Source organism: Sinocyclocheilus anshuiensis, unplaced genomic scaffold (assembly GCF_001515605.1).
Source record: "Sinocyclocheilus anshuiensis isolate Anshui unplaced genomic scaffold, SAMN03320099.WGS_v1.1 scaffold879, whole genome shotgun sequence".
NCBI classification, from domain to species: domain Eukaryota; kingdom Metazoa; phylum Chordata; class Actinopteri; order Cypriniformes; family Cyprinidae; genus Sinocyclocheilus; species Sinocyclocheilus anshuiensis.
Genome location: NW_015546063.1, coordinates 83,934 through 147,692, shown reverse-complemented (window position 1 = coordinate 147,692; position 63,759 = coordinate 83,934). Strand labels below are relative to the sequence as shown.

Below are 63,759 nucleotides of genomic sequence, written 5' to 3'. Positions count from 1 at the left end.
CTACTGTAATTCACCAAAAAGGCTTTTTCATGTTTCAAAGGTTGTAGTAATATACCTAGTTACAAAACTTATGAGTTTGCCAATATCTCCCTTACTGTATGTACAGTGCACAAAATATTTTATGAAACAATTACAGTAATTTACCAATAGTTTTTTTTCATGTTCCAAAGGTTGTAGTATGTTCCTAGATACAAGACTGACTTACTACGTGTGAGATTTTGCCAATACCTCCCGTCATATATGTACAGTACACAATTATTTTCATAAAAATTACTGTAGTATAACCTTTGGAACATGAAACAAAACAAAAAAACCTATTGGTAAATTACTAGTGGGCAAAACTGACTAAATATAAGACAACCTTTGGAACATGATAAAACCCTCTTGGTGAATAACTGTAGGTTTAAAAAATAATAATATTTGTGTACTGTACATACAGTAAGGGAGGTATTAGCAAAATCTCACCTGTAGTAAGTCAGTCTTTTAACTAAGAGTGTACTACAACCTTTGGAACATAAACAAACCCTTTTGATAAATTACAGTAATCTTTTTTAAAAAATATTTGTGTACTGCACATACAGTAAAGGAGATATTGGCAAAATATCACCTGTAGTAAGCCAGTCTCATAACTAGGAATGTACTACAAGCTTTGGAACATAAAAAAACCTATTGATAAATTACTATATTTTTTTCTAAAAATATTTGTGTACTGTACATACAGTAAAGGAGGTATGAGCAAAATTTCACAAATCATAAGTCAGTCTTGTAACTGCAAATGTACTACAACCTACAAAAAAACTTTGTGTACAGTACATTTTATGAAAATAATTGTGTACTGTACATAGGCCTATATGACGAGAGATACTGCCAAAATCTCACATGTCAGTATCTAGGAACATATTACAACCTTTGGAACATGAAAAAAAAAACCTATTGGTAAATTACTGTAATTTTTTCATAAAATATTTTGTGCACTGTACATACAGTAAAGGAGATATTGGCAAACTCGTAAGTTTTGTAACTAGGTACATACTACAAACTTTGGAACATGAAAAAAGCCTTTTTGGTGAATTACAGTAGATTTTTTCTAAACATTAATTTGAATGAATTGTTGTACTTCGTTTTGTACTGTGACGTAAATTTGCAGATGGTCCCTAAAGCAGCCTAGTCGAATATGAAATGTGAAACTAACTTTACAGCGCTGATGAAGGTTATGATGACAGAACAAGACGACATTAAGCACGACAGAATAAGATGACAGTTAGGATGACAGTAAGGACGACAGAATAAGTTGACTGTTAGGACGACAGTAAGGACGGCAGAATAAGATGACTGTTAGGACGACAGTAAAGACGACAGAATAAGATGACTGTTAGGATGACAGAATAAGATGACTGTTAGGACGACAGAATAAGATGAGTGTTAGGACGACAGTAAAGATGACAGTTAGGACGACAGTAAAGACGACGGTAAGGACGACAGAATAAGATGACTGTTAGGATGGCATTAAAGACGACGGTAAGGACGACAGAATAAGATTACAGTTAGGACGACAGTAAGGACGACAGATTAAGATGACAGTTAGGACGACAGTAAAGATGACAGTTAGGACGACAGTAAAGACGACAGTAAGGATGACAGAACAAGATGACTGTTAGGACGACAGAACAGGATGACAGCTAGGACGACAGAACAAGATGACAGTTAGGATGACAGAACAAGATGACAGAACAAAACGACAATAAGGACGACAGTAATTAAACGACAGAGAAAAAGCAAGCAGGACGACAGATTAAGATGACGTCAACAGACAACATACACGCCTACATATACTGATTTACCTGAACAAGTAGGCAATGACTGTAGACAAAGACAAATGTATAGTACAAAGCACAAAGCAGTCGACTCATTTTTGACACAAATGGAACCTCATATTACTAGGCGTGTTCAAATCGATGTCAAGGCTTTTTTATTTGTTTTTTTATACCTAACTGAAAGCAAAATGTTGTACAAAGTGACAAAATCAACAGCTTAAAAGCAGCTAGGCTATATATTTTAGCCTATAAAGACCCATGAATACAGTCTGAAAAAAGCAAGAAATAACGCCCCATTCAATTGATCAAAAGTTCAAAAGTGACAGTAAAGACTTTTACATTTTTACAAAAGATTTCCATTTCAAATAAATGCTGTTTTTTTTCTATTCACCAAAGAATCCTGAAAAAAACGTATCACTGTTTTCACAAAAATATTATGTGCGAGAACTTCAACATTGATAAGAAATGTTTTTCGAGCACCAAATCAGTATATTATGATTTCTGAAGGATCACGCGACACTGAAGACTGGAGTAATTATGCTGAAAATTCATCTTTGCCATCACAGTAATAAATTAAAGTATAACATTTAAATATTTAAAAATTACAATCGTAACAATATTTCACAATATTATTTTTACAGTATTTTTGATCAAATAAATGCAGCCTCAGTGAGCATAAGATACTTCTTTCAAAAACATTTAAAAATCTTACCCACCCCAAACTTTTGTAATTGTCACTGTATTGAATCCTAAAACATATAAGTATTATTTGGAAAATATTTACTTTGTATATATATATATATATACACAGTGTATATATATATATATATATATATATATATGGTTTTTACAAGATTAAAAAATATGTAAATGTTAAATGATAATCTTCACTTCCAGTGTGCTGCCTGCTACATGGATAATCAGTGTGATCCAGCTTGATTTAAGGCACAATCTGAAAATATCTGCTTCATTCCTGCTCATGAATGCAAAGCAAAAATTAGATTGGTGTCAAGATTTTCTGTGAATAATTAATTAAATTTCAGTCTGTTCCTCACACAAATGATCATATGACTTCAGATTACTTGAAATATAGTGCATATGTGCCATTGGGTCCTTTTTGAAGCTTGAACTCCTCAGTCCATTCATTGCAATTTCATGAAAAAAGTGAAACATTAGTCGACATTTGCTCTGTGTTTCACGGAAAAAAGAGAAATACTGGCGACATGAGTGTGATTAGAAATGGTGATGACAGAACCATCATTTCTGGGTGAACCGTCCCGACATGCAGTGCACTTGTTATGCTGATCTTATGCACACATTACAACTAATCGAGGACTTGGACGTTTTGACGATAGGAGGAAAAAAAACCAAACTGTTTGTATTTGTTTTTGCGTTGCCGTGGACAGACGGCGATAACATGATTCACTGTTAATCTTCTCTGAAGGGCAGCTTTCCTTTTATACTAAATCGCCTGAGCAGTGATACCTGTGTAAATCTCTTGTGATGTGGATAAAAAAGGCAGTCAAATCACCATATTTATTCAAATAAAAGTAAACATAAAGGCCGTCACAAGATGGTCAAAACTTTCCTCAACAGGGGCCTCACGAGCAGGGGCCTGAAGTAATAAACAGATCCAGGGCCCTGGAAACCAGTCATGAAACTGGACTTGTCATACCTTATATGGACAGAGTACAGCTGCTTATGTACAGTATCTTGAGTGTCTTGATCACAGGCTGTCAACCTGATTTAGAGTTACTCAAAAGATTTCTTCAGCAGCCAGAACTGATTTGATGAATCAGTAACTAAGCACATACAGTAGCAGTAGTTTTACTTTTTGTGCCAGTGTTCATCAAGCCATTTTATCTAATGGTAGGTGTCTTTTAGTAGTATATTTAGTTTATTTTTACATTGACTGAAACAGAAGCTGTATTCTTTTCATCCCAATTGTGTCTTGTATCTGAGTGAAATGGCTTCTTGAACTTGAAGTGGTTTTGGCATTATTGTCATTGAATTTTTTGATTACTAGAGCACATGAATAAAAAAAAAAATGATGTGCATAGCTAATTAATTTATAATAAACACTGAAATATTTCATAAAATAATTGCCAATTTTGAATTCATGGTGACTTTAAGGACTTTAATCTAGGATGTTCTCAAAATTAATCAGTTTTACTTCAAAACTGGGGGGGGGGGTATTTTCTGGGGGGAGAAAATGAAAACATTTACACATTGATTGACAGAAAAATAGTTAAGACAACTTTATTGTGTATCAAAATACTGTAAATCAAAACTTTACTTTTTTTTTTAAGACAATTTTTTTTTAAATTCTGGAATACTGATTATACATTGACGTTGGAGCACAAAAGGCTAAAGAGCTGACAAAGTGAGCGCAAAGTGACATTTTGCCAAACGTTACGATTTCCAAGTGTTTTACATAACCAACAATAACTCAAGCAGTATGCATCAAAAATCTCCCTTTCGTTACACTTTCAGCCAAATGACATTGTCATCATCTTTATTCTGCTATGAAACTTCCCTTTGGTTTCTAAATCACTTAGCACACAATCCCGGTTTTAAATGGCACCTAAGTAACATTTTCAAAAATGTCTTAATGGTCAAACGGAAGTAACATGCAGCTCTGTAGATTGAAAAATATTCAAAACACTCAAGTCAGACCCGCAGAGCTTTGGTACCAGTGTTAATTCAGTCTATGTGACAGTCTATGGTTAAGCGCCACTTCACCCAATGGTAAGTTAAATGAAAACAAGTTTGTTAAACAAGCGGCTGAATCACATCTATATTTCTTCTGCTACTAGCAATGGTTACTCTGTACAGTTATGACTGGAACAGCAGTCTCCTAAACCAGGCAAAACATACTAGCAGCTACTCTGTGTAAAGGACAAGATCAGTAACAAACCAAACACGGAGCAAAAGCCACCAGGACCCTCTGATTTAAAAGATTACAGAATGCAGCAAATGTAACGAGATCCAAAAATGACTGGCATACAGTGACAAGGTGCTTCTTTTAAATCCCCCTCTTACTTGAAAGCTGAATAGTGGTGCAGGAAAATACTGGATAAGAGGATCATAAAAAGGAAGAAGGAGGAGGAGAAGAGAGTTTTCAGTGTTCATGTATTTGATGTTGGAAGGAGCCTCAGATGGTGTTGGAGGTTTTGGTGGAGGGCAGTTAGACAGTGATGTGATATGGGCTCCCGGGGATGTGCTCATCGCCCCATTTCACCACCAGGATGTACTCTCCTTTCTCCTTCAGCTGGTAGGACACATTATAGAGACGGTTACCCAAGTGTTTCACCAAGATCTCTTCACAGGGCACTTTGGGCCCATCCACTCCAACCAAGAGCATGTTCCTCCCTGAGTGGACAGATGGAAATACAGAGTCAAACATGTGCATTGAACAGGAATGTTTGATATGGATAGGAATGTTTAATAGTTAGCCTAATTGTTTAAAATCATCCATCTCTTGCCCGTACCTGCTTTACTACAGTCCACACTGAAAGTGTTCTTCTGTCCTATGAAGCCCTTGTTGATCCCCAGACCCTTGGCAACTACACGGCTGGCATCAGAGCTGCCCCAGCCTGGTGCTGCCTGCTGGCTGGTCGTCACGCTGCGGGTCACAGGGTCAACCAGTACTGATGAAGTCTCATGCATGCTGTGGCTATTGACCAATCGGGAGCCTGCAAAGGACACATTTGAAATTATGCACAATAACTTTTCTGCCCACCACCAAATAGATACCATGATAAAAATTTTAAGTTGACAAATGAAGCAAAAAAACAAACAAACAAAAAAATTAAAACACTAAGATAAATCATGGTATGTAATTGTTATAAGTTGTTATTATTGTTATAAAACTGAACCTTAAGCATTGTTTTGTTACCTGTAATTTTAACTTTGAATGGGCTGCCAACAATATGGTATGGTCCACCATATTTGATAGAAATTAGGTAGTTTCCAGGCGCCTCCTGACAGTCCATCTTCACCTTGGAAGGCCCATCGATGGTCACTGCCAAAGCACCTGGGCCAGCTGAACTGGTGTTCACAATGAATTCACACGGAGATCCTGAGAAGGTAGTGGTGTAGGGTCAGTTGCACTGTCACACTGACAACTATAAAAGGTCACACTATACATGATATCTAAAGCTCTTTGTACCAGTGGTGCCTCCTTCCAGACCAGCTCCATAAGCAGACACCATTCCTGGGTCTCCAGCCTGGCCAGTTTCACCAACACGGATCTTGAAGGGGCTTCCAGGGATGTGAGAACCATTGAATTTCACATCTATCAGGTACAGGCCATTCTCCCTGGGGATGAATCTCACAGCATACTTATCTGTGAGGAAAGGCGGCAAGAGGAAAGCAGTTGAAGATAAATTACAAATACTGGTAGCCTTGAGCTAATCAAAGTAATATCATTTAAGTCCTTTTTGAAGCTTTTAAACTGTATCCTGGATGCTTCATTTCCAAAAACATGTAAATGCCTCAATGGGCTTTTTGAAGTGCGAGCATACAATGCAAAACAGTCAAACCAAGCCATCATTACCTTCATCGATCTCTGTAACACAGCATTCCTCAAGCGCTCCAGATGGGCTGTGAACTTTGGCATCGATGACTCCCTTCGCCCCATTTAGGCTCACAGCAAAAGAGGCCGGCTGGTTCACCTTTAATCCAGACTCCTGCATTAACATGACACTGCCACACTCAACCAAGGATCAAAAACTGCATAAAAATCTGACACTACAAACATGCAACAGACCCTCGCCTAATATGACTCTCTACATCTCTTACCTTCAGGCTAACAGGATTAAAGAGAGAGGCTTTGAGAGACCTAGAAATGAAAGCCCTCCACCCCCAGCAATTCACAAAAGGAAATAGTTCAAAGTCACAGAACAGAAAAACAAATGAGCCTCTTTTGCCCTCTTTAACCCTTTAGCCTATCATTTCCATCCATGCTGACGGTAGGGCTGTTGGGAGCCTTTAGGACAAGGCACGAGAAATACAAACAGTCCTTCAGTATCCCAGAAACCCCAGCACAGCCCATGAACACAGCAGCAACTGATAACTGAGGCCTTTTTGTTGTGATTGGTGTATGCAACCTTTTACTTCATTTATCAACAGATGAAAAAAGTAAAAGATGTACCCATTATGCAGCTACCGAAGGTGTGTATGTATGTGAGAGTATGTGGTGTACCTCTCCTTTCCTGTACTTGTGGCAGTACCATGACATGAAGCGAAGTTTGATTTGTTTAATGTGAGGTAATGTTTTCACAGTCATCGTAGCTGCTGTGCCAAGGGTTCACTTGGAGTTTTTTTTGGGTGGACAAATGTCTGTCTTTCTCGAAGCCTCACCTGAAGACTGGCAACAGTGAGACGGCGGGCGTCATCCGATGGCGAGGCCACTGGCACCACAAATGGACTGTCAGGGATGTGCTCATCATTGAACCTGATGGATACTTCATAGTCACCTGAAATGGATTGAGACCAGTCAGCTTAGACACTTATAACTTTCCATAAGAATGACAAACTTCCTGAAGTGTAAATGTGTTATATACAGGAAGAGTCCAGAACAAAAGCCTCACCAGGCTCCTGGACAATGTAGGAGACACCGCTGGAACCATCCTTGCGGTCTTCAAAAGCAATCTCTGCCTTGCTGGGTCCCTCGACCGCAATGGACAGACCACCAGCTCCTGCTTCACGGGTCCAAATGCTGAACTCAGCTGCACATAGGGAAAACATTAAGCATTGAGGTGCAGTCACATTTATCATTGTTCTGGGAATTTTTGCAGGTGAAATGCAGTATTTTCAACCGTTTTCCACACAATGTGGATTTTCGCTTGAAGGTGAAAGAAGTCCCAATGGGTTCAAGTTGTTCATGCCATCTCATACCTGGTACACCTGCCTCTGCTCTCTCTAATCCTGGGCCTCCAGCACGGACCTTATGGGCGCCTCCCTCTCCAAGAGGACCCACAGTGAACTGGAAGGGGGATCCAGGGACATGTTGACCTTGATACTTCACACTGACCGTGTGCACACCCATCTCTGTGGGCACGAAGCGAATGCAGTATGTGTTGTTTTCTCCCTCCATGATCTCTGCCTTGTGTACTTTGCCAGATGGGCTGGTCACCTGAGCAGTCATGTCTGCGATGCTGATCTCTGTGGATCAAAAGCACAGAGGGCAACAGATGTAGGTGCGTTAAAGGAGGGGATTGTTAATAATGATCATGTTAATATTTTCCCCACAGGTCTTACCGGGGATCTTCAGGCTGAGGTCGCACTGGCTGCCAACATTGGCCACAGAGGCAGCTCTTCTTCTGCGGGTGATGCTCTCCTTCATCCGACCCTCTCCTGTCACTTTGACGGTAAAAGCACTTCCTGTTGGAAAAGCATAACGGGTGAAGTTATTGATGTTATTGTTATTGATATTAATTTAACGGTCAATTATTGATGTATGATTAAATTGACTAACTAAAACTGCCATTCGGAAAGTACAGCACTGCTAATAAATACCTGGAACATGCTGGTCTGCAAATCTGATGTTAATTATGTAATTTCCTGGTTCTGTGGGGCAATATGTGACTTTGCAGGTGCCATCTTCCTGATCTTCAGTGTTGATATCTACTTTACTGGGTCCCTCAATAGACAAACAGAGTCCTCCATATCCTTAAAATAAATACAAACAATTTAAAAAATAAAATAAAATAAATACAAAAAATATAAAAATAATACATAAATACATAAAAAATTACATTTTTGCTTTTGAACATGTTAATTACCTGCATCTCTGGTGTCAATGACAAATTCTGCAGGCTCAAAGGTACGGGCTTCACTCAGGCCTTGACCAGTTACACGCACACGGCTGGCATCACCGATTTCTGATTGGTTGATCATGACTGAGATGGGGCTATTAGGAATATGACGTCCATTTTTCTTAATGTTAACAAGATGCTCTCCAATTTCCTTGGGCACAAAGGAGATACCTTGAGAGAAGACACCAGAAATAGATGTGATTAGAACAACTGCAGACTTCACACTTGTGAAATGTGACATTTCATTTCACATACTGTCACTTCCATCGTAACACTTACCCACATGCCCATTCCTGAGCATCTTGAGCAGACACGGCTCCTCCCGGCCAGAGGGGGTGGTAAGAGACGCGGTCAGCTGGCTGAGGTCCAGCTCACCAATGTCTAGAGGGATGTCAGCAGCTGAGCCCACCTTCAGATGAGACATGCGCATCGAGTCATCGCCTGTGGAAAAACAGTTGATGGCATCACTTCAAACAATGGACATAAATGGACTTGTTTTCCATCTAAATATCATAGCAGCTCTTAAAGCACCTGTGATCTTGGCCATGAAAGGGCTGCCGGGAATGTGCTTGTCATTGTACTTGACAATGATGTTGTAGTCACCAGGAAGAACAGGGAGATAAGACACAGTGCAGGTACCATCCTGATTATCAGTGCAGCTGATGTCTGCCTTTGACGGACCCTCAATGGCCAGAGACAGACCACCTAATGAACACATGACAAATATTGTAACCAGCTTTTCATTTTGGGCCATTCAAATGAATTTAAGGTTGTCTGTTAAAAACCAGCGGCATTACTTACTACTATAAATTAATGACTTAAGCAATAGATAAATAAAATAAATAAATAGGATAAATAAAATGTATAAAATAAGAACAATCAAGAAAAAACAATACATAGGATATATAAAATAATAAAAACACATAAATAGGATAAATAAAATAAGAAACAACTAATTAAAAGCTGAATTAGTCAATATGTGAACATCTATACCCTCTCCAGCATCCTTGGTGTTGACGGTGAAAACTGCAGGCTTATTAACCATGCCATGAATTAGACCAGGACCATAGGCAGTCACATGACCACTATTGACATAATCCACATAGAACTGCAGTGGACTTCCTAAGAGGCAAGAGGAGGAATTCATAATTGAACAATTTATTTTTATTTTTTTTTCCCAGGCCCAATATATTGATTAAACCAAGACATTTTGTAAAGCATTTAATTCTCTTGTAAACTTGTTAGTATGGCTGGAAAAAGAAACAAGTGACCAATCACAGGCTCGTTCACCTGGGATGTGTATTCCATCGTATTTGATGTCCATCTCATGCAGACCAGCCTCAGTTGGGGCGTATTTCACTGTGACTGTGCCGTCCTTGTTATCTGTAATATCAGGCTTGGCCACTTTTCCAGAAGGCATTCTTACATCACCTTTAAGGCATCGGGTACACGTAAGAATCTTCTTGTAGAAATCAGGACATTTCTATTTGATTGATTTGTAGAGTAGAATACCTGTAATTTCTCCTTTCTGGATGGTGAAAGGAATGACCAGGTCGAAGGGTCTCAGTCCAGCTACGTCCAGTCCGTTCATGCCCAACTGCCTGTCTGTAGCCTGTGAGGAAGCAGAGGGGAATCAGACAGATCAAAACTAACCATGAGGTGGACACTGAACTCAAGACTGCCATCAGAACCCCAAGATCTAAAACTAACATGTTTGTTTCTGAGGTTTACGTCAAGTAATCTGAATTTACTAATTGCTTAGTTTGTTCAATATTACTTTTTATCCCACTGTATGTTTCATTTACTAGGTCATGAGTCTACTCAAGATAAATGATCAATGGCAGACAAAGACTAATATTCAACTGTCATCCTGATAATATAAAATTATGGCTGATGTCCACATATACTACTATTAAAAGTTTGGGGTTAATAAGATTTTAAAATGTTTTTGAAAGAAGTCTCATATGCTCACCAAGGCTGTATTTAATTGATCAAAGACACAGTAAAATGTAGTTTATTCTCATGATATCAAAGCTGAATTTTCAGCAGCCATTGCTCCAGTCTTCAGTGTCACATGATCCTTCAAAAATCATTTTGATATGCTGATTTGGTGATCAAGAAACATTTCTTAATATTATCAATGTTAAAAGATGTTTAAGCTGCTTAAATGTTTTGTGGAACCATGATGCACTTTTTTCAGAATAGAATAGAAAGTAAAAAAAATAAAAATAAAATAAAATAATCTTAGTGACCCCAAACTTTTTAACGGTAGAGTATATTGATTTTGATGTCAAGAAAACAAACATTTTGTATATATATCAAAAATGGAGATGAAGCGCACAAACAGCAGACGACAACAGTACCCTTAAAAACAAAAACAAAACAATGATAATGGAAATGAGGATGACGTGGCTGATGATGCAGCCACCAACACTGTGAGAGAGAATGACACTCTAATGAGAGATTGCAGGATCAGTCAGTGATTGACCAATCTGGAGAAGGGGGGTGGAGAAAAAGCCAAGCAGACAAGTGACAACGTGACCAACGATGATGTACCACACACAAAAACAACATCTAAATGCCCACACAAAAGACAATGACAGTGTCAAACACACAGCATAAGCTCGGCAACAACCAGCCATTTTGTTCAAATGTAGATTCCCCACATTTATTGCGTTCCAAAATGGCTGTCATTCTATGTTTCAAAGAAAATATATTCAAGAGTCCACATGAAGGCAGAATCATTGGAAATGAGGTGAAATAAACCCTAAACCTGGAGGAAGAGAAAAACAGGAGGGTGAAAAAGGGAAGGACGTAGGACTGATTTAGGACTCATCAGTAGCAGAGCAGGAAATGGAGACGGGGAGGAAAGAGGGGTGTGTCAGTACCCATGGCTGGCCCATGTTGGGCGCGTAGGCGTACTGCAGGTTCTGGGTCTGCTGCATTAGTTGGTCAGGAGAGTCACCTTCCAAAGCCTGAGACAGGGCAACAGAATCAAAGATGAAATCCCTTCAATAACAACCACCTCTGGTTCAAAGCTGCTCAACCAGGAACCCGCTTTAAGAGATCTAGATTCTTTCCAAACAACAGCTCATCCCGAAATTAAAATGGTGTAATTTTTTACCCTTATGTTTTTCCAAAACCACTGTTTTTGTGTTAGGAATTGGCTGAAATATCACTAAATGATGTCTGATATTTGCCTCAGCACAGTGATTCAACTGTAAACTTAAGATTAATTATATTTAAGAAAGCAGAAATGTAAAAAAATGGTAGTAAGATTGGTTACAGAATACAGTCATCACTCCTGTAAATAACTAAACTGTGTGAACACAACAGTATTGAGGACTTTCTGACTTCATACTGTATGCTGCATCTTTTCTATCTGATCAGACTTATGGTTTTCCTTAAATCGACGATCAAATCTCTCAAAAATCTCATAGATCTACACTGACGGACTGTTCAAATGAGCCAAGACTCTTCAAACTCCAACTGTCAAAAAATTATAATTTAAACATTCAAACTTAAATGTAAAATCTCTCATTAATATGCTAAAACATGGTAGAAGTATTAAAACATGCTATAAACATGTTGCATAAAATTAAAAACATTTAGGCTAGAAGTTTACTTTGAGACGTTTGAAAGAAACTTTTTCAAGCCAACAATCTATTTTTTAAGAAACATACAGACACAGTATCTTGAATCTTAGAAATCACAAAATAAATGTGTCTTAAATTTTAATATATTATCACTCCCAGTTTCTGTGAACAAAGTTTAAAAACAAGCAGCGCTGTCATAATTACAGCAGAAATACCAGAGAAAATATCTATGGCAATAATGGGGGGGCTTTGAATTTTTTTGTTGTTGGACAATGAGGGGCCTTTGAGTCTAAAGGTTGAGAACCGCTACCCTAGACTAGAGGAAAGAAAATCATATGGTTTTGGAACAACATGAGGATGAACTAATCCTTTAAATTGCATGTTGATGCTTACCACAGTGTAACTGCAAGAATAAGCTACGAATTCATTCACATTGTAATGACGGTTTTGCACTAAAGGTTCACAGGGTATATTTAACACACTATCCCGCTGGAAAGGCTTGCCTGTGAGAGTTCAACATTTGAAATGAATAAACAGTGCTCCATATGAACACAGGATCTGTGTGGCATATATGTACCGTGACTTGGAAGGGGCTGTTGGGGATGTGCTCGCCACCGAAGCGCACACAGATGATGTATTTGCCAGGCTGTGGTGCGGTGTAGAAGATGTCAAACGTTCCATCCTCATTTTCAACTACGTCCACATCCACCTCGCCTCCATCCGGAGTGCACACTGTGCATGTCACCTTGCCCTTCCCAGCCGCCTTCGCGTCCACGGTGATGACAGTCTTCTCTCCGATCTGAATAGTTGGACCAACTCCAGCTCCTACAGAATACAGAGAAAGGTTTAGTAACAGGTAATGTGCAGGCAGATGTTTTGTTATTAGGTAGTTTAGTACCCATCTCTCCAGAGTTACATTCCACCATGCACTAGATGCAAAATGTCTGGAGCGTCAAGGCAACAGCTTTAGAGATTTAGGATCGATCATTTAAAAAGATCTGCTTCTCATCTAGACCAATGATTCTCAACCAGAGAGCCGTGGCCTACTAGAGGGCCTCAGCAAATTTCCAAGGAGACCACAGGAAGACTTTGATAAATAATTTATCATATTAAAATCAAACCTTAACCTAAATTCAAATACTACAACAAAAATAATGTGTTAAAGCACAGTTTTAATTGAACACATTAATTCCTGATTCTCTCTCTCAAAAAAAAAAAAAAATAAAAAATGAATGGTGGTTAATTCAATATATTAGAACTCCCAGTTTGTTTTAATATAAATCTTGAAAATAAACAGCTGTTGTCATCATTACATTAAAAATACCAAAAGTATCTTAGCCTTTATGGGGTGGGGGACTCTGGGTCAAAAAGGTTGAGAAAGCACTGATCTAGGCATCTGTTCCTCCTCAGTGACTTCAAAATGATAGATCCACTATCCTTTTTGTCTGCTACCTCAATTTCCAGAGTTATCCCTTTAATAATGCGATCACTAATACAAAAGAAATATACGAAAGCTGAGAAAAAAAAAATATATAATACAATAATAATTAAATGATATCAGTGCATGTACATTCCACCATACAGGCATATTAAAGACCTGTTAAGTTAGTCATTAGTCACCTGCAGTCAACAACTACTTTGCTGTTGTACTTGAGTCATTTTGAAATGGCAGGAAACGCAAGATTATCTACATACAGTATGAATTACATCTTAGCTATAGTAGTGGATAGGATGGCAAATTATAAGGCCTTTAGTATCGGACACCGTGCAATTGTGCATGCAGTACCAAATAACAAGACTAGAGCATTATTCAAAGCGCTTACCCAAACCGTGACCTCCAATTGAGACTGAGAGACCGTGAAGCAGAGCGAGAAAAAGTGAAAAAGTAACAATCAGGGCAAAATACAACAAAATGTGTGCAAGAGATAAAACAGAAGTGAGGAACGAAGTGATGGGAATGTGAGCAGCGCTGCACAACAGGAGGTGTGTTTCTGGGTGGGGGATGAAGATGGGAGCAGTACACAGAACAAACTTTACACAAAAAGATACAAATCTGTTCCCTTGTGACAACCAGCTTGAACACTGAGGTTTAGATTAAAGGGGTCATATGATGCGATTTCATTTGTTCCTTTCTCTTTGGAGTGTTACAAGCTCTTGGTGCATAAAGAAGATCTATAATGTTCTTTTTAGCAGCATCATATGACCCCTTTAAATGGAAAAATGGTTCAAAGAACACTGGAGATTCATCAAAACATTCATTTTCCAGTGGCTCCCAAACCACAGAATTTATTTTGATCCCTCCACTCAGTGTGCACACTGGCAGACCATCTTAAAACACCAGAAATGGGTAAATAAAGAGGCGCATTGACCCTCTCCTTTCTATAATATGGACATCAAGCAGTTTGGCTTATTTCGCAGAAAAATAAAGTATTTTGAAAAACTGATACTGCAATATTTAGCCTTTTTTGCTATACATATATTGTGATAAGAAAACAATGTAAGAAATACAGGAATTTTCACCAGATGATATGAATAGTTCTATTTTTAAAATCTAAAACTTTTTTGATGTGTGAACCATACTTGAAAGGGTTGAACGATTCAGAAAAACTTGAAAATTTTGGTTGTTTTCATAGCCAAATTCTATTTTATTTTACATTTTTGACATTCAATATGACTGCAAAATAAACACAATTGTCATTGTTTTATTAAAATATTACATAAATATTGCAATACTACTGCACTGTGAAATAAAAATTTAAGATACAACTTGTGTTGTTTTTAAATGTGCTATAGAAATAAATGATTGATTGATTGATTGATTAATAAAGTACAACAGTAAAATCACAATGCTAGTATTTACATTCTAATATTTTTTATTTTTATGTGTAAAACAGTCATGCTTATATTTTGGCTGTTTGCAAATTATGCACTGCCAGTTTCAAAGTGAAGCATGGCACCATGTGCAGCTCAGGATACAGAGTTTCAGCTGTATTTCATGTTTAATGTAATAAAGATTAAGTAATATTTGATTATCACATTAAGCAATTCAGATTATATATCGTTTTAATTTCAACAACATGCTGTCCTACTATATTATTATATTACTCTCTGTATTTAGAGCTCAATAGTTAAGTTTGAAATGAATGGAAAGGGGCCTGCAATGGGTAGCAATCAGTAATGTACAGAATGGTCATTTATTTTGACTGATACGACCAGAGCATTACATACCTGTGACTGTGCATTTGCTGGCGTCTCCCGTTGGCAGGGCTCTGATACGATATGGAGAGTATGGGATCTCATCACCACCATATTTGATGAGAATGGTATAGCGGCCAGTCATGTCAGGCACATAGGACACAAGATACGTCCCATCCTGATTATCACGAATGTTAGCCTTCTTTGGCTTCCCTTCAGGGTCCTAAAACAAGCATTAAGAACAGAACAATGCATAAAAGGTTGAATGACACCATGGCAACTTTATATCTGTAAAGAGAAGCATCAGCTCACAGTGATCTGGACAGCCAAAAGTCCCTCTCCTGCATCTTTGGCATCAATAGTGAACTCCACAGGCAGACTGGCAGGCACACCGGTGGTATTCAGACCAGGGCCGCTGGCACGGACCTTACTAGCATCATGAGTGGGCAGAACCTTCAGCTTATAAGGACTGAATAAAGAGAGAGAGAAGAGTGTGTGAGAGAGGGGAAATAAACAGCAGGGAAGACAGGGACCAGGGGAGTTTAAAAATGCACCAGGCCTGCTATAATACCAACTCCAGTAGTCGATGCCAATACCATCGAAATTTCACAATACTTTAATGGCAATTTCAAGACTGCAGCAAAAACTGACCTTCTACTGAACACACTACTTCATGCTGTTAAATATTAACTATAAAATACATCCTTCAAATAGTTCTTAATTGAAAGTACTCACTATCAATACTGTCTGATAAAGTTTTGTTTATTATTATTTAAAAGGGTCATGAATTGAGAAATCAACTTTTACTTGAGCTTTTGAGATATAAGAGGTCATCGTACTAAAAGAATATCCTGCAAGTTTCAGAACTGAAAACGTTCTTGTTACTGAAATAAAAGCTTTTATTGACACCAGGCCCAACGAACGCCAGATCCTGGAATGTGCCTGTAATAGATAGGTTAAACACCGCCTCCACAGAAGAATATCAACGTCCAATTATGTAGCCCCGCCCACTGATTCGCACATGACATAGTAGGGAAATAAGGTTAGTGGCGCTAATCCGGATCGAACAACCAAGCAATAAACATGCCGTTAAAGATTGCAAAATATTGTGCAGTGCCTGGTTGTGGAAGGACACAGTCGCTGCATAACCTTCCTTCAGATTCAAATAATAGGAATGCGTGGTTAAACTTTTTTAATGAAGTTTCAGCTCACGTGAGTAAAGCATTGAGCATTTGTTCGCTTCATTTCACTGCGGATTCCTTTGTAAACAAGACACAGGTCGACACTGGATTTGCAGAGAGACTGAGATTAAAAAGCAATGCTGTGCCGTCTATATTGGATCTGACAGGAATGGCGCAGCACACTTTTGTGAGTAAAAAATATTTGCTTTATTAGAGATCACTTGATATGTCCTGATTATGTGTACGTGTCTAACCAAAGTCACAGAAAGCTCCAACTATGAAGGACGTAGCTTGTCAAACAGACAGACAGAAAGTTAGTTTACTATGTTTACTATGCAAAACTGTTATCCAATCATAGCAGTGGGCGTTTACTTCCAAGTCTTCAATGTGGCATGCCCATAAAAACGGAGCGTCTCTTGAGCCGGCCTCGAAACCAGGGTAGAAAATAGTCTATTACTTATTGACTTTGATGTTTTTGAATGTAAAAACCACATGAACATGATAAGTGGACTTCAGACAACAGTATAAAATAATAAAAAAAGCCAGTTCATGACCCCTTTAATAATTTTAATTATGGATTTTTGAAAATTACCTTTCATGCAGTGTGTAACAATGTGAAGTGAATGAAAACATCCTGCAAAGTTTTAAAGTCCCAGCCGTTTCATGTTGAGGTCAACATGAAACATTAGCATATTGCCCCACCCACTTGTTGGTCTTTTCCCATTGGTCTGAATGAAAATGCAAATTCATTCTTTGCCACTAGATGCAGCTTTTGGAGTGGTAAAAATAGCGGTTTCCCCGGTAACGCTTTACACAAAGCAGCACTGCGCTCACAAACGCTGCTTTATCAGGCATTACAGGCTCATGATGAAATGAAAATGAGACTAATCGGACCAATCACCGCAGATTAGCGTCACGCAAAGGAGGGGTTTGGAAAAATGAATCGTTGAGCGAATCGTTTGGGAGTCGTTGAGCAAGTAAGGTAAAAATAAATGCATATTATAAGACAATTAAAATGTTTTTTGACCTTGCATGCATGTCAACCTGTTATTGGGGACTCCCAAAACCAAAATATGAACCTTTCATTTCCCATAATAGGGGCACTTTAAAACACAGAGTTCCAAAGGACTGGTACATCTGACATCACTTTAAAGCACTAAACATTTTTTGTTACAACTCATTTTGATTAACAGGGTGGTGGTCATTGATCTGAGCCTGGAGCTTACCTGTGTGGGATCTCCTCATCCGCATACAGGACATTAATAGAATACGGTCCTTCTCTGGTGGGTACATAGCTGACTGTGTGAGTCCGGTCACCATTATCCACCACCTCAACAGGCTCCACGACACCTACACAACATAAACAGTCCTCTTAATCAATGGAGGGGGAAAGAAAAAGCGCCAAATAAACAAGATGATTATTGAATCACGGTCTCACCTTTGGGTCCCTGCACTCTGACCTGCAAGGGAGCCACTCCAGCCTTGCTTGTATCCACGGAAAAGACCTGTGGGATATTGGCACGCACGTTGTTTCCAAGTCCCTGACCCTGGCATTTCACTTTAGTTGCGTCAACAGTATCGTGGACAGGTACAGAGAAAGGGCTCCCTGTGGAGGGGAAAAAAGGATTTGAAAACAAGAAATAAATAAATAAAATCAAGAAAAATTTGTTAAGAAATATACAAAATAAAAAAATTACAAATAAAAAAATAAGAAAAAAAAATAAGATATAAATGCAAAAATAAATACAAAAAAAAAAACAAATAAATAAGTATTAGTACATGATGCAAAAATGCTGACCAGTGATTGGCTGGCCTCCATAGGTGACATTGAGGTTGTATGTGCCTGGCTCATATGGGATGTATTCAACAGAACAGCTGCCATCTTTGTTATCAGTGCAGGACATTTTGGCCTCAGAAGGTCCTTCCATAGCCAGCCCCAGTCCACCTGTGCCGGCCCCACTGCTCAAAAGACAGACATGGAGTGAGGCAGAGAACCTTACAACCAGACCTACTGATGCAGTGACTGATTTGATCGAGAAAACAGCAGCTCAAGATTAAAACGAAAAGCTGAGTGCTGAATCTACCCACCGGGTCTCCACTGTAAACTTGTTGGGTTTGTTGGTGATGCCAGACTGAAGTCCTGGACCATGTACACGCACACGTGCTGGGTCACAACCCTCAGTCACAGGCACACGGAATGGGCTCTTGGGAATTGGGGTGTTATCATATATAACCTCAACACTGTGTGTGCCTATTAACATAAATTAACAATTTATAATATTACAGTAATACCACAATTTTACATTTTTCAAAAGTGGTGCATACCCTTGTAAAACTCACTACCATAATGCCAAGATGTTTTATATTACAGCCAATAACAACTATCCGATACAATTCTATACTATTTTGTCTAAACACAAAAATCAATTATTTTAAAAACTACAAGTGAATCAATTTGAAGCCTGAAAAATGGTTATTCATTTTGAGCTTTGTTAAAGATGACACTTAACAGTGTTATTAAATTTGTGTTTTTAAAGATAAACTGTTAGATAAGCATTAGATGACAAAGATAATCTAAATGTAAAAATAGGAGAAATAAGCATGAACAATGAAATACCCTAGACTGAAACTCACCCTCCTCATAAGGCGTGTACTCCACTTGGTAGGTGCCATCTCCGAGGTCTCTGATCAGAGCTTCAGTGCGGTTGCCTGATGGGTTATTGATACAGGTCTTGATATGATTGCCACCTGTTTTGGTGAGAGCACGAGCATCCACAGTGAAATCGGTAGTGGCCTCCCGGAAAACACCTACAGGCAAACATTCAAAGTGACTAAATGAGCAAAGACGAGAAGCACCTGCCAGATTAACCCGAGAACACCACACTACCTTTGCCTTCCACTCCAGGTCCGAACACTTTCACTCCACTGGTTTCCACAGCAGGCTCCACGTCGAGTCGGGCTGGGAAGTTTGGCACATCCTGATCACCGTAGCGGATGGTGAGGGTATAAGTGCCAGGGTACAGAGGGATATAGGTAATGGTGTATGTTCCATCCCCATTGTCCTGAATATGGACCTCAGCCTCGGTGCCATTGTCTGAGATGATCTCGATAGTCAGCTCAGCAGGACCAGCATTAGTGCAATCAACCACAAACTGTCCTGGCTCGCCAACCTTAGCTCGCTCCAGACCTGGCCCAGAACATCGCACCTACACATGAGAAGAGACGTTGGGATATGAATGAAAGAGTATATTTGTTCTACTGCCTAAGCCAATATGGGGCCAAGACGCCAAAACCACTCGCTGAGAAGTCGTGCAACATGAAGCAAATTACAGTTTATAGAATAAACACCCCACAAAGAGCTTGTCCTGATGCCTTTTTGTCGTCTTGTTAAAACTGCAATATTTAATTCCTAGGTTGAGCACCATTCCCAAACTGCCTCACCTTAGATGGGTCAGTAGGTGCAATGGCTTCCACGGGGAATGGACTGCCGGGGATGGGGGCACCATCATATGTCAGTTCAACCTCATAGGGTCCCTTATCTCTGGGGATAAAACGGACCTGACTGTTTTCTGGGCTCAGGCCTGGTTCAACTTTACAAGGCACCGATTTGCCAGATGGACCTGTGACCTTGGCGCCAACCTTGCCCTGACCACCTGCTCCTTTGGACTTGACCGTGATCTCCTGATCCTTTCCAACAGTCATTGCTAGAAAAGAAAGAGCAGATAATTTTACTTTTAAATGGGTAAAGGTGATTCAATCCAATTAAAGGCTATTTTTATAACGCTTTTCTCAATAAATATTGTTTCAAAGCAGCCTCACAGATGTTTCAATGTTACAATCAGTCAAAGACGTCCAAGCAAGTCTCAAAACTCTTATTTGAATCTCCCAGGTTTACTGGTCACAAGCTAGACAAGGAATGTGATTACTTACTATTGCCAAGACCAGCCACTTTAACTTTACTGAGGTCCAGGGATGGGGCAACAGCTAAGGCAAACGGGCTCTTGGGAATGGGATCACCACCATAGGTGACATTCAAACCCATATTGCCCTACAGAAGAAAATGAGCACTTAAATTGCACCAGTACTCAATGGCTAAATAACATTTAGAAAACCAAAGATACAATATTCAAACATTGCAGTATTCTTTCCAAAGCCAAGCACTACCAGTCATTGAGACTGAAATAGCAAATGTGTTCTCACCTGTTGAACAGGGGTGTATTTAACAGTGTGGGTGCCGTCATGATTGTTGATGATGTCGAAGTCACGGACCGCCTCTCCCTTGGTGGGTCCAGTGAACTGAGCATCAAGTCTAGCTTTGCCTGCGGCCTTGGTGTTCACAGTGAAGTGAGTGGGTTTGTTCAGCTCCACACCTTGGAGAAATAACAGCATTTTTTTTCCATTAGAGATTCTCCTTTAAACTAAAAACAAAACTAAAGGGGAAAAAACTAAACATTTAACAATGCAGGAAGTCATACTAAATAACTTACTTTACTTATTATTAAAGGGGGGTCTAATGCTATTTCATGCATTCAGAGTTATTTACACTGTTTAGGAGTTGGATTCTCATGCTAAACATGGTCAGTTTCAAAAACGAGTTGGATGTATTTCTGTGCCAAATACATTCCTTCCAGGTTCAAATAAGTTTCAGAATGGTTTTTTTTTTGGAATATGGCCCTTCATGACGTCATGAAGAGTGGAATTCCTTGTATGGGCCCTTCTCCCAAAAGAGCACATGCACAGCAACCAGAGCGAAAACAAGAGCAGCCCATCAACGTGCTTCATTCAGGTTACATGAGTCATCAGCAGCGCTGCACAGGACTTGCTCGAGAAGAATGTGTTTTTTGATTTGAGGGAAAGATAACCTTGTTCAGCTTCCCAAAGAACCCAGCATTAAGGGAACGGTGGATGTAGTTTGTTTTTCCGGGGCAGCAACGGAGTTGCACTCATGTGTTTGATTGTTCCCATAATTTCAGTGACAAATGTTTTATGAACAAGGCCCAGTTCGTCGCTGGATTTGCACATTGTTTGATACTGAAGGATGGAGCGGTCCCAGCGATACAAGAGTCAGAACCTCAGGCGGTGAGTAAACCTGCATCAAATTTATGTGTTTTGTTGGCAATCGGCACATAAGTGCATATAAATGTAAACACGAACATGCTCGCGACTGTTTAGCTCCGCCCATGACACACCTCCAGGATCTCAGCTGTTTTCGGAGAGAAGCGTAAAGCTGTATCCTTTTATAAATCTGATGAAACTAAAGACTCTTCGGAGATATGAAGGATGCAATACTGCTCTATAGGTACTCAAGATTAACATGAGATTGCCAGAAACTGTGTATGTTATGTCCCGTTTAAATATTTTTTTATTTTATTAAATACTTTATCTCACCAGTACGACTGAGTCCAGGGCCCTCTGCTTTAACCTTGCTGGCATCATGAGACGGATCAACCTTGATTCTGATGGGCGTCATGGGAATGGTCTAGAAAATGATACAAGTTTGAATAAAAGAAACCTCACTAGACCATTTACCACATACACTTATGCGTCTTCTTACCTGATCAGCAAACAGCACCATGATTGTGTAGCTGCCCGCTCCAGGGGGGGTGTATTTGACAGTGAATGTGTCATTGTCATTTCTGATGATGTCAAAATCGATGTCAGCTTCAGCAGGTCCCACAATACCTGGAGAGCATTTGATGCCTATGCTGATGTCACCTAGAAAGACAGGACAAAAACAACACTATTAAGCTTATTTGCCTATGACATGAAAATATTAGTTTACATCTAGTTCTTTAGAGTTAAAGTTCTTACCCTGTCCTGCCTCAGAGCAATCCACGGTGAAGTACGTTGGTTCAAATGCCTTCAGGCCAGTCTTGGCCACTCCAGGTCCTGATACTTTCACCTTATTGGGATGGCAACCAGCCCCAATGTTCATCTACACAAAAAAAGCAGTACAAACACATTAAGACACTTCTTGTTAGTAATTTTAAGGATGTTAACCATATCTGAATGACTACCCACCCTGAATGGGCTCTCTGGGATGTTGACTCCACCCCAGGACACCATCACAGTGTGTTTGAGTGGTTTGCGAGGGGTGTAGCTGCAACTGTATGTTCCATTACCATTGTCCTTCACCTGCACATCCACTGGGTTTCCATCACGGTCCTGAGAGGGAAAAAGCTTGTTAGCGCTTTGATTTAGTGAAACAAAGATCAGTCATGAGCCATAAAGCAGGATTCACACCCGAGCTTGAATCTTTAGAGGAGCTTTGCCACCTAGTTTGGCATCCACAGTGAACTCTTGTGGTTTGCCGACTGAAAGGCCAGAGCTCTGCAGACCTGGACCATAAGCCTTTACCTGAATTACAAATGAAACTCGCCATAAGAATTACTAAGACTCATTTAAAATATGGACAATCAAAAGCTCATGTTAGGAATCATTTTTCACATCACCAGATCAATTACCTTGTCAGGGTAAAAGTCTTTTCCTGGCGCAGGCACGATTTCAGCCATGAAAGGGCTGAGCTGGATGTCCTCGTTCTTACAGAGCACATGAACTGCATATTCACCTGGTTCTGTGGGCCAGTACCTCACATCACAGGAGCCATCTCCCTTATCGTCACATTCGATCTTAGCCGGGGATGGGCCCTCCACAGAGAAACCTGAATGGATAATTCACAAATTCGTTTTGGATTTAAGAAATACACATGTAAGCTGTTCAAACAGACCAATGAAAAGTCAGAGCTAGTGAAACATACCCAAAGTGCCCACGTCATCCCCGACGGCTTCCACCACAAAGTCAGCCGACTTGCCTACCACACCACTCTCTAGTCCTGGACCCCATGCCCTGACCTGCTGCGGTCCTGCTTCAGATTCCATCTTCACCTCAAACGGACTGGAAACAGGAATAAGCAATGGACATTTAACAAATCTAATCACTACTCTATTAGGAATTGATTCAATTATTAACTGTGATTTTACCTGCGTGGAATGTGTTGTCCACCCCATGTGATCGTGATGATGTAATTCCCAGGTGTGGTGGGGTAATACTCAAAGCTGTACACGCCATCTCCCAGATCCTTCTTCTTACAGGGCTCCTCAAGACCCTCTGCATAATACATTTAGCTTTTGGTTAACTAGTTCATAAAACATCTGTACTGTAGCATAAGTTAAAGCGCCCCTATTATGCCATTTTAAATATTGCCTTGCATGCAGTGTGTAATGTAGCTGTATGTGAATGCAAATGATCTGCAAAGTTGTAAAGCCGAAAGTGCACGATAAATAAAGTTATTGTCTCCCAAAAGAAAGAATAGACTCAGAAGAGCCTAAACGAGTTGTCAGTAATTCGAATCCCACTTCTGTGATGGCTACACATCACGGGGTAACACATTTGCATAATTCCCACATATATTCTACATTGGCTGGCTGTGAACAACTTGACCCCGCCCACAAACAAGTCATTTTACTGACGACTGCTTCTCTAATCTCGGGGAGTTCAACATGGGATTCACACAACGCTAACTCTTGAAAGATGGCTCAGTACCCTGTTTATCTGGACCAGCTGGCTCTAGTAAATCACATCCTGTAAGTATGATTAATAATAGATGTTTATATATTCTATCGAGTGTTCAAAATATGGAACTATGGCAATAGGTGCATCATTTCTGACACGCACTGTACACGGTAGACCAAGCATAACAGACTGGGCCATCTGACCAATCAGAGCAGAGTACACTCATGGGAAGGAGGGGTTTAGAGAGACAATCTTAGAACTGCTTCGAACAAATCGTTTGAGAATCGTTGGAAAATGAGGTGATTAAATGCATACTTTGAGGAAACGAAAGGGTTGTTTGATCTTGCATGCATGCAAACCTATTGTAGGAGACTCCCAAAACAATATTAGGAACCTTAAAAATGGCATAATTGGGCACTTTAATACAGAGGGCTCTGGCACTGTGAACGTGAATATAAGTATGGCATCCACTCACTGGGCCCTTTGATGGTGACTTTCAGGTCTCCAGTGCCAGCTCCCTTGGTGTAAACCTTAAACTCTGCGGTCTCCTTGATCCTCAAGCCTTTAGGCTGCAGACCACGGCCCTTGGCTCTACACAGGCTTGGATTACAGGCTGGTGAGAACAGACAACCAAGTTAGTACAAATTTGCAGTTAACTGTGTGCCCTTACATTTACAAAAAGAAAGTATTCAACAGAAAAAGCAACATGCCAATTAGTAAATAAAATGAATATATAAATACAAAATAAAATAATAAAAGGCACTGTGAGATATAAAGTCACAACTGTGAAATTTGAAGTCACAATTGAGAAATACTGTCACAATTTTCTATGTATGATTTTTAGGCTGAGGCAGAAAAGGGCTTCCAAACTTTATCCTTGCATAAGTTATTAGTTAGCACGTTTCAATCCTGTCATGACCACATAAAGGCTGTTAACCTGTCTGTGAAGAGGTGTGTAGGTGCTAGTTAACAAAATAGTCTCATGTTAACATGTATAATGTCAAGAGCATATTTTCAAAATTATATTTATGTTTAGCATTATTTCAATGTAATGTATTGCCACACAGATTTCCATTGTACACTGCATTACTGTAAATGTGTCTTGTATTTACAAACTGAGGGACAAGTTGAAATGTATGATTTCTATTATTTAAAAAAATAAAGTTGTATTTCAACTCTGTTCTTCAAAAAAAGCAGGCAGGAAAACACTGAGCATATTGGGGGAGAGATATTAAGCTCTGCTCATGGTGTACATTTTTATCTTTCTTTGTCTTGATCCAAACTGCCTTACAAGAGGAAGTGGTAAGAATGACTATACAGTGCTGAATAATACTGGTGGAAAAACTGTCTGATAATAAAACGCTATTTTTAATGTTCCATTTGTCTACTGTGCCACACGTTACAGAGTCACAGGAATTTTGCTTGGCTTACAACGCCACGGATAACAATGTCTAAACATGTCTCCTAAGAAACTAACATCTATTAGCACTTATATGGGCAGTTAAACATTTTCTGGTCAGTATAATCAGTGGTCTAAAATGATGTCATGTAATTTCATTGGCACTTTATTAATGTAAAGGGTTTGCAGCCTAAAGTGAGGGACAACTGAAAATAACAGGACATTGACAGAAAAGCAGCAGGTCAAGTACCCAAGACATATCCAAGGAAACAGGAAATGATACCAAAAGCCAAAAGGAAGCCGATCCAAAGAGAAAAGGAGAGATACCAGTGGATGCAGACGATACCCGTCCTTCAAAAGGAGAGACACAATTGCCAGTGAAGAAAAACAGAGGAAAAAGACAGCAAGAAAAAACAATGCAGACAAAAGAGCATTTAGCAAGGACAGATAACAGAAACCTAAACTTTTATCTGAAGAAGTTTTATACATACTATTCAGTGGTAATGGCCTTTCCATGCCTCATTAAAATGAATCCCGTGTGTATATCCCTTTCACCTACTTCCCTTTCCTGTCTTACACACTGAATGCATTCATGCTCAGCCCTTCTCTGGCTCTTACCCTCTCCCACATGGACAGTGTAAGGGCTCTTGGAGATCTGCCCCCCAGCGAAGGTGATATAGATGTTGTGCTGGCCCTCCTGAGTGGGCTTGTAGGTGCATCGGTAGCTGCTGTTGCCCTTATCCTCAACACTGCACTCAACAGTGCCCTTCTTTCCACTGGGGTCCATAATGACCACCTCGACCTCTCCTACTCCAGCACCTGAGAGAGAAAGTCTCTTATTTAAAAAATATATTTTTCTTACACACTCAATGAAATAAAACAATAATTCAAAATAAGCATTTTAGTTTGTTACTTATTTAGATAAAATAAATGTTTATTTTGCCTATTTATTTAGCTAAAAAACAAAAATAAAATCATCATCTACAACCAAAATAAGCATAATGTAGGATATACTGAGGGCAAGTACCAGCTGTGTAGACATCAAAGTATGTGGTCTTGTTGGCGATGTTGCCAGCAGGCTCAAGTCCTGGGCCCTGGGCAGTGACCTTGCTAGAGTCTCCCTGAGCCATTCCCACATCCACCTCAAATGGGCTCTTAGAGATGTGTTGCCCTGCAAACAGCACTGTCACCTAGGAGAAGAGACACAGGTCTATCAAAAAAACAGGCAAGACTGCTTGCTTCCACGCTGTGATATCAGTGTTATTTTTTGTTGGGACATTTTAGGTTTCATCTTTTTCAGGTAAACACTTCTGGGTACCTTGTGTTGTCCAGTGACTTTTGGTATGTAGAATACGGAGTAGGTGCGGTTCTTGTCATTGTTGGCTGTAACTTTGGCCTCCTCACGGTGGCCGGCTGGGTCCTCCACGTAAACCAGTACTTCGCCCTGACCAGCGCTGATGGTCTCAACAGTGAACACTGCTTTCTTCGTCACAACATTACCTGTGGGCTCAATACCTGCATGGCACAGAACAATACGATATTGAAACGATCAGTTTCAGACATAACTAAAATAAAAACCACATTAAATAAAACGGCAATATGCAACTGGTCATGGTTTACCTGGTCCATAGGCACGGGCCTTTTTGGGGTTGAGTTTGGGCCGCAGGGGGGCACCAGGCTTGAGTTTGGCTTTGGGGAACTGGGACAGGTAAGTCATAACAGAGTGCTCGTCCACATTGGGATCAACGATTTCTTCTGGAGTGATCACCTTTTGAAGAAACAAGGCATGCAATTTAACCCAAACCAACCAAAATGCATGCAATTTGTAAATATTTTGTAAAAAAAAAAAAAAAGTTTTTTAGTAAGTTTCACCACACGTTATCTTGAAGCCATGCCCACATGCCAACAGGAAGTTTATTACATACAAATTGAGACGTCTGTATCATAGTAACATCAGCCCTGGGGACGGAAACATCTAACCACATGCATAACCGATGGCACGCAACATGCCAGCTTTGGCACACCATCAGCACACGCCATGACAAAGAAACCTCACTGGGTAGTTTCGATACATCAGTAGAGGGGGAAAAAAAAAAGTGATTTGACTCAGTTCCTTATTTGTCTATTCTTTCAAAAAAATCATAAGCACTACTATAATACTAGGTGAGATCGCATACTGCAACCGTTATGGCCAAGGTGAAAACAGCATGTGGCGTGACATAGCCAAATACTTTTTCATTTGTTTCCTTTCCAATTCAGGTCATGATGAAACCACAAAGCCATAGTTGCTGCACTGAATAAGAAACATGCCAGGTAGGGGCTCTAGAACATTCTGCTCTTTGATAATTCAGGAGTTAATGAAAAGGCAAGAGATGACTGAACCAAGATAAAGTACCTGAGGAACACCAAGCCAGTCATCAGCCTGCTGCATGGCCTCCCTGGCATTGTCCACAGGTTTGGTCTGGTCCCAGGAATCCCAGTCTGGACAGAGACCTGCACACCAAAAATAAAAATAAATGAATTGTATATGCTCAAGTTTCCTAAGGAGTGTGCCAGACTAGTTTTAAAATAGTTGCTGGTCTTACTATTGACAGCATGAAAAAAAAGTTGTTAATTAAAAGGTGTTTGAGTTGGATTAACTGGATTAATTTCCACGATTCGGTTGAAAACTTATTCAATGTATTATGTAAAATCCATGCAGGCCCCTTTTCCAAACACTTATGTATTCAATTTAGCAAAAAATTATAATTAAAAAAAAAACACTGTATATAAACAATCTGAGAGCAAATGTATATATTTCAAGCCTATTGATCATGATTCCATCATTCAGGTAGGCTGACCATGCCTAAAAGGAATACCAAATTTAATACTAAAGACATTCTCAGACCACTAAAACCCTGAAATCTCTCAATCCCCCCAAACACCATCTCAGATCTTTCACCTGGAGCACAACTGTCCACCAGAGCACCAAGGGCTTTCCCTGACTGCCAGTCCCGGCTGAAGTTGGTGATGGGCAGCTCGGGCAGCTTGTTCTGGATCCATCCGAGCAGCCTCTGTTTGGGCGTCTTCTGCTTGCTTTCTTCAGTCTCCTCCTCCTCGTCCCACATAGGCATGGAGATGGAATAATGCAGAATCAGAGTCCATATTAGACCCAGGATCAGCTTCAGGTTCCCATCCACTATGGCCTTACTGTCTGTAACAGAGACAGAGAGAAGAGTTACAGAGTTTGCCAAAATGCATTGGAATAAGTAAGATTTTTAATCATCTGAGGGCATCTGTATCCATAAAGCTGGAACAAATCATTTAATAATTCAGCACAAGATAGTGAAATATGTTGCAGGCCATCCTACAAATGGTCACCAAACAATGAAGTGCTTGTAACTGCACTGCACATTCGAAACATTCAGAATTAAAGCTGGCATGACTTCAGATTGTAGACAATAATCAGAGGAGACATTTGTGGATTAAACCATCTAGATGGTTGTCACAGTCCCATCTGAGGATTATTTCAGGACAGAATTTCAATTTGAAATCTAAGAGCCAAATGAAGTCTGATAGCCTTTTATTATTTGTTCTGCTCTTATTCTGTTCTTAAAAAAATTTAAATGTAAACCCATCTCCTCTTCTAGTCATTCCACCGTGTCAACACATCAAGATCTGAACATGATCTGATCTACACCCTTATACAACACTTTCACACTTCCCTTTTCCTTGCCATTTCTCTTTAACAAGAGCACAAACCCATCCAAAATGTGGTTATAGGCATGCACATGCGTTCCAAGTTACAGAAGAGAGAGACACAAAACAATTTCAAAGCACAGACAGAACACTCTCCCCATGTCCTACACTGCATAGTATTTAAGTGAGGCCTAATCCAAGCTGGGACAGTGAGAGAATCAAGAAGTGTTTGAAGATAATGTGGATAATTGTTCTTTGATAGCACTCACATGCCCCTAGGGAGGATTTGGGCAGGGCAGCACAGTGCAACTTCCTGTTTTAACTGACACATGCTCCACTAAGGATGCAGTTAACCTTGCAGGGGACAAAAGGGAGGGGAGACAATTTCACTTTTGAGTGAACCATACTGTGAAAGTTTGTTTCAGAATTTATTAATCTTAATGTTAATTTCAAAATGTACTAATACAATAACACACACACACACACACACACACACAAGTAGTATCTGTTAATATTTAAATGGACCTGAGCTAACAAGCATGAATAATGAACAGTATAATTTTAATAACTAAATGTTAACAATTCATAAACACATTAACAAATGTATTGCTCATTGTTGGGTTAAATGTTAATGCAAATGCATTGTTTACTAACGGGGCCTTTTTTAATGAAAATGTAGATTTCTTCAAAAACTTTGAAGCTTCAAGTTCATAAAAATGTTGTAAACATAATATATAAGAATCAAGCAGTTTATTCCAAGACATGATTGCTTTATAACAATGAACAGATTTAATTTAGGCTTTCATTCATATTAGTATTGATCAACACACACAATTAATTTTTTTGAATCATCAAGAGGCACGACGAGATAAATGACAGTTTTTACTTTTGGGTAAACTATCCCTTTAAAGCCTAACAAAACTCAATCTATGAGCAAATCATTTTCTCAATGAGGAAAGCAAGCATTTGATCGGTTCAGAAATAGACTCAGAATGAATGCACTGTATATTGTGAGATCTTACATAACATTTTATCCCCCTCCTGACCCGTTCCAGTTATCCAACAGAGCTTGTTTGGCCATGTAAAATAATACAGTCACATTTTTCTCTAGATCTGGGCCCATATTTATCAAGCTTCTCAAAGTGCCATTTTAGTCTTAAGTGCTGAGAATTCATAAAATGTACAAACTTAAGTATAAAAGCAAGTTATCGAATTTCTCAAAGCTAAGAATCACTCTTACTCTCCCAGTTATTTAAAGGGGTCATATGATGCTATTTTAAAGATCACATTCAATGTGAATTTATCTGAGAATATTCTTAAATAAGGAAATCTATTCAGTGATTGGTCCATGCGCATTTCATCATCCAAAATCCCGGTTTGTGGCACAGCAAAGTGTCGGGAATCAACTCGAAGACTGACACTTAAGATTTAGTCCTACACTTCGCTTAAATTACGACTGAGATGCTTGATAACTAACTTTTAAGCGCAGCTTTCAGCCAAGAAGTTTTTTTACACTTAAGTCAATTCTTAGCAGCGTTCTTGAGAGTAATTCTCAGAGGCTTGATAAATACAGGCCCTGGTTTCCCGGTGCGGTTTACAAACTATGAGCCCCCAGAGTCTGCTGGAATTCATCTTGGCTTCTGGTGAAGGTACTCTTGAACCCTCTTTGATCCTTTTATTCACAGACCAAACACATTGGGCATGTGCTTCAGCATCGGAGCAATGATATGGAAATTTATGGACCCATAAAGAAGTGCCATTATGGTTAATGCTAGAAGGGGAAGTTTAAGCATCACGAAATTCTTCCAGATTCAGCTCAAGTGGAACATCCTGTAGATCATGCTAACTTTCTGATGCATCTTATTCCCACAAGGGTACTGAAGGGAAAAATGTATGAGTGAAATATTAGAAACAAACCCAAGTCAGCAAAATACAATAGTGTGGACTATGATGAGTGACTATTAAAGTCTGATTCACTGTTACGGCAGTGAAGAGAAGACAAAGAAATAACAAAAAGATCGAATGAAAGTGTTATTACATGAGAACTTGTTGGCGCTTGTTTAAGGTATTAGAGGCAGACCTTACCATCAACTCAAGGCAGGGTAGGGCTTACACAGACATCCTGAGGCCTGTACAATTAGAATGATCCACAGTTATTTTTTCATGCAGCATTTTTTTGGCCTTGAGGCCCTTGAGAGAATTGATCTGCTTTTGACATTTCTCAAAATCCTTTCCTGTGACTTTAACCATATGAAACAAACTGGCAAAGACTTTGATGCTCAATGGAATTGGGATTAAGAGAGCGTGCATATAAAATTCATGCCATCTTATTCATCACCCCACAGTAGCCCACACTCACAGACAGAAAAGCATGGTGGTTTACGGTTCCCAAGAATCTGATGGAGTAAAAATGTAATGTGAGCTAATGTTTGAGGACAACTTTTTGGGGTGCATTTGGGTTGGGGTAGGGCTGCACGATATATCGAAATATCGCAAATGTAAATATCGCAATATGCATATCCCAAGGGGGTGCGATATCTGAATCATTTTAATAATAGGCTACTTAAATCAAAACGTTGCAAAAGGTCAAAGTTTTAGTTCGACGCATATAGCAGAGAATTGCTTGACGTTAAAAAGAGTTAAGTGCAATAAGTTGCAGAAAACAACTCTTTGCCGTCTCGTCTTGCTGTCTGACGCACACCTGAAGCGTGCGCACAAGTCGCATCTCGCACAGCGTCTCTTCCGTTCTGCCGCACACGTGCAACGCGCGCGCACACAGAGAGACGCTTTTCAGATGGCGCACGAACACCGAGTTGATTCATCTTTCGCATCTCCTCATGTTTGAACAGACACATACACACAGAATTGTCAATAGTACCCATCTCAACAATCATTCTCATAAACGCAGTCGGTTATGTTTTAAATGAATGTAAACAGCTGAGAAAGAAAGCGGGTGTGTATCATTATACTGGATCCGTGCAGTCGGATTTAAAGGGACAGCAGCCTATAAATATGTGCTGCTGAATATGTCACTAATCTTTGTTATAGCTGTTTTGTTGTTTGATTAACATTAATCCAAATTTAATTCATACAGTGAACACTATGCAGTGTTATTTTACACAATTATTAAATTTCTGTATCTGAATACTACTGTTTATTTTATCTATGCTTGTAAATTGCGTATTTCTTTTTTTTTCTTTTTCTTTTTTTTTTTTACTGACCGTTCACTTGCCTTTAATCAGGTTTGAACTTTCTCAGACTATAGTTTTTGCTGTGGTATATGAAGAAGTACTTAAAGTGTATGGAAAGCAAAGTTACAATGATATAAAATTAGTGTCATTCATTTATTTTTGTTTGTATGTTCACACTGATGTTAAAATTACATTTTCTAATTTGTGACATTACTTTTTATGTAATGCTAAAACACTGCTGTGCTGGTCACTTTCAGAAGTTGTAGTGATTCTTTCTTTTCCAAGAAAGAATGTGAAACAAATTGGTTATATAATTTTCATTTTGAAATATTTTAAAATATAATTGAAATTGATTTTACACACTTGAAGCAATATCGTATCGCATATCGAATATCGCATTTTTTAACAAGGTATCGCATATCGCATTTTTCTTGAATGTCGCACAGCCCTAGGATGGGGGTAGGGATGTTTGAACGAAGAGTCTACTAGTCAGTGTGAGCCCTATGTAATTAGGCTGATTTAGAAGCATGTCCCACATTGATTAAAAGTATTTCTTAGGACTGTGTTCTTGACACAGTTGAATGAAGCGTATAACAAAAATGAAAGCAACATTTTCAGAAGCATTTTTTAAGTGAGATGTTTATAAAAAAAAAAAAGCAATGTTTGTGGGCCATAAAGGTGATTAATTTAGAAACGCCCTCTTTAATAGACAGCTGACAAACTCACAGCTAGAGTAGCTGGACTAGTTGGCCTCACTAATCAACTAGTTGGTTCATGTACGACCACATGACCATCCTCAGCTATGCCTAGATGCAGTGGGTGGGGGTTGGAGGGGTACACGGGCCTGGTGGCACTGCACACAATGGCAAACATATGAAACATGACAGGAATCTGTGTTGCTGCAGCATTCCCACCAAACACTGCAGGAAACACACACACAGCACACTCATTCCTTTTAAGGACATTTGTGCTCACAGCTCTCCATCAAATTCCCAAAACATGAATCTCACATCCGAGAGAGAAAGCTGGCAGTGAGTAAAAGAAGATAAATCAAAGAAGACTGAGAAAGAGATAGATGATAGAAAGGGAGAGAGAGACAGAATAAAAGAAAAAAAGATGGTGACTAAAACAGACAAAGACAAAATATACAAAGGACAGAGACAGCCTGTGTTCAAAACCCAAGGAAGCGGCATTCCTGCCCAGTCACTCGATGACTAAACTTGATGTTTTCTGCATGAAGGCATCATGACATCATGTCTGATGATCCAAAACAAATGTAGACATTTAGAGATAACAAAAGCAAATATTTAGTTACCATAATGATTATTTCTTAGGAGACACAAGGAGTCATAACACATTCTTAGATTAATTTATCTAAACCGCTCCATCAGATGCCGTTTTTTCCACAAAACATCGACCACACACAAATAATTGTGGGTTAAAGGCAACAACATGCTGCCAATCAAATGATGGCATCTTGGTAGACAAAATGTTATGCAAACATCGGATTCAGCTGTGCTTTGTTACCTTCCTTCCTCCGTACACTGCTTTCCAAGCTTTCAGACACAACCATGGACTTGGACAGGGAGGGACAGAGACAGGGTTGGTGAGTTGTGGCCTTCCTGTTTGAGCCATGTTGGAGTGCTGAGTCATCAGTAGTGGATCAGAGCACAGATTCATTCCCGTGACTCACCCTCTTTCTGGACCTGCCAAATAACCTCAGCCATTCTGACATCAGCCCTCATCCTTGACCCCACACCACTGGACAATATAACACACTGCAGATGTCTGAAGACACGCCGAGGATGAGGAGGAGTGTTCGTCCCGAGATACATTTCATAAGAAAATGTCACATATTTCAGTTAGATAATTAGCCAAATAACTTTTCATTAACAAAGTTGAGGTCATTTTCCAGCAGTGGGGGTTTAATGTTTGTGCACGGCCATAGAGGAGGATTGAGGAAATTACACACATTCCAAAAAGGTCTTATCATCATGGTCAAGACCTCTATACACAAATGCAATCAGAGACATGGAAAACTTGACAGGAAGTCAAGTTTTCCTTTCCAAGTTTCCCCCCCCCCTTCTCTTTCTCTATTTCTTTCCGCTATGGAACACAAAAGATTTAAAAAAAAAATAAAAGTTTTATTTAGTCGAAAAACTGGGAGCGAATGTTGTTTGGACCACAAAGTTTTTTTTTGTTTGTTTTTTTTGTGTTCCGCAGAAGGAAAAAATCATACGAGTTTGGAATGTTAGTTCATCCAAAAATGACATTTATTTTTGGACGAACTATTACTTTAATGGAAGTTAAATTTGAGATGTAACGGAAGTAGCAATAAATCGTTTCTTCTGTATGATGACATATATCCCAAAAAAATGGATTATCAGGAAAAATAAAAAAGGCAGGGCGGGACTTGGTCTTGGCCATCAGTTGATGATTGAATGGAGGCAGATCTGAATGAGAGCTTGTGGTTGACTGGGAGAACGTGGCAGGTTTAAGCGGACTATGTGATTGCAGAAGTCCTGCATAAATTACCAGAAATAATTCCGTCATTTGATTAATTACGAGCTTAATTGCGGGGGAAAAAAAATGCACGGATAAATAATTTACAACAAAGTAGATTTCGAAAAAGATATAGAAAAAAATGTTCCACCATGCCAAATCTAAGAAAGTGTTAAACTTTTTTTTTTTAATCTAGGGGTGCCTGGATTTTCTCATATATAACATTTTGTGAGATTCGATGTTATATGTCAGTTTAACGCCATGATCAGTTTTCACCACATGGGTTGTCCGCAAAGACACTAGTGCCTGTCAGCATGTTTCTCTATCGCCAACATCTGCAGTTTGAAAAACCTAAAAAAAAAAGCACGAAAACAACTGTTGTGCCCAGGTCTTAACGAGGACCATGTGGCGTACAAATGTCGAATTCTGTTCATCCCGGCTTTGGTTTTCCATACAGAGCACATCCAATACACATCTTAAGGAGCATGAACTCTGCAAGAACACTTCCTTTTCTTTTACTTTCTATGACTTCCAAATGTCCCTCCCTCCTTTCCTCCCTCTTTCCCACTCACTCTCTCTCTCTGGAAATGTTCATCTTGGTTTTTTAGCCTTAAAAGGGCAGAAGCAAACTTGATCCTGGCAGGCCACCCATTCCCTTGCACAGGGGTTTCTGATTACAGCTGGGAGAGGGAGGGAACAGGAGGAGGCAGGGAAAGGAAGGGAAGGAGTGAGGGATAGAAAACTGACTAGAGCAGAAAACTGCTGTGGTAGTGCTTTTGTAAAACCCCATATTGACAGAGCTGGATTGTCATTTGGCTTCATTGTTTAGTGGCTAGAACCCAGTTCCATCAAGTTCACCTCAAAAAAGAGGCCAGGAGAGTCAATAGAGTGTTTAGTGCCACAATCCATATATCACACAGGCATACAAGGCCAGACTACATTTTAGTGAGGTCACTAAAGATGTGACCATGTTCAGTGATATTTCCGTTCATCAGTAGTTCTGCCAGTGTGACTGAACATACAGGTGCATCTCAATAAATTAGAATGTTGTGGAAAAGTTCATTTATTTCAATAATTCAACTCAAATTGTGAAACTCAACTCAAATTGTGAAACTCGTGTATTAAATAAATTCAGTGCACACAGACTGAAGTAGTTTAAGTCTTTGGTTCTTTTAATTGTGATGATTTTGGCTCACATTTAACAAAAACCCACCAATTCACTATCTCAACAAATTAGAATACTTCATAAGACCAATAAAAAAAAACATTTTTAGTGAATTGTTGGCCTTCTGGAAAGTATGTTCATTTACTGTACATGTACTCAATACTTGGTAGGGGCTCCTTTTGCTTTAATTACTGCCTCAATCCGGTGTGGCATGGAGGTGATCAGTTTGTGGCACTGCTGAGGTGGTATGGAAGCCCAGGTTTCTTTGACAGTGGCCTTCAGCTCATCTGCATTTTTTGGTCTCTTGTTTCTCATTTTCCTCTTGACAATACCCCATAGATTCTCTATGGGGTTCAGGTCTGGTGAGTTTGCTGGCCAATCAAGCACACCAACACCATGGTCATTTAACCAACATTTGGTGCTTTTGGCAGTGTGGGCAGGTGCCAAATCCTGCTGGAAAATGAAATCAGCATCTTCAAAAAGCTGGTCAGCAGAAGGAAGCATGAAGTGCTCCAAAATTTCTTGGTAAACGGGTGCAGTGACGTTGGTTTTCAAAAAACACAATGGACCAACACCAGCAGATGACATTGCACCCCAAATCATCACAGACTGTGGAAACTTAACAGCCTTTGCAGGTGTTTTGAGTTGATTAGCTGATTGGCATGTCACCATATTCTAATTTGTTGAGATAGTGAATTGGTGGGTTATTGTTAAATGTGAGCCAAAATCACCACAATTAAAAGAACCAAAGACTTAAACTACTTCAGTCTGTGTGCATTGAATTCATGTAATACACGAGTTTCACAATTTAAGTTGAATTACTGAAATAAATGAACTTTTCCACGACATTCTAATTTATTGAGATGCACCTGTAAATCTGTGCTCTTAAATAAGGGTGGAGATGAATGCCTTGGGACAATCTGATAAGTGCCAATTGAGCTGGATTCTTTTCCTGAAACCATCAAGGGTGAATCACCCCTACTATCTCCATTATACAATCTGCCAAAAAAAAAAAAAAAAAAAAAAGGTTGGTGATGGATTCTTCTATGGGTTGCCCGATCAAGGAAGTGCCATGCAATCACACCCATTAGGAAACACCCCCACCACCACTCCACCCTTCCTCGATCCCACTTGCACTTCTCTTATTTGCAGTCAATCTCCCTTTGACACACCGCCCTTCACCCAAAATGAATGTCATATCCTCCATCTAAAAATATTGCAAAACACACCCCGTTTCTCCGCATTAGCTTGACAGTCAAATTTAATTTCTTATCTCCAAAAGGAGGAGGAGGAAAAACTGAATCAGCAGCAATCTCAGCTCAGCAGAGGAAGAGGTTTTCTCCCTCTCATTGACTGCCACATTCTATTTTACTCATCTTGATTCACCGTCTCCTCTCCAGGTTGTGTCCCTATTTATCCAATCTGCCTACCTATTTGTGTGTCTCAGTTTGTAGTCATGAGGCTTTTCAGAGAATACTGGGCGCGTGGCAGTTGTCTGCATGTGGTTTCACATGCAGCTGCAGTGGTTTTGTCTAGTGGGGTGACAATGACCTTAAAAAACCTTTAAAAGGTTTTACAGTAAAATGAAACTTCAACATCTGAGTAACAAAAAGTCATTCAAGTGCAAAATCACATTCTTTTGTTTATGCAGAAATTTTGAGATTCAAGTGTGACTAATTAAAATAGCAATGAAGACACAAAAAATAAAAAATAAAAACAGTAAAACCACACTGAGGTTGGGTTCCGAGACTTGCCATAGGGTGCTTTCCAGTGTGGTAAAGGTGTGAGGGTACACAATCACGCACACTTGCACACATGCCACTTATTCGCTGGTGCAAGTATGCAGTAGTACCAATGTACTTCCGTTTATGGCAACTTGAATTTCACTCATATTTAAAGCAGCTGCAGTGACATGAAAGTTCTGTTCAGGAGCACTAGAGTGCAGCAGTCGGGTTCCAGAAGTAAAATCCTTTTCATCAGTTTCAAGTTCAACATCTAGCATAGAACTACCTGTAATCCTGAACAGGATCCACCAAGCTGTCACTATAACCATGGAAACAAGCTTCATGGGATTGTAGTTACAAATAAAAAGAATAAATTATAAAAGACGTTAAGAACAGTCTTTTATCTTTGTCCGATACTTTTTTTGCTTCAAATCAAAGACTGTAATGTTGAGATTCATCTCAGAGCTGGTTGGTTTGGTTCATGGTTAGACCTCTATTCAGTTTTTTTAATTCCCATGGAGAAAATTAATGGGAAAAAAATATTTCTGCTACAAAGGCAGCTGAAAAAGTGCCCCACTGCTGCACTCCATTGCCACAGGACTGTCGCCCAAACAAACAGGAAATCCTGGCATTACCAATAAAGCACAGGAACATCAGGAAGCCTCCCTCAGCCATGCACCAGTTAAATAATTACATGCCTCTACATTTAGCACTATAACTCTAAATAAAATGTTTTCATTTTTGAACAAAATTAAGCTTAATTATGCTTTCTACAAATAAAAACACTGAAAAGCTAAGTGCATGTTATAGTGAGAAAATTTAACAATTAAATGTGATGAACAGGGAAAGACTTGAACCCGATAACAAACTCAAGATAAGTGGTCAGAACAAAACCAATATACTGGAACCTTGTGCTCACTGCATTTCAGAGGCTCTGAACCTAGGCCTGGGCGATAAAACGGTATCGATATTTATCGACGGTACACCTTCTTCAATAACAATATAAAAAAAATGTTCGATATAGCGCACGATATAGGCACGTGCTATGAGTGACGTAGACAGCACACACAAATACGAACATGAGTGCTGTGCCTGCCTGTGATGAGGAGATTGTGAGTAAAGAATGAATATTAGTCGAATTGAAAATAAACATTTGCATTTGAACGCAAAAATAATACAATCCAATGTTAGATGTGCGTCAGGGAGCGTCATCAGTGGAGCACGAGATAAAGTGATGATGTAAGTGACGTTGTAGTTTAATGTTTTGTTAGTCTAGCCCACGAGACGCACAGTTGCTGCGTTATTCATTCAAAATATTAGAGAAATATAGTAGCTCAATGCCTAGAAGATCTTGATTAGGTTAAAACTGAAACCAAGCCATTCACACAGAACGCATATTCAGCGCATTTTCTAGACGGACAAATATGACTGTTGCACTACGTCTCACACAAGAGATGTAGCCATGCAAAGTTAAAATGCGTCGCAAATTTGTGGAGGTTTATTCCTTTTCACTGCGTCTCATATGTTTTTAAAGGCAATCTGTGTGATGGGCAATTCGGCTCTTTGTATTAAGCAATGCATAAATACGTGATGCTGTTTTGTTCATAATTGTTTATGCAATTTACGAAATTATATTTGATTTATATGAGTTAATTTAGACGTAATGCACGTTTTTTTTATAGACAGCTATTTCCCTGCGTTGACATTATGTGCTGCATTATTTTGCTCATGGCGCCCTCCTGTGGCCTCGGGAGACAAGACAAAAGTTTAACCTATTTAATCTGCATATAAACATTAGAAATTAGATATTTATTTTATTTTGTTTTTGACTTTTAAAACAAAAAAAATATTTGTTGTTTGTCTCAATAAATTGGAGTTAATTTAAAAATACAGTGGTTAAATGTAAACATTTTTTTCTATTGCTCTGTTTTAAAAAAGGTTATAAAAAAATGTAAATAATTATCGATACCGAACGATATGAAACATTATATCGTTGATACATTTTTTAGCTATATCGCCCAGCCCTATCTGAACCATTACACAAAAGGCCACAAATGTTTAATAAAGTTATTGTATTCTGCACCTATAGGTATACGCTTACTGCCTACACAACAGAATCAAGTCTTGACATGCAACTCACTGTGACAAGCTCAACTAAGTCAATTATACTCAAATTCATTATTCTGACTCCACATAGAATTATTGCATTTAAAATCACTTCAAATGAGACAAGATATTGAGCAGCTTATTTGCTGAACAGCATCAAATTCTTAAGGGTCCTAAATATGATTTAAAGGGCTGTGCTGATTAAGATCATGTTTTGCTGCATCACATTTAAGTCCTAACACATCAGATGAAGAGACAGAATAGAGCGTCTCCTAGGCTCCACACTTGAAAGCTCTTTTATGAGCCCCACCCAGATGAAGACAGCGATACAGGGCTGTCACGCTCTTCCAAACTTTGGAAGGCAGCTCTATATTCGTATAGACAGGTAAAATATTGGGCTTGTCATGACAGGGGAACAGACATACCACCTTTATGCTTGCTCATATACAGGCACACACAAATGCACATTTAGTAAGTCTCTGTACATTCACATGGTTTAATGTTCTTGCAAAGAATAGAACACCACAAATAGACCTACCATAGCATACTGAATTCCTAGCGGAAGCAATAACTCACATTCATGGTGAAAAATGTTTTACTGGCTGTTAGATGCTACATGCTACCATGAAATTCAATTACACCATGTGTGGGTGTGTGAGCAATTCAGAGTCCAGCATATATGCTCATATTAACAATAAGGGATGAAGGTGTTTCGAAGTACAAATATTGAGCAATTGCTGAATAATCATTGATTACGTTTATTTATACCCTCTGGGCACTGTTGGGAAACTCTCCCATTAAGAGCAAAACCTACAGCCATTGGGCTATGGCATTGCTGATGAAAGCATGGGCTTCCTGAAGAGAAAAAAAAATTACTAAAACTCTAAGGCAGAATGAAATTAAAATCTTGGAATTCAAAAGTCAGTTTAAACTTGGAATTGGGTAAAAAGTCTTTTGAATTTTTTGGATTTTGGAAAAAAAGGATTTTGAATAACCTAAAACATGCTAAAGATGAAGAAAACTAAAGATGCTGATGCTATTTCTAGGACATGAATTTAAATATGCAAATTTTTGACACTGATCATGTGAATCTTTGTACAGATGGTCAAGTATATCTTGCTGCATTAATAAATCAAGCTTGAGAACATGAAATCCACAGGTTTGTATAAAACTTGATTATTACACGCGAGTGCTGTCAATAAAGCAGAAAGGGACATTCTCAAATTGATGCCAATTATTCGTTAAAATAACCCAGCTTTTCTCTAATTATGCGGAGCAATTTGTTTTGTAATAAAGGGGAAATGCTAAATGCAATCTTGAATGAATGAACTTCAGTTAGATGTAGGCTAGATGAGTGAATGACTTTCTGTTTGAATTTATTCCACCAACCAAAAGGAAGTCAAAAATAAGTAAAAGAAACACATTTATATAAATTTAACTATTAACAAAAAAATTTAAGCAGGTTGTAATGTTGATTGCCATTTGTCACACATTTAAACCCACACACATTTCAACTCTAATTCAGTATCAGACTGCACGCATTAAATGAAACTACGATCCAATACAGATTCACTCTGCAGTCTGCACCGCCAGTGCCTGAAATGAGCCATAAACTAGAGGGCGTGTCACTGTGTTAGTCATCAATCACAACCAGCACTGAATGAAGGAACCGAGTCTCGACATCTACAAGCAATGTTGTGCAACTTGATGTTCTAATCCCTCCGTTAAAACGTTGACACCCACAACAACAATCTTATTAAGATGAAGACAGCTGTGCTCCTCATGAGAGGAAGGCGTGTCCTCGCGGATCGATATTTCTACTTTGTGCCACCAGTGAACCGCGTGAGAATTATAATAAAAAATAAAAAAAAACGGACAAAAAAATGCCAAAAAGCAAACCTTCGTTGAAATAAGACCCTCTAGCGGAGGAAGTGAACATTCCCATCATGAGGAAAAGTGCAGTTTTCCCACCCTTTTCGCCATACAGCTCTCTTACTGCATCAATATTTAACATAAAACAATGTTTTGGTGCACTAGTCGAGTTTTCATTCAGCACACAAACTAGGGTTAAACCACCCTAAACTATTCGCCACGATGTCTGCTGCTGCTTTACGACATTTGGGGCTGGATTTACAGCAGTTGAATGGAGCGACTGTGGTTCCTCAGAATCCTCACTTCTTTGTCAGATTCTCAACCGCAAAGGCGATTAAAGCAATATCTTATTTTCAAAACCGTCTGCGTGAGCAACAAGTTCACAAAAGTCCACAAAGCACGTGCAACTTGTGAAGCAATGCTACAACTGTGCAGAAAACAATCCGTGGCCACACTTCATTTCCATCATTCTTTCCCGTTATTTTGTGGCCTGCCTAAAATGCCATGCCCTGTTTGTTGGCCAAAAGTCGGATAATAATGGATGCCACAAACAGAGGGCTAAACTCCAAAAACACACTGTATTATAACTTTATACTATAATTAATAAAGTGCAACGATTAAAATAAGAACTGAAAGGACACATACCTATAGACACCAGCTTGATGTTTTCCCTGTCGAGGAACTCCAGAGCCACAGAGACGTTCTCCAGCTGCATCTGTCTGAACGTGGGGCGCTGGTTGTACTTGCGGAACATCTTCTTCTGGCTGAGCACCTCCAGAAGCGCGATCAGCCGGAGCCCATCGCTCAGGTCCGTCTGCAGGTTCGCTAAGCGCTTATTGACACATTTCAGATGCTCGTTGCACCAACGCGTGAATGTGTTTTGCTGGATCTTCTTCCATGGCGCGTCCTCGGCGAGATCTTTCTCTGTAGCGGGCATGTCTGCGTCCTTGTCCGGGGAGAGAGAGGCGTTGGATAGGGGAGCGGCGGCGGCGCTCGACTGGTGGGGGCGTGTGTGTTGACTCATTTTTTATCGTCTCGGGTCTCCTGCACTAATTCGCCGTCTCGCTTTTTGGGTGGAGTCTATTGGAGTTGTACAATTCGTGTGCTCTTCTTTACACAGTTATGTGACTAGAAGGGAAAACAAAGAATTGACTGAAATCAGGCTAAAATACACGTGCATTTAATTACATCTGTGTTTCTCATCGACACATGGCTGAAGTACGTGGACATTTTTAAACATATATTTGTTCTATAAAACCTCTTCAGTTTTTAAGATGTTGCTGAATGAAAGTATGTCATTGTGTCATTCATTTAGTCGTTTTATTATCAGTAGGTGACCGGTAATCGGTCTGAAACAGCTCACATGATGCAGCATTCACGGGATATTACGCAATGTCTAGTATGCATTAACCTCTCTAATGTTGCGTTTGCATGTCATATACTGACAAAGAAACATTACACGAAATATCGCTCAAAGTCAGTATTCGAAGTATACCTCCTCTGACGTGAGAAAGCGATTTCAATTAAATAAATCATTTATGTTACACAACATTTAAAATCTACATTATGTATAACCTATGTTTTGTCATATGTTTAAAAAACATTATGTCATATGTTTAAAAAAAAATTAATACTAAAATAGTGTTTCACTTTATGCATTTATCAACACATGTAGATATAGGCTAGTACAGACTAAATTTAAGCAAATGTTCTATGCCATATTTATGTGTTGACGTAATACCACCAATTATCAAATTATTACTGTTGGATATGGTGTCTAAACAACTTAAGTGAAAATTCACAAAAGACGAGTAAGAAAGTTGAAAATATGTCTAAAGAGGTGTTTGAATACCCAAGGTGTGCATATAAAAATCTTGGCAGAATCTCCATCCTCCTTGTACCCATTTTGTAGGAGAAAGTCACAAAACAGAACAATTTAGAACTGTATTAATCCCACATTTGACTAAATAAGGCAAATGGGCCAAAACAGTATGTGAGGACGCAGTCCAAAAAGAATGTTTCCCTTTAGAGCTTTTTTTTTTCAGAGTTTGTCTCTCCAGGAGAATCTGTGGAATGCCCTTCATGTAATGAGCCACCGATGCCTCTCTGACCCCCTCTCCAATGCCCTGCCCCCATCATAAAACGTCTACATAACCACAATGTGTTATACTCTTGCTCTCCTTCTCTGTCTCATTCATATTTATGCTCGGTGAAAACTTGATATTTCTAGCAGAGCATAAGATGAGCAGAAGAATGGCTCAGACTAGTCATTAAGCTCACAGTCTCACAGCTTAACCTAAAATTGATACGTTTACATCACATCAGACTCAACATCATGGAACTTCATTCATAACTAGGTATTCATAGTCCTCTTTTAACTTTATATCTCATTGGTTTTATTTCCAGTCAACAAAATCACCAATGTCCTATTGTTCTCAAATCCCATGTGATATTATCATGGCCACAATGCAGTCTAAATGTAAATAGGCCAGTTGCTCAGAAGGAAGAACAAACAAGTCAGGCATTCAGAACAAGCCATTACTGCAGCCAGCCATATTGTAGTTTGGCGTCACCTGCAGGAAATATGAAGTACGACAGGCTGATTTTATGTTCCTCCTACCTAACAGGCCCACACACAACACTTATTGATGGTAAAACTAAAGTAACAGTTATTATTAACATCCAGTTTATAATTTCATTTTCAATCATGGCTGTTAAACGAAAGAACTGGAATCATCAGAATCAGCAGGTTCTCTTTTTTTAATTTGATGTGTAACAATCACACAAGTTTTTATTTTTTTTAATAGAAATATCATATCTAACTAGGCAGAATGGGCTGTAACATATTTCAGTGTACTTTTACTGTACCCACAAATATTGCACAAAATCAGATTGTATAGTTTTCTGAAATACTCTAATATGTTGCAGACAAATATGTGAATATTTTTTGAGACACATAGCTGAAAAGAACACTATTACACCCCCCAGTCTCCCTAAAAAAAATAAATAATAATAATTCCTTACATTTATATAGCTCTTTTCTGGGCACTCAAAGCGCTTTACATAGAAGGGGGAATCTCCTCAACCACCACCAGTGTGCAGCATCCACCTGGATGATGCGACGGCAGCCATATTGCGCCAGAACGCCCACCACACACCAGCTTATTGGTGGAGTGGAGACAGAGTGATGAAGCCAATCAGTAGATATGGGGATGGTTAGGAGGCCATGATGATCAGAGGCCAATGGGCGAATTTGGCCAGGATGACGGGGTTACACCCCTACTCTTTTTTTTCGAAAGACATCCTGGGGTTTTTAATGACCACAGAGAGTCAGGACCTCGGTTTAACATCTCATCCGAAAGACGGTGCTTTTTGTCAGTATAGTGTCCCCATCACCACACTGGGACATTAGGACACACACGGACCACAGGGTGAGCACCCCCTGCTGGCCTCACTAACACCTCTTCCATGTCATCCCTAATGACAGAAGGATGTTAACTCACAGCTGTTGACAATAGTGAAATGATCTGAATGAAAACCTAATGATAATAATAATAATCAATGAGTAATTTCATATATTTCATTAATTTTATATCATCAAAACATGCTCTCAATGTAGTGAGTTCAACCAACATCAATGTAATCATTTGACTTTAGTATATAATCATTATAATGTTAGGTTCACAAAATAGTGAAGTGAAGACGGCATGTGATGCCATGATTCAGCCATGCTGAAAAGTGTGGTTAGCCCACACACTGACTGTCAGCCGTAAAGGCTGATGTGCATCTCATCTGCACCAGTGAAAAACATAGATTACCCACTGAGGGGAAGAATGGCACTATGGGTATTTTTGCAAAGGTGTTCTACTCTTGTGTCAACAGGATGTGGGGTTGCTATTGCTGCTGTGCACATGGAAACCAAACAGAAAATATGAGCAGCCAAGTTGTGTTTTATATTATTTTAAACACTAATAATTATATCACTGCAAATGACAGGGGTTAGTTGTCACATTTTTACTGCAGTGAATATTCCTCAGGGCAGGTTTACATTTGACAATGAATTTAAGCACATACCTTAAAGTCTTGCATACAAAAAAAAAATCTACTGAACATTTCTACCACTGTTGCCCAGGAAAAAAGATACAGTTCATTGCAAGCTGACTGACTAAAAGCAGGGTCACACTAAATGGGCTTAGTTGTCACAATGGAGCCAGCTAAATTTAAATAAAAATGTGACAACTTGCCCCATCCTCGCATTTATTAAAAAAAATCTATCTACACAAACACAATCCAGCCTTTCAAATGAAATAGGCTTTCATTCATAGTTGACTCCTCTGAATGTATGCCAGTGTGGTTTTATTGTGCTCGCTTATTTAACCAACAGCTATAGCAAAAATATAGTGATACTGTAATTTTATTTTGGAGGACATAATTCACCAAAATAACCCCAATTTAAGACGGTTTTGAACTGTGTTTTAAACCAACAAACAAAACGACTGCTATTTGGACTTTTGACTCAAAACATAGTTACTGATATATAGCTCCTGTGACAACTAGCCCCGTACTCCCCTATAAAGGAAGAAAATGCGTGTTTTTACTGTGAACCCTAATGTTTTATGTACAACAGTACGAGTCTTACTGTCTCGCGATTGTCATCCAGGTGAGGTCGCGATGTTTCGAGATGCAAGATTCTCCTCGAGCATGGGGGGGCGCGCGCACCTCTCACATCAAAGGATGAAGGGCGCGCGGACTACTGTAATTTTATTTTGGAGGACATAATTCACCAAAATAACCCCAATTTAAGACGGTTTTGAACTGTGTTTTAAACCAACAAACAAAACGACTGCTATTTGGACTTTTGACTCAAAACATAGTTACTGATATATAGCTCCTGTGACAACTAGCCCCGTACTCCCCTATAAAGGAAGAAAATGCGTGTTTTTACTGTGAACCCTAATGTTTTATGTACAACAGTACGAGTCTTACTGTCTCGCGATTGTCATCCAGGTGAGGTCGCGATGTTTCGAGATGCAAGATTCTCCTCGAGCATGGGGGGGCGCGCGCACCTCTCACATGAAAGGATGAAGGGCGCGCGGACCTTTCCATATTTTCCCTTATTTGGTGAGGAGGCCTTAATTAGATTACGACAGTGATGCGCCAAAACCTCTGAAGTGCTTTGGATTTATACACTTTTTGTAAATGACATGCAGTATTGATTTGAAATAAATAGTAATGTTTGGATTTGCATTTAAAGAGGCTACAAAGCCTTCAATACAAATTACTTTTTAATTTTAATTATTGTTAGCTTGCTTCGTTTTATTCCGTCTTCTAATTCTTTGCAATATAGATACGCCCTCACATGCCCTTATGCAGGGCACTTATAAGTACGCAGTATATGATATCCAGTCATTCAGTACAATTAAGGACAGTAAGCTACGCTGCACTCGCGACACCCATCCCGTTACAAGAAACATTTACGCAAAATACAAGACGTTTGGTGGTGAAAGTCTGCGTCAACGATTTTTTTGTTTACGAATTTAACCCTAAGTGAGCTTAGATTTGACGCAAAACTGGAATAAAAGTAAGCTGCCCAGGCTTCAAAGCACTTAATGCATGACAAAACATGCCTCGCAGCACTGAATAGAGGATTTATAACTTACATTTTGCTGCTTGTCTTGAAGTAATTCTTGTTCCTGTGTCCCTTCAGAGTTTGCGTGTGGCACAGGCAGCAGAGAGTGAACTTCACTGTACCACAGAATCAAACTGTACGACCCTCCCGGACCGGACGAGTGTCCCTGGAGGAAAAGCTTGTTCGCTGAACTCGAACTCGAAAAACACTAGTGACACCCCTTAGTTGTCTCTGCCTCCTTCTGTCCTCTCTGGTCTTAATGCGAGAACCTTAATTGGTAAAATATCAAAGAGGGGGGTTTCTCGTCTCGAGCTGACGTGATACCGGCGGCCGCGCCTTCAGATTGTAAAGGTATGATGTCACCCTGTTCAGAGCGCCTGTATCTGCTCCATCTGCCTGATGCCTGAACACTGGCTTAACAAAAGACTGCTTAACAAAGCATCGGCTGGCTGTTTAACCCAAGCTGTTATGTTGCAAGTCCAGAGGTAATAATATGCATTTCATTTTAAACTTCCATTGTCTCTTATTGACTAAAACACTCTGGCATAGGTCACATTAAAAGACATAGAACAAGTAATTTTTTTTCTCTCTCTCAGAACACACTGGATTTTATCCAACCTTTATACTGCAGAGCGTAAATGTGTCATGAGGGTCTGTATCCTAGTGAGATCATTTATCGTGTGTGCATTTTGGAGGGCCAAATTTTGAAAAGCGTCCTCACCAATATGGTAAAACACGTCAAAAACCAACTTGAAATGGTCCAAACTCATAAATCAGCACATTTTTATTTAAATCTTATACATTTTTGTGTACATTTTAGGTTTAGGGGTCAGATTACGGTCATCGCCCCTAAAAGCCATTGTGTCTATGAGATGTTCTCACTATTACAGTGAAGCCAAATATTTTTAAATGCAGTCTAAGAATATTATTTCACATACTTTTGGGACAAATTTCTCATTTGATACAAAAATGATTGGTTGCTGAAGAGAGGCGAGACTATAAGTGTGTCACTTTGTAATAATAAAAGACTCAGAGTTTGCTGTTTAATACATTACTTTATTTCGGCTGGATGTTTTAATGGCCCAGTATGGGCCTGTCTATGTCTATAACCCTCTTGCTACCAATAAAACCTGGCGTAGACAGCCAGTCTCCCTTGGGTAACTGTCTTTGACTGCAAACATTCCCAGTACTTCATTCCTTAGAGGGAAAGAGAAGGGACCAGCTGTAACTGCCTAATTTATCAAAGAACCCTGGGGTGGGATGACATCATATTGCCCTCACCACACCTTTAACAAAATTCAGCGGTCTGAAACTAGGTATCATTTGCACCATATGGGATTTGACGCAGGTATTTTTTCTTCCCCTTCCTATCTCTTATATACAGAAACACATACATGGCATAATGAATGTTTGCAAATGTAAACTGATATTTCCTACTGGCACAATCAAGAAAAGTTTCTTAAAAATGTTGGTGATTAATCTAACAAGCTTAACATATCCTATATATTTTTTATAAATGTTATATATTTTATCATTTTTAACCCAGCACCAATATATATTGGTGTTGGAGGAAATCTCATAATTTGTCTGTGTTTTTTCTTGCCCACATTCCCTAGAGTGTGATCAAGTCAACCTAGATCAAGACAAGACAGGCAGAGATCTTCTGTCAACAATAGAAAGGCAGAAAGATATCAGTGGAGAGTAAATGAAAATAGCCACATGCAAAGAAAAAGTGTCAACAAGGCCAGGAATCTAAGAGGAAATAGTCCAAAATCTTCCATACATCAGGTGCTTCAGGCTAACAAAACATCCCAGGTAGGTTAAACATGCATAACCAAAAAACTTTTTTTTTTTTGTGAAGACCTGCTTCTGTGTGTTTTATTTGTCAAGGTACATGCGATCTTGGTGCTTTCGTAGAAAGGAACACATATAAATTGAGAAACTTGTGCAGAATCTCTTAGTTGAGTTTACTAATTAGAATTATTTTGAAGATGTCTAGTTGCTAGCGTCCTAAATCTCTGAATTTGAGATAAAATAAAGAAATCACACAAACACTAATATCACAATGCACAACAAAACACATGCTCGCTATGCACACAAGAGGCAGTAGTAGATCTCCTTCAGTGGACTGTGAAGACTGGGAAAAATGTTGTCATTGCTAGAAATTGGGCCTATATATGGGCTAATAAAATATTATGCTCAGTTTTATTGACAGTAAACACAGAATTGGTACAGTAGCAGACAAAGAGATCAAGCAGGAGCAAAGAAAAAAGGAATAAAAGAGAAATGTAGGGAGAAAAAACTGCTTACATTTTCCCATTGTAATCCCAAGAATTCTTTGTCTACATTCCTTTTTTGTTTTACTGGTTTAGAAAAAGAGGGCAATTTATTCTCAAAGATAAGTTTAGACAGAAAGAATGAGGCAGAAAAACATTTTTATTCAAAGTGAGACTTGCACCCTAAGCAATAGTCACTTTTGCATGTTAGATAGAAGCCAGAGCAACATTTTGAACAGTTTAAATTCACTGAACATTCACCTAATAATGTTTTATTACATACGGCAACAAAATAGCAGCAAGTTTAACAAGGCAATAATCTTTATCAAGAACTGGCCAAGCTAAAAAAGCAAGTACGTGTTCTTTGATCAAGTGTGTCACACTATTGAGAGAAAAAGAAGGACAAAAAAATTGAGAGAGAAGGGACTGTTGTGACCCATCCGTTTCTGGGTGTAATTCTTTAACACAGGAAGCTGTAGTGACAGATACAACATGTTTTCCACAGGAATGTGTGGCTCTGTGGAAGGATGGATACAATCATTGGAGGGCAGAGAGTCCTGTTGTTAACCGAACCGTATTAGCTGAAAAACAAGGACGATTACTGAGCTCTGATTCACCACCATTCTGACACAAACAGAAGCAAAATGAAGGCCGACAACAAACCAAAAACATTTCGTTTTCCCTGAGGAGGTCAGGTATATTCAGACTTTGTGATCATAATCCTGTCCAAATTAACTAAATTTTTTCATAATGGTAAAATTGCATCTCATACATTATGCTCATGACCTTCGGTAATGCCCACACCCGGTAAAAAACTACAGAGATCCCATCCAACTGAATCAGTACATGAATTGAGACATCCAATCAAAACAAATGTGTTTTTCAAAAAGAGCAGACTCTCATGTTTTCCTGTTCTTTGTCTTTGTGTTTTCATAGGTTGATGTTGATGGCCTTCAAGGAATGTGCTGAGAGGTTCAAATCATATCATACAGGGGACACTCTGTATCGACATCCAAACAAGGTGATTCTTCTAAAAAAGGCTATCAAGACATAGGTCAGATTTAGGCTAACACTGCAAGCATTAGTGCTCAATTCTGATTTATTGCTCAGATATGATTTTTTTGTTTGGTTGTTCATATTATCTTTTTGAAAGGTGGTCAATATCAGATTGCTGTGTGAAACGGTCATGGTCCTGAACTGACCTACATGCACGATAACAAGACGGCATGAAGCGAACTGTCATACGGAAGTAAAGACGGAGGCCACTGAAGTAAGCGTTTACATGTTCATTTATAAGGTGTTGTGGCAATGAAGCCAGCGAATTTGTGAGCAGGCGATAAGGAGGATGAAGATGAGAAGAAAGAGAGCAAAGTTTTTAACTATTTAGCCTGTATAGAGCTGTCACTGTAAAACTTACGAGTTCAACACCTCACTGTCTCTCCACTGACAACCTCCACAACTGTCTGTCATATTCACAGAATGACCAAAGAACTAACGGTATGTAAAATCTTTGGAGCGACTCCTGTCAGTGCAGAATTATGATGAATGTCGATCTAGAGTGACATAAAAGTCGCATGAATTATGATATGACTGATTAGACTGAGGTCGAATTGCAAAACATCTGACCTGTATCAGATTTAGGACCGCATATGAAAGAGGCCCAAATCAGAATCAAAAAGATCAGATTCCATGTGGTTTGTGCTGTTCACAGGGTCACGGAAATAGAAAAAAAACGATCTGAGTCATATATGAGCAAAAAAAAAAAAGGAGTCTAAATGTAGCCTTAGACAAAACTACAGTATATTAGTAGGAGGTTTTACATCCATTGAATACTTTATCCAGAGACAAAAGCTCACCTCGACATCAGTTCAGCTCTGAATTTTGTTTATATGCATGCCAAACTGATTTTTCTCACTCCTTTACATTTTGACTATTTTTTGCATAGTCATTGTCTCAATCTGATCTGAACACTAGCTGCAGTAGCTCTTCTGTGTGATTGGACTGGATGGGCTCCCCTTTGCTCCTCATATGCATCAATGAGTCAGTGATATATATTTTTCATTTAATGTTGACATTTTATGCTACTGTTTAATCTTATGTTGTGTCATCTTCACAAGGTAAAGATTAGAGGATGTCTCCATCTCAAGGTTTTCAGCATTAAAGGACAGTGTTGTGTAGCAGCCATTCTTCATTGTGTAAAGTCAAGAGAAAAACACATCTGCATCAAACTGGGGTTAAATAATGTGGGGAAAGTCATCTTACGTACAACACTTATGTGTTTAAAGACACACACTATAGACACCAGCACCCACCTACAAACATGTCTGAAGGCAGTGAAAGAGTCTGTACCATCTGTTACTGTTTGAAAGGATATTACAGTAGAGTGAGTCAGAGTTGAAAGCTCTAGAAGTGTGTAATGGGTGTCGTCAGCTCCAGTGCTTTATATTGTGGCTTTATTCTTCACTGCACATCACAGAAAACAGAACGGCCTTCTAGTTGACTGACTGTACACGAACAGTCAGAGTGATCACTCTGATCACACAGGCGGTTCAAGTACACACACACAGAGAGAGAGAGAGAGAGAGAGAAAAGCCAGAACATTGTATTGCATGGCTAAGGAAACATTATATTAAACAGTGTTGTTATCTTTGATCTTCACCATCCACTGGAAAGAAGTGTGACCAGTGAGCACTGTGATAAATGTGATCCAGTAAAAAAACTACTTACTTAATCACTGATGCCACACCCATCATGTCCGTCTCATTCCGCCACACCTCATTAAAAAACAAGAGGTGTCATCAGGTTTTGGTAGGATGACAATATAAATAACAAGGCTTGAAGCTTCTTCTTTTTTTTTTAACCTCCTCAAGCATGTAACTGTCGGTATAACCACTGCCTGATGGTGACTCTGGGAGGGGAGCAGATGTGGTGTTTGGAGCACATTGTCCTTCCCTGGGGTATCTGCAAAAAAAATAAAAATCTGAGAATTGGTCAATTAACTTGTTCCCGGTCCTGTTTTTGGCAGGAAAGTGCCATTCCGTTTCAACTCCATCATTCCCTCCAACCACCAATTGGTTAAACTTCTCAATAAGTATATTTATATGCAAGCTATGGTGGATTTTTGAGTAGCCTAAACTTAATCTCTATCAGCCCGTCCAAGTTTAAATCACACAATGCATAATTGAATATCTGAAGGATTAAATAAGCATAGCCTTCTGTGATTAATGTCTATACACTACTGTTCAAAACTTTGGGGTTGGTATGATTTTTTAAAAATGTTTTTGAAAGAAGTCTCTTATTCTCACATTGCATTTATTTAATAATAAAATACAGTAAAAACAGTAATGTTGTGAAATATTACAATACTGTTTTCTATTTGAATATCTGTGATGCAAAGCTGAATTTTCAGCAGCCATTACACTAGTATTCAGTGTCACATCATCCTTCAGAAATCATTCTAATAATAGAAATCTTTTGAAACAATCACTTACAGACAGTAACTGTCACTTTTGATCAATTTAATGCAACCTTGCTCCATAGAAATATTAATTTATTTACAAAACAATTTACTGACCCCAAACTTTGGAACAGTTGTGTGCATGCTGGATGAAGTTGAGCTACAATCAGATTAGTCCAACTTTACAAAAAACAGACGTATATGATTACAGACAGACAAAGGGTTTACACAACATTTTAAAGTGCATGTAAAAGCACTAAATGAGTGGTAGAATTGCTCATTTAGTTAATGAGCAAATTCAAATGGCTAAACAAGTTGGTGAGGACTAATATTAAGTTTTAATACTATTGTATTTTTACTGTGAGATCTACACTGTCTGAGAATATTTCACTATGACACATGCCCACCCTTGTCTCTCTATATCCTAGTGATGAGATTGGAATGAGATTGGCTTTCATTTAATGCTGCTTGGAGAACAGAATCAGCTGATGATGGAAGTGCCAAAATTGTGTGCACTGAAAGAGAAAACTGAAAATATGAACACAGTAAATTCTTAAGATCAGATAACAGAAATTCTGATATGCAGAAAGCATTGTGCATATGAAGTCATCCACGTTTAATCATATTGATGATAATATCTTACCAGAAAGAGCCCACGTTTTCCATTTTGATGAGATATGCATGTATAATTTCAAATGAACAATGTGTGCATGACTACAACAATCTCACTAAAGACATTAACACACTGCAGTCAAAATTCAAACATGATTATACATTTAGTTTACATTTGCTTTTCCTAATTGTGTTTGAGTTTGTTGAAAGTCACTATTGCACTGATCAGCACTGACACATGCATAACTCCACTTTTTACAATAGTTTTCAATTTAATTAGGGTAGATTCAATTCAAACACAATTAGATTCATGTTAATAGGGTAAATAGGGTAGATACTGTTTGCACCACATTTAAATAGCAACAAATAGCATCATGTTAGATACAATGAGTAATATGTTATTTGTACTAAAGTAAAATAGTAATGTAAAATACTTGAGCAATGAAGGGTGGAGTCAGGCCCTGCCTTTATTTAAACAAAATCTTCCTCTTTTTTATTTGATCATAACATAGTTATCATAAAGATACATAATTGGATATGAAGAAGGAAGTTCAATTGTAATAATTTAAGTGTTTGATAATAGGCAACATTAATAGAATCCATAATTAAAAGGTTTTGGCTTCAGTCAACCAAGTATTTCATTTCGGTGCATCACTAATTCAGTCTGCTTACATTCATCCAAAAATGTTGTGGGAAGAAGGAAAAGTAAACAAACTCACAGTGAATATTTACCCCTGAGGTGCGGAAATGTGACATTTTGGCAGTGAACGCTGTGTGCGAAATCTTTGTAGTGTGCAAAATGAGGCCCAGTTTATTCTCTACAATGAAGTGAAAACAGACATTAATGTCTTGAGGGATCGAGATAATGCCAGTCAATGAACATCATCTGCACGTTATCATTTATTCCTAGCTTACAGCCGTCTGTTTGTGTTGCTTTCAAGGAAGACGCTGAGACATGCTCAGGAGGTTTGACTGTACAAGGGTCAGCGTGACACAATAACCTGCAGAGCTGCAGTCGTGATGTCCGAGACGCTCACTTTTGTTTCTTATGTTCTCTCTTTCTTTTCTCTCTCACTCTCTGATTCATTCCAACTGGGAAGTCTGACCATATTAAGAACATTATGGGATACAGGCATAGGCAAGCAAGCTTTACAAATTACACATTACGTCACACCCTGCCTTCTAGCGCATTTCATATTGCAAACGTGCACATATAAAACAATATGCTGGCAGTAGTTGGTAAATAGTAGTTCATATTCGGTTAACTAGAGACTGTTTTACTAAGTCACTGAAATCAGGGTGCATGAAATTACATTTTATGTCTGAAAATCGAACGGTTTTCGTCTTACATTATGATATATTGTGAGTCTTCATGAGTGTGTTATTCTCTTCATCGCTGGCTTACATGATTCATGATGTCTTTAAAAGGTAAGCCTACTAAGTAAACTCTGAATCACATCAATTTTCTTTCAGTATTTTCCCAAAAATTAATTCTTGCTTTTTTCACATTCAAAAGTTGTTTGAATAACAACTTATACGCACAGACCCACTCAAACACTCATATGTGCAGGCACATGATGGTGCAAAGTTGCACAATTGAACGCAGAGACACACACTTACCCTTTTCCTCTCCACAAACACAGCCATATATGGTAAGCTGTGTTTGTGGAGGTAAGAGAGACAAGGAGAGTGAGAGAGAGAGAGATCTGCTCTCACAGAGAACTAAACAACCCTCCATCATGAAAGCCTCTGTGCATAGATTATTTCAGCCACGCCTCAAAACAACCCTAAAATCATGTTGCTGTGTAAAGACTGTATAAACATTATGAACGGTAGCTGTAATTTTTCGCTTTTGGTGGACTGGCCGACTGCAGGTTACATCACTTGTTTGGACTAAAATAAAGAATGATGATCCCCTGCAGAGCGAAGCTTGCTGGGCCTTCAGATCTGCAGTGAGGAAGGAGGTCTGATGTTTGCTGAACAGATGAGGAATGTGGTTTTGTACACTCTCATGCCTACTCAATGGTAGAATTGTACAAAGTTGACTTCATCTGGACATACCATGGATGCTTACAGTACATAGTGATATGTTACAGCTGGTGGAAATGAATTCTTTCTTGAAATTGGCTTGTAAAGGTTTGATATTTGATACTGACATCAGTAAACCTAATCTGGGGAACCAGAACATAATACATACTAATGATCTAAAACAGAGTTCCCCAAACTGGTATTGTGAGTAATTAAATCATAACAAACTAAAACATACAAAGAAATAAAAATAAGTAAAAAATAAAATAAAAATAAAATAACCAAATGAAACGCTTACTAAAAGAGATCAAATATTTTATTTATTTGCATGTATTGTGACCATTATTAACCAACTGAACTGTGAACATGCAAATGTGTTAAATATGAACTTAAAATCGTAGAGAAAATATTTTAGGTAAAAGGGGATAGGATGACAGATTTAGAATTTCTCTTTAATTTTTTATTTTTGGGAATTTCTTTGTTTGGAAATAAAGATATATTTAATATTTGGTGAACATTTGAATATCGCAATGCATATTTCCGAGTAGAAATGAAATAGCTAATACCTTATTATTAAATCAAGCAATATCACACAAGATATCTAACTCATGTCGGTCGAATCATACTAAAAATGATATTCAGACCAACAGCATGATTGTTAGTGTAATATTTCTTCTGTACAAGCGTTCAATATACAAGTAGTAAGGTTATTTAGTCATATTGGCAATAAATCCACAATCAAAAATAGATGTTCCAAAATAGGGAAAATAGGCAAAATAGATTCAACTTTAGCATCTCTAAGCAAAGCACATTGGTTTTTCGTTCCTGAGTGTATCTGAATGAGTCAGTTGAGTGAATGATTCAACTATTCACTATAAAGACAGGCGTTTTTCGTTTTTAAATTAATCAGTGGCTGAAACTGAAATTGCAAACTTCCCTATTAGGCGAAATTCAGTATGTGAACAGTAGTATGTCCGAATTTACAGTATTCATAAAATAGTAGGCAAAAAGTACCTGGATGATTCTGGAATGTGCATATGATGGACACTATACTATGCCATGAGGCTGAAAAGAATGTTTAATGGCAGTGAAGCTACGCAAACTGATGCTGGTGGTGAATGTAATACTTCCAGAGTACATACACACATTCAAACTATACAGAACATACTTTTTAGCAGCTGTGAAGTAATTTCTTATTTTTTTTAAAAAGTACCTACTCAGAGAGTATGCGATTTGGGACACAGCCTTTGTTTTGTTCCTGAATGAATCAGTGTATTTTTTAAAAATCGGTTAAATTAATGAATCAATGAATCACTCATGAAAAGAGTCATTTGTCAACACCTTGCGTAAGGTTGTAATATTCAGAAAGAGTCGCTGAAAAATACCCACCACTAAGTGGTTGTAACGAGGAGGCTGAAGCCGAGTGAGAATCCATATGCAGAAGTTTATTTAGAGGGCAATCCAGAATCAGCGTCAGAAAAAGGCAGTAGTCTAAACACAGTCAATCAGTCCAATCGGCAGCTAAAACAGAGGGAAAATCCAATAATCAGAAGTAGAATCAAACAGGCAAGAAGTCATACACAAAATCAACAGGCAATGGTAATAGAAAGCTCGGTAAGGCAGTGAGACTGGCAATACTTCGCAGAGAGTGTTTGGGCAAGCCATGCTTTATGGCTGCCAAACAGGAAGTCACCAACGAGGCAGCAGAGGGAGCGTGACAGTCAATACTCGGGCGAGGGCTCCCTCTGCTGGCCTGGCATTACAGAACCCCCCCCTCTAGGAGCGACTCCTGGCGCTCGACGAGGACGTCCCCGTGGTCGTGGAGCTGGTCGGTCGGGTCTGGCTCTGTGGAATTCCTCGATGAGTGATGGATCCAGAATGTCAGGTGCATTGACCCAAGATCTCTCCTCAGGCCCGTAGCCCTCCCAATCCACCAGATATTGGAGCTGACCCCCTCTACGCCTAGAGTCCAGCAACATATTGACCTTATAAGCAGGCGATCCGTCGATTTCCGATCCCGGTCAGCGTCCGGGTGGAAGGGTTTAAGGAGAGACACATGAAAAGACTGAGAAATACGATAAGTGGCAGGACGCTCAAGTTGGTAAGTGACTTCATTGATTTGTCTAATGGGAGGCTGAAGCCGAGTGAGAATCCATATGCAGAAGTTTATTTAGAGGGCAATCCAGAATCAGTGTCAGAAAAAGGCAGTAGTCTAAACACAGTCAATCAGTCCAATCGGCAGCCAAAACAGAGGGAAAATCCAATAATCAGAAGTAGATTCAAACAGGCAAGAAGTCATACACAATATCAACAGGCAATGGTAATAGAATGCTCGGTAAGGCAGTGAGACTGGCAATACTTCGCAGAGAGTGTTTGGGCAAGCCATGCTTTATGGCTGCCAAACAGGAAGTCACCAACGAGGCAGCAGAGGGAGCGTGACAGTCAATACTCGGGCGAGGGCTCCCTCTGCTGGCCTGGCATTACAGTGATACAAACAATGAAATGTCTCAGTGCTGCTGGATTGTATACTTTTGGAATAGGGAAAAAAAAAATCAAGATATATAATAATGAATAATTTAATAATTAATATTAAGTTGGAAAAAATTTTCAAATTATTTCCATGTCCCTGGTATTAAAAATGAATTGTGTACAGGATGTTATACTTTTACATTCAGGGCAGGCAGGGGTTCAGTAAACTGTGAGGCCCTGCAAAGCTAATGTTAGCCTCAAGACCCCCATCCATATTCACTGCTTCATCACATCATGCCGAGCCTCAGAGGAATAACAAAAATATCCTCCTTGTGCTGCTTCACTTGCACACAAGCTCCCCTAATCAGAACCAGCATCAACACAAAATCATCTGCATAAATATACATGGACAATAAAAGCTTAAAAGCCATGATCTTTTTTTAATGCTTGTGCATCAGCTATTGTTTTTGAGAAAATTATGTCCTCAAATGTGAGACAGAGACAGAGAAAGAGAAGAAGAACACGCAAGAAAAGGGCAGAGAGAGAGTGTGTGTCAGCAACCTTATCCTTATTTGGGGAGGAGGAATGTGGAGGAGGTCGAGAACATAGCAGCTATCAATGACGAATCTCTCATTCTCACACTAAGTTTTTGTTTTTTGTTTTTCGAGTATATGAGCAATAATAATTATTTTAATAATTATAATAAATATAAATAAAATCTAAATACGAATACATAAGTAAAAATATATTATTAAAATAAGAAAAAATACTTTATAATAAGGATATGATATTATGCTGTTGTGCACAACTGTGAAATTAATAATTGATAATATGGTGTATGCATATTTGTGCATATCATAATTCTGACAATTCACAAATAGAACTCATATGTTCATTACATCACACTGCAGTGAAGCTGCATGAAATGGGGACACCCTTTTTATACCTGCATCTGGACTGAATAACCAAAGCAGATGTTTGAGGCAGATAAATAATGATGTCACTTTTGAGTGGAAGATGGCAGTGATGGCAGTGTTTGTTTATCTAGTTCACCACATGTGGAGCTCAGACTGTCTGCCACCCCGTCAGCAGGCTCTGCTCGTGTGTGTAGCCTATGCCTGTATATGAGAGTGAGAATCTGCACTTTAGAAATTAGACTGGAAATTAAACTGTCTGAACAAGAATCCAGACAGTTCATCCTTCAGGGCTGTAAATTATCTGTCCAATCCCAAAGCAGATGGATGATGTGTTAAAAAATCCATACATGCATCATGTGTCCTCATTAAACAGTAAAGCTACTTTACAAAGGGAACACTGACTGGAAGACAGCACAGAATAGACATCCCTGGTACTTGTCAAATCATTGTGCAATGAGCAGTAACACTTGGCACAGCTGTCTGAATTTCACAATTTCAATTCCAAACACCATGGTCCAGGTTACAAAGGAGAGTAATGTGTGTTCCTACTGCGCTGTGTCTTTTTTGATGCTTAGATTTTTTCTTTTACTTAAGATTAACCTCCCATGACACTTACACCTCTTTACACACACATATATACACATCTGCAAATCACAATATACATTTATGTACACTATGTTCTATAAATGTGTACTTTACACATATTTTGTGTATTGTTATACTGTGAAGGATGTTTCCTCATCTATATGTGCACGTTAATGTCCACATTCATTCATTCTTAATTTTGTTTTGTTTTGTTTTGTTTTACCCCTTGACCCCGACTTTCAATTTAAGTCCAACTGTCAATTAACAACATTCATTATTATATTTTACTATACTATAATAATAATGACTATACTTACACAAATTACGATGGTTCTTCAATTGTGGGGTCATTTCCATTACAACCAACAAGTATGGCACTAAAGTTGAAGTTTTATCAAACATTGGTATACTTTGTTACTAAGTAGCAATATTGTGAAATATTATTACTATTTAAAATGACTATTTTATAATTTCATATATTTTAAATGTATCATTACTCATGCAGCATCATTACTCCAGTCTTCAGTGTCACATGATCCTTCAGAAATCATTCTAATATGCTGATTTGCTGCTCAAGAAACATTTCTTATTGTTATTCAATGTTGTGAACAGTTGTGCTTAAATTTCAAATAATTATTTTATAAATACAGTTCAAAAGATCATTTATTTAAACACGAAATATTTTGTAACAAATGTCTTGATCTCTTTTGAACATCTTTGATGAATAAAAGTATTATTTAAAAAAATCTAATCTTCTGTAATAGTGATGCTGTTGGACAAATTGGTTAAATTAGTGAGATTGTAAAAAAATATATATATATATTATTATTATTTTTGTAAACAACCAAAAGGGGCAAAAAGTGGCCATAATTAAAGCAGCCCTCACATTTATTGCATATTTTTCCACCATATTTTTTTGCCTTTTTTGTTGTTTATTTTAAGCACAGCATGGTGACTTATACTGTAGAAGTTTTTCACTGCCATCCCAGTTGAACTAAAAACATGAAACCTGAAGGCAGGGCCCCTTCATACACCCCGTTATGACATGTGCTTTTAAGTGACCCCGGTTGACATCACATGATCTCATGACTATGGTAGTTGACATGTCGGTACAGGTTTAAGCTAAGCAGCCCTCCACACATCATGGTGAGTGAGAGGGGAATGTAGGGAATTCTTCCGTCTTTGGTGATTTCTACAGAACAGCAGACAGGAAAGTCATGATGTGTCATACTCTAGCTGCGGGCTTTTCTGGCTTTTGTAATTTACAAACTAGTGGTCATCCCCATAGCAACAGATATATTTTCACTTCCTGTTTAAGGTGATGCTATGGTGCAGTGTGCCAGCTCATCAAGTTTCTCAGTACCATCATGAAACCTATTTTGTCTTCCTAAGGAAATGGAAAAATCTAAAATAAGAAGTCTTGGGGGGAAATTATATTATATATATTTAATAATATATAAAAGATTTAGATTTTTATAATTATATTATAAATAAATATTATAATATTTAATATTTTAAATGTTATTGAATATAATATGTAATATTTATAACAATGACAATAATAATAATAATAAACCATAAATAATAATAATAATCTGTTTTCTTTTATATGAAATGGGTCGCCTCACGGGGGTTGATGATGATTATATGTTAAAACTATCACAATCTTTTTTTTCCTTTGAGACATATCTCAGTAACTTGCCTAACTGGGGTCCATGTCAGGAAGCAGACAGACTGGCTAAACCTCACGTCCTCCTTCACCTATATGTCATACTATAGAGACTGTGTCTGTTCCCCAAACTAGCAAATACAAAAAACGTCCAAACCAATTTAAGGGTAACAACTGAATTGATGTTCAACAAAACATAGAAACTCTTTCACCTAGATATCACACTATAGAGATTGTGTCTGTTCCCCGAACTAGAAAATACAAAAAACGTCCAAACCAATTTGAGTAACAATTTAATTGAGGTTCAACAAATAAAAAACAGATGCAATACGGATAAACAAATGATAAAGCTTGGCTTATTAAATATCAGGTCCCTTTCTACGAAAGCACTTTTTGTAAATAATATGATCACTGATCATAATCTAGATGTGCTCTGTTTGACAGAAACCTGGCTAAAACATGATGATTACATTATTTTAAACGAGTCTACCACCCAAGACTAATGTTATAAACATGAGCCGTGTTCAAAAGGTAAAGGGGGAGGTGTTGCTACAATTTATAGTAATATTTTCACTATTTCTCAGAGGTCTGGTTTCAAGTATAATTAGTTTGAAGTAATGGTGCTTCATATAACATTATGTAGTGTAATAAGTGGTAATGATAAATCCCTACTGACATTTGTACTGGCTACTGTATACAGGCCACCAGGGCACCATACAGACTTTATCACAGAATTTGCTGATTTTCTATCTGAGCTAGAGCTGGCTGCAGATAAAGTCTAAATTGTTGGCAAATGTATTATCCATGTAGATAATGAAAAAGATGCATTGAGATCAGCATTCTAAACTCTATTGGGTGGGTCAGGACCTACTCATTGTCATAATCATACTTTAGATTTAATACTATCACATGGCTTTATGAACTTCGACACTATTAGAGATAAAATTATAACCATTTATTTCAAAGGTTTTAGAAAAAATTGTGTTTGACCAACTGCAGTTCTTTCTAAATCTTAACTGTACTACTGAAATTTTTCAATCTGGTTTTAAATCTGCTCATAGTACTAAAACTGCCCTTCTCAGAGTGTTAAACGATATCCTTTTAGCTACCAACTCTGGTGATTCTGTGGTCCTGGTTCTTTTAGATTTATCAGCAGCATTTGATACTGTGGACCACTCTATTTTGATATCTAGATTAGAGAACTTCTCTTCCTCTGTTGCTCATCTCACCTGTGGCCTCCCTCAAGGCTCGATATTGGCGCCCTCCCTTTTTTCCCTGTACATGCTTCCTCTGGGTTCCATTCTAAGAAGGCATGGGGTGTCTTTTCATATTTACCTAATAAGAGAAATGATCCTTCAGCACTTAGTACTTTACTAAGGTGCTTAGACGAGGTCAAAATCTGGCTAGCTCAAAAATTTTTAACATTAAATGAAGATAAAACAGAGGTGATTATTTTCAGTCCTACTGATCATTCTCAGGCTACCAGCTTTGATCTGGGCAGCTTATCGGCCTTCAGATCTTCTCGTGTGCGAAATCTGGGTGTCCATCTTGAAGAGTCATTAAAATTGGACAAACATACCTCTTCTGTAATTGGTTCCCGTTTTTACCAACTCCGCTTGCTGTCTAAAATCAAACACTTTTTAAATGCTACGACATTAGAGATGGCTGTCCATGCATTTAATACTTCACGCTTAGATTACTGCAACTCACTATATTGCGATATTTCAAAGTCACAAATTACTCGCCTACAATTGGTCCAAAACGCTGCTGCTAGATTTCTTCAAAATAGTCGCAAATGTGACCACATCACCCCTATACTGAGGGCCCTCCATTGGCTGCCTATTAAATTTATAATTGATTTTAAAGTTCTCTTACTGGTGTATAAATCTTTACATAACCAAGCCCACATCACCCCTATACTGAGGGCCCTCCATTGGCTGCCTATTCAATTTAGAATCGATTTTAAATTTCTCTTACTGGTGTATACATTTTTTCATAACCAGGCCCCTAGTTATCTCTAAGAGCTGTTGCATTTTTATACTCCCTCTAGAAGTCTAAGATCCAGTGATCAGAATCTCCTTTTAGTTCCTCAGTCCAGACTTAAATGTAGAGGGGATTGAGCTTTTTCTGTGGTTGGGCCTCGGTTATGGAACAATCTGCCACTTGAGATTAGAGTGGCACCTTCCCTATCCATTTTTAAGTCACTTTTCAAAACACACTTGTTTGATCTGGCCTACTAATATCCCATTCTTATTACATTGTATTATGGTCTTGATTATTACTCTGTCTTCAGAATGTTTATCTGTCATTCCTTTTGGTTTTAAAGTGCCCCTATTATGCCATTTTTAAGTGTGCTAATAT

General features: G+C 38.7%; 1 protein-coding gene across 2 annotated transcripts; it reads right to left on the bottom strand.

Moving 5' to 3' along the window:
* Positions 1 to 4,047: 4,047 nt before the first annotated feature.
* Positions 4,048 to 47,679, bottom strand: LOC107699576 (filamin-A-like). 2 transcript variants are annotated; one of them, XM_016500879.1, is made up of 47 exons: positions 47,417 to 47,679; positions 42,402 to 42,884; positions 28,460 to 28,711; positions 27,914 to 28,011; positions 27,139 to 27,286; positions 26,837 to 27,033; positions 26,546 to 26,708; positions 26,137 to 26,337; positions 24,595 to 24,732; positions 23,588 to 23,714; positions 23,365 to 23,501; positions 23,072 to 23,268; positions 22,851 to 22,964; positions 22,629 to 22,772; positions 22,419 to 22,542; positions 22,162 to 22,322; positions 21,996 to 22,086; positions 20,808 to 20,977; positions 20,538 to 20,655; positions 20,049 to 20,311; positions 19,495 to 19,813; positions 19,242 to 19,415; positions 18,696 to 18,858; positions 18,406 to 18,566; positions 18,046 to 18,213; positions 17,834 to 17,957; positions 15,739 to 15,895; positions 15,460 to 15,649; positions 14,055 to 14,078; positions 12,809 to 13,056; positions 11,524 to 11,610; positions 10,148 to 10,247; positions 9,926 to 10,066; positions 9,629 to 9,757; positions 9,167 to 9,340; positions 8,915 to 9,076; positions 8,603 to 8,806; positions 8,337 to 8,489; positions 8,079 to 8,201; positions 7,716 to 7,982; positions 7,409 to 7,546; positions 7,179 to 7,294; positions 6,373 to 6,505; positions 5,986 to 6,162; positions 5,713 to 5,895; positions 5,306 to 5,509; positions 4,048 to 5,186 (listed from the first exon to the last, which is right to left on the bottom strand). In XM_016500879.1, exons 2-47 carry the CDS (start codon positions 42,778 to 42,780, stop codon positions 5,002 to 5,004), a joined length of 7,626 nt encoding a protein of 2,541 aa, XP_016356365.1. In that variant the 5' UTR covers positions 42,781 to 42,884; positions 47,417 to 47,679; the 3' UTR covers positions 4,048 to 5,001. The 2 variants fall into 2 exon arrangements, with proteins under 2 accessions (XP_016356365.1, XP_016356366.1); XM_016500880.1 differs by lacking the exon at positions 14,055 to 14,078 and having other exon boundaries at positions 47,417 to 47,678.
* Positions 47,680 to 63,759: the final 16,080 nt, after the last annotated feature.

Bases quoted from the DNA above. Each gene is read 5' to 3' on its own strand.
- LOC107699576 (XM_016500879.1), bottom strand. From the start codon at position 42,780: ATGAGTCAACACACACGCCCCCACCAGTCGAGCGCCGCCGCCGCTCCC. The intron at 23,269-23,364 runs GTATGTTTCACT...TTATCCATTCAG, and splicing joins GGATGACGTGGGCACTTTGG to GTTTCTCTGTGGAGGGCCCA. The intron at 9,341-9,628 runs GTATAGATGTTC...TGTGTTCATTAG, and splicing joins CACCAAGGATGCTGGAGAGG to GTGGTCTGTCTCTGGCCATT.